The sequence below is a fragment of the Triticum urartu genome, chromosome 3A (genome assembly GCF_056163025.1).
Source record: "Triticum urartu cultivar PI428250 chromosome 3A, HENAU_Tu73, whole genome shotgun sequence".
Taxonomy (NCBI): Eukaryota; Viridiplantae; Streptophyta; class Magnoliopsida; order Poales; family Poaceae; genus Triticum; species Triticum urartu.
The window spans coordinates 542,628,716-542,700,804 of record NC_141875.1 but is presented as its reverse complement, the minus strand read 5'-3'; the positions used below and the strand labels follow the sequence as shown (position 1 = coordinate 542,700,804).

Sequence of the window (72,089 nt, the reverse complement as noted above, 5' to 3'; positions counted from 1 at the left end):
GTCTTATCAAGTTCTTATTTAATTCCTTCACTTTTCAATCCGAGTGTTGCTTGAAGTTGTTCTCCCTTCTTCCTCTTTTCTAACGGAGTGTTTTCAACTTTGTTCACCTTCGTTGTATTCTTTTCTTGAAATTGTTTAACCTCTCAAGGTTCGTGGTTTCACACGTTTTGTCAATGAAGCAACTTAGTTTTACCTCTTCTCTTTCTCTTCTGTTTTCCCTTCGGTGCCATTCTAGATCTCGGGACGAGATCCTCTCGTAGTGGTGGAGTGTTGTAACGCCCCGAGACCGATGTGCTAGGTGTCGTCCAATTAGTCGTTGTTGTTGCCTTGTCATTGCTTGCGTGTCATGCATTGCATATAATGTCATCATGTGCATTTCATTTGCATACATGTTCGTCTCATGCATCCGAGCATTTTTCCCGTTGTCCGTTTTGCAATCCGGCGCTCCTATGTCACCCGTTGTCCCTTTCTACCTTGTTTTCATGTGTGGGGGTTAAACATTTCCGGATTGGACCGAGACTTGCCAAGCGGCCTTGGTTTACTACCGGTAGACCGCCTGTCAAGTTTCGTATCATTTGGACTTCGTTTGACGCTCCAACGGTTAACCGAGGGACCGAAAGGGCCTCGTGTGTGTTGCAGCCCAACACCCCTCCATTTTGGCCCAAAACCCACCTAAACCTTCTCCATCATCTAGATCGTTCGATCACGATCACGTGGCCGAAAACCGCACCTCATTTGGACTCTCCTAGCTCCCTCTATGCCTATATATAGATCCCCTTCCAAAAATCTCGGACAAACCCTAACCTCTCCCTCTCCTCGCGCCGCCGGACGAAAACCCGCCATCCGGACGTGTCCGCCCAGCCCCGTCGCCGCCACGTGTCGCCTCGCTACTCGTCACCGCCCGGTCCCCAGATCCCCGCGCCGCCCAGGCCCGGAAGCCCATCGCCGGCCCCCGCGGCCCAGTCCCGCGCCCCGCCGTCGGACCATCCTGCGCCGCGCCCGCCTTTGCCGCCTGCTCCGGCCGCCCCGCGCGCCCTTGCCGCCGGCCACCGCGCCCGGCGTCGCCGCCCTCCTCTCCCGCGCCGCCTCGGCGAGCTCCGCCACGAGCTTCTCCGGCGAGCGCATGATACAGTAACTCCGGCGACCTCGTAATCCGCACAGATCTCAGATCTGAAAATATCTCGGTTGACTTTTTGCCTGAAACCCTAGTTCATGTGCCCATGTTCACCGCATCGTAACTTTGCATCAGTAGCTCCGTTTTTGGCATATAGCATATCAAAATGTTCGCCTCAGAGAGCACATCATTTCATTCCATTGCATCATTTTCATTTGAGTTCATCTTGATGCCCGAAATGCTGTTAGAAGAGGGCTACTTGAGATAATTGTCAGATCTGCTACTCCATTTAGATATTTGTCATTTTTTGCCATGATTGTTGTGTGCATGATTTGCCCATGAGCTCTACATATGTTTTGTTAAGGGTTTTGAAATCTTTCCAGAGGTGCAACCCATGTATTTTTGTGATGTGTGTGGTGACTAGCACAAGCTTGCAAAGTGAGGCACTTGGTAATTCTGATTTCAGGGACTTAGCATTTCCACCAAGTCCTTGAGCTTTTTATTTCATATGGCCACATGTTCATGTTGTTTCCTAGTGATCCGTGCCTCTGTTGAGGATGATCAGTAAGGATGTTTTGTTAATCTTGTAGTGCTCTATCCATCCATGTCTTTGTTTGCAATTATGGAGCACCCTAGCTTGAGTCAATTGAGCTCTACTTTTGCTACTTCGTGAATCTGGGCAGATTGTCTACTTGCTAGCGATTTTGCCGATGATGTTGTAGTTGATCCGTGCATGCTATGCTATTGTTCTTGCCATGTCTAGCTTGCATTTTGTGTATTCTTGATGGGTGTATGCTTAGCTTGTCATGACTTGCTCCGTTGTGAGTGCATCGAGCTCGTAAACATGCCTACTTGATATCTGTTTTCAGCATGCTCTAGTTTTCACTAAGTCTGAGAACTGATTATGTTTTTGCCATGTTCACATGCTTGCAATCGTATTTTCTGATCCCTTTTGGCTCAAGGTCACTAAGGGACTTTTGTTAAGCTCTTTGAGTAGCTCCATGCCATGCTTTAATTTGCCATGTTCAGGTCCTGTAGCATGTAGTTTTGTTGCTCCGAAGAGTGCTATCTGATCTGAAATTACAGACAAGTGTTAATTTCACTGTCTGAAATCTGTTTACCATATTCATTTTTGCCATGCTTGTTTGAACCTGTTAATGGATGAATTGGCCGTAGCTCAGTGCTAGAATTTTGTTAAGCATAATGAATGCATCCCTGCCATGTATTTTGTTGTCATGTTTGGGTGCTGTAGCATGTTCATCTCATTGCATTTAGATGGCTACTTGCTGTAAAACGCAGACCGGTGTCATATTTGATTTGCTTGCCATTTCCAAACCGTAACTCCGATTACGGCGTTCTTTATATCGTTTTCAAGAGATTTCATCTCATCTTTCCAGTGGAGCACTTGGTTTTCCAAGTTGAGGCCAGGTTCATGCATCCCTTGTCAAATCTTGCATATGCATCCGCATCGCATCCCGCATAGCATATCATCTTTGCATCATATTGTTTGAGCTTTGCACGTGGTTGATTGTGTCCTTGTTGCTTGTTTGTCTTGTTTGGGTAGAGCCGGGATACGAGTTCGCTAACGAGAAGCCCGTTGAGTTTGCTTTCGAGGATCCAGTCAACTCTGACAACTTTGCAGGCAAGATGATCATACCCTCGAAATCACTACTATCTTTGCTTTGCTAGATTGCTCGCTCTTTTGCTATGCCAATGCTACGATGCCTACCACTTGCTTTAAAGACTCCCAAATTGCCATGTCAAACCTCTAACCCACCTTGTCCTAGCAAACCGTTGATTGGCTATGTTACCGCTTTGCTCAGCCCCTCTTATAGCGTTGCTAGTTGCAGGTGAAGATTGGAGGTCGTTCCTTGTTGGAACATTTATTTACTTGTTGGGAATCATTATATTGCTATGTTATCTTAACGCATCTATATACTTGGTAAAGGGTGGAAGGCTCGGCCTTATGCCTGGTGTTTTGTTCCACTCTTGCCGCCCTAGTTTCAGTCATATCGGTGTTATGTTCCCGGATTTTGCGTTCCTTACGCGGTTGGGTAATAATGGGAACCCCTTGAAAGTTCGCCTTAAGTAAAGCTCCTCCAGCAATGCCCAACATTGGTTTTACCATTTTCCACCTAGCCTTTTCCTTTCTCTTGGGAGTCGTGCTCCTGAGGGTCATCATTATTTTACCCCCCCCCCCCCCGGGCCAGTGCTCCTCTGAGTGTTGGTCCAACTTGTCAGCTGCCGGTGGCCACCAGGGGCAACTCTGGGCTGGCCTACCGGAAGTTTGGACGATCCGGTGTGCCCTGAGAAAAAGATATGTGCAGCTCCTATCGGGATTTGTCGGCACATTCGGGCGGTGTTGCTAGTTTAGTTTTACCCTGTCGAAATGTCTTGTAGAACCGGGATACCGAGTCTGATCGGAATGTCTCGGGAGGAGGTCTATTCCTTCGTTGACCGTGAGAGCTTGTCATGGGCTAAGTTGGGACTCCCCTGCAGGGATTTGAACTTTCGAAAGCCTTGCCCGTGGTTATGGGCAGATGGGAATTTGTTAATGTCCGGTTGTAGATAACTTGAACCTTAACTTAATTAAAAATGAATCAACTGAGTGTGTTACCGTGATGGCCTCTTCTCGGCGGAGTCCGGGAAGTGGACACGGTGTTGGAGTAATGCTTGCGCAGGTTGCTCTCTAGTTTCTCGCTCGCGCTTTGCCTCCTCTTCTCGCTCTCTTTTGCGAATAGGTTAGCCACCATATTTGCTAGTCGCTTGCTGAAGCTCCACATATTTACCTTGCCTTACCTATAAGCTTAAATAGTCTTGATCGCGAGGGTGCGAGATTGCTGAGTCCCTGTGGCTCACAGATTACTATTACACCAGATGCAGGGCCTGATGATTCCGCTCCAGGTGACGCGCTTGAGCTCAAGTGGGAGTTCGAGGAGGACTCTCGGCGATACTATGTTTCTTTTCCTGATGATCAGTAGTGGTGCCCTGTTGGGGGTGATCGGGACCGTGTCGCATGTTGGGTTATCTTTTATTGTGGCGCTGTAGTTGGGCCATGAGTGTTTGGATGATGTAATGTTATTTATGTACTTGATTGACGTGGTGAGTGTAAGCCAACTATGTTATCTCCCCTTTTATTAATTATATTACTTGGGATGTTTGTGATGGTTGCCTAAGTTGCGACATAAGCCTTCAATGCGATTATGCCTCTAAGTCGTGCCTTGACACGTGGGAGATATAGTCGCATCGAGGGTGTTACAAAGTATAGACATTGTATGATAGACAGGTGCAATGGATAGTGGGGAATAAAAGAGGGCATGAAATAATTCATATTTATGTTGTCTAACCAAACAGGATAGCATGACACAATTTCACGTATATGATGGCTAACTAAACAGGATAGCATGACACAATTTCACATTATGATGGCTAACTAAAAAGATGGAAAGACATAGTTCAAAATATGAGACTATGTAAACAGGATGACATGACATAACTATATAATGTGTTTATTAAATAGGTTGGCATGCCATAATTCACATACATTCACGGATAGAATGCCATAATTCAAAATATGATGACTGTAAGCACTAAACAGGATGAGATGATATAACTATATGATGTCTTTATTAAATGGGTTGCCATGCCATAATTCAGATAGATGATGTGTATGTACTATGTAAACATGATGGCATGATATAATTCAAATATATGATTTATATAGTAAGCAAGTAAGCAGATGGCAATCCATATATGATGTAAAAACTAAGCAATGCAAGACAACATGCATGACATGGGTAATATAACCCTGCCAAGTTTGAGCATAGACCTCAGGGGGGAAATAGGACTGGTCATCAGTCTCTGAATCCTCCTCTGAGGAGCTCTCTATAACCAGCAAGATGTCTGCTTCAGCAAGTAGCATTGTCTGCTCTGAATACCTTGTTTTCACTCTAGATACTTCCATCACCGCTTCAAATGGCTGATGCACAGGAAGAGTAGTTGAATATACAAACGTTGTCGCCAAATGGAACACGTAATACAAAAAATGATAGCATGATATAATTCACATACATGATGATTGGCTAAACAGCATGGCATTGCATAATTCACATATATAATGCCTTTGCAACAAGATAGCATTGTATAATTCACATATATAATGTCTTGCAACAAGATGGCAATGCATAATTCACATATATGGTAATTAGACACTGAACAGGTGGCATTCACACAAATCATGTCTAAACTAATCAAATGACATAGCAATGCGAGACACCATACGCATGATATGAGCAACATAACCCTGCCAAGTTAGAGCATACACCTCGGGGGGGAATAGGACTGGTCATCTGTCTCTGAATCCTCCTCTGCGGAGCTATCCGTAACCAGCGAGATATGCGCTTTGTCAGATAGCATAGTCTGCTCTGAAGACCTTGTTTTCACTCCAGAATTTGCCATCATCGTGTCAAATAGCTGATGCACACGAAGAGCAGTTGAATGTAATAACATTGTTGACAAATGTAATATGTAACAGGAAAAAGAGGATGGCCTGATATAATTTACATATAAGATGACTGGCTAAGCAGGATGGCATTGCAAAATTCACATATATGATGCCTGGCTAAACAAGATGGCGTTGTATAATTCACATAAACGATGAATAAACTAAACAGATGGCATTCGCACAAAGGATGTCTAAATTAAGCAGATGACATATTTGATGTATAAAGTAAGCAATGCAAGACACCATATGCATGATATAACCAACATCAGCATGCCAAGTTAGAGTGAAGACCTCAGGGAGTAAATAGGAGTTGTCTTCTCCTTCTGAATCCCCCTCAGAACAGATATCGTCCTCTCGATTACAATCCGGAATGCATGAAGGGGGGCTGCCTTTGCGCCTACCATGGAGCGACGTCTGCATGAAATTTTATTGCCACACAAGGCTCGTCTCTTTTGCTCTACATGTTCAGTTCCATTGTTTACAATAACTGTCATGCATAGGAATAAAACATAGTGAGATTGTGTAAGGAGTGCATGCAGAAATCCAGAGTGATGGTAGAAACCTATGGATAGACCCAAAACCAATAATAGAAGGCAGATAATGGCTTCAGTTAAAAAATAAAGATAATGGCTTCTTTACTGTTTGTTTCCCGCCCAACATGAAACTCATAGTAGACACCGGAGATTAACCAGATAGTAGATAGATACTATTGATAGCGGCCCCGATATGTACCCCACAACCATTTAAAAACTCAAGTTTGACCATTAGTTTGGAGCTCACTCAGAGTCTAATCGGTGAACAGGACGATAAAGTAGCATGTAATATTAAGCGATGCATAACGTAAGCAGACACGAAAGAGTGCGACCTCTCTTGCGGACCTGTGTAGTCCTCGAGGTCATCTGCTCAGTTGATGATGGTAGTGTAGTGTTCATGGCTGCCTGCGGTGGGGAAGAAGATCTGAGGCGGCGAAAGACAGTCTGGAGGCCAGATCCCTGCTGTGTTGGACCCTTCTGTCATTGGAGCAGCTGACTTGGGGTGGACGACGGCGCAGCAGGAGCGGGACAAACCATGCAAGGTTTTCTTTGACAACTATCTGTAAGAGAAGTAATTCTGTAAGGGCTCGTTTGAATTGGAGGATTCCAACAATGCAGGGATAGGAAATAGACAGGAATAGGATAGGAATGCATGTGCAAATCAGAGAATTTAAAAACACAGGATTTCTGCCAATCTGGATGTTTGATTCACAACAATTGGAAGATCACATGATGCAAAGAAGCATGGTGAGATTAAGTCAAACCACAAGAAAATGTACGGTTATAATGCTATTATGCTACTATCTCTTAGTCTTGTGCTTCATGAATAGGAATTTGAAAAGGAGCACAAATGAAAATTAAAATTCCTACGTTTTTTCTTTCAAGAAGACACTAAAGGAACAAATTCGTGTGCTCAGTGGACAATATATATAACAGGTAGAGTAAAAAAGAGATGCAACAAGTGTACAACCTCTTTGGCGAAGCCATGTCGATCTCAGTGTGATTGGGTTGGCCGGTGAGGATGCTCCGGCTGACTTGGCTGTCGGAGGAGGGGAAGAAGATCTTAGGCGTCTGGAGATGGAACCCGAGGTACTGCTCCGCTGTGATGGAGGGTTTCGTCGTTGGAGCAGCTCTGGTGAGTTGTACGACGCCGAGGCTGAAGCAGGACAAGAGAGACAACGAACAATGTTAACCTGAGTGGAATTCTAATAGCATCTCCAATACATGACGTAAAATACATAACCACAAAGTGCTAGATGTAAAATACATCAGCCGCTCATCTCTGAACTTAACTGTCGAAACTGAATTTAACTGTTGAAACTGAACTTAACTGTCGAAACTGAACTTAACTGTCAAAACTAAATTTTGCTGTCGAAACTGAATTTTGCCGTCGACACTGAACGCACTAGCAAGGTGAGGCTACATGTCGGTCGACTGACTTTTTCATCTCTGGTCAGTCGATTTTGCAGCTGTTAGATACGAAATCAAGGGCCTGAGGTTCATCTTCAACCTCCACCCCCTGAGCCGGCCAAACAGCAGCCCCCCCACCGCCCGCGGCCGGCGGTGCGCCGCCCCGCCCGCCCCGAAAACACTCCCCACCGCCGGTCCGCCGCTGCCCCGACCATCCCTCTAGGCCCCCCGTGCCGAGCTTTTTCTCCGGAGATCCCCACGACACCGCCCCGCCACCGCCGGCGACCACCGCCCCCATCCTAAACCCTAAGATAGATAGTGGGGTACCTCGCCGGCGAGCCCCCCTCCCCGCTGCGGCTGGTTCTTCCTTCACCCCGGCGGCATCGGAGTGAAGTGTAGCTAAATCGGAGCGGCATCGCAAGCAAGAGCAAGAGCGAGAGTAGCAGCGTGAGCAAGAGCAATAGCAAGAGCAGACCAGGCAGGGGACCGAGAGCAAGAGCAGAGCAGCAGCGCAAGCGAGAGCTAAAGCAGCAGCAGGTCCTACTGATGTGGACGTCACCGCCGAGGGAGCGACATCGTGGAGGAAGTGGCCGACGACGCCGCCGTGGATGGAGTCGCGCCGTGTCGGCTCGGGACTGAGCGCCGGCAGCACAGTGAGATTGAATCAAGAAGAAAATGCAGCGATTAGTGTACAACATCTTTGGTGGCGCCGATTAGGCCGCACCTTCATCCGAGGAAACGGTGATGATGATGCTCTTCCGGTGGTGCAGGTGAAGACGGCGGTGTGGGAATGGAGGTGGCGTGAAAGATGAGGGGAACATCGGGGCAGCTCCTTGGAGGTGGAGGACGGGGTGGCTGAACCGGCGGGGCGATGAGATCGACGACGGATCCTCATCCGGTACGGTGGATGAGGGACGTCGAGGTGTTGCTGTGGACGACGTCGTCGGGGAAGAGGCTCCGGCTGGGTGGCAGACGGAGCAGGGTGTGGGGTTTCGTCGCGGGTTTTCGCGGCCTCGGTGTACGAATGGGTGGGCGGATGGGATGGCAGTGGGGAACCATGGCTTAGAGACGCGCTTGTCCGAAATGTGGGGTATATTACGAAAGTACCCCCGCCAATTTGAGGCGGTTCTTTCGGTTCAGGGGTACCACGGGCATTTCACGTGTCAGGATTTCACAGGAGGTGGGAGTTTTCGCGCGCGTTGTAATTTCGGAATAGCAAGGCGCGGGTTGAGATGGAGGGAGTTGTCGGAGCACAACGAGACAAAGATATATCTTAAATATTTTGGGCTAACAAGGCGCGGGTTGAAATTTCCGGACAAGCCTAACGTGTACTGTACCAAATCAATGTGCCCTACAAATGTCATTCCAAACTTTGAATTCATGTTATGTTCAATTAAAATATTTCTCTACGTGTATAATGCATGCAACCTACTACTCAAATGAACGTTTTAGTGCATTCCAAACGTATATACTACCGCTTCAATATGAACTAAATTTGAATTCGTTTCTCTATTTGAATAAGATCTATAGTAATGATTGTTGTGAAGTCAAAGCATTTGAATTCGTTTCTCTGTTTTAATAAGATCTACAATCATCATTATTGTCAAGTTAAACCATCGTTTGTGTATTATCTTCACATCACACCACATGATTAGTCTCGAGTTACATATGAACTATGTGTACTATATGAACTCGAACTAGATTTTTTGAATCCACTTTATTTTGATTTCAAATCACATTACATTTCTAGCTCTAGCTAGATCTTCATAATCTAAACCATGTCTCATATGTATAATGTGTTTATCACATTATGTATGGTGCCCCGCCCCCTACGCCTACAAGTATTTAGATGTGAGTTGCAAACACCACACATTACCACAAATTCAAATAAAATGTGAGAATGTTCGATATATATAGTATTGTTTAGATTGTTCGATATTTAGTTGTAAGATGCAAACGCCACACATTATCACAAATTCAAATAAAATGTGAGATTGTTTGATGTATAGTATGGTTTAGATTGTTCGGCATTTAGCTGTGAGTTGCAAACGCCATGCATTATCACATTATGGTATAACATGTGCACAGCATGTGTATCATCGCTATATTCATGCATGCAATGTTTAAAACACTATGATCTCCTATTCAAATATATGAATCCGCTTTCATATCAAATTATGATCTTTGTTAGTCTCTTACACCCACACAATCCTCTAACCATTGTAGCTACCACTAACTTTCTCTTATGCATGCACACGCCCTCCTCGCCCTCCCCCTCCCTCGGCATTCTATCCACCGGGCACATTCATTTTTTTCTTTAGGTCGTTCTCCCAGAGTCTCCACAACTCTTTCCGACACACACCGATCGATAAACCTCTCTAGCGATGCCTGCCTACAACATACAAACACACCTTCAATCTCCTCCTTTATGTGTCCTTGCCTCGTGTCTCTCATATGGTCAGACACGCATGTAAATTCTCGCCCCTCTTTTCATCGCTCTCACAACCGCACACTCCTCCCCCTATCTAGCTAGTAGTTGGGCCTCTCGCACCACCTCCTAGATCCATTCTCTCTGTCTATCCGTCTCGCTGGGCCTTATTTGCCTCTAACAAATGGACGTACACCGACCGATCTCTCGCTATACATATAGCTAGCTAGGTCCTTATAACTCGTTTTTACCCACACGTCAATCGATCTACCTCATTAGTTGTGTCTCTCCCTTCCTCCGACAAACAACAATTGATCTACCGATCTAGTTAGGTTTGCTTACCAAACACATGGTTTCCCTTCATCATCCATGGATGCGTCCCGACAGATCTATCACGCACAGGCACACACAGAAACACATCCCCACTCTTATTGATAACATTGCAGTTCCACCCTCAGTTTGTCTAGTAGGCCTCCCCCACCATCTTCGAGAAGCAACTCCATCACCCATCCAGCACTCTACCCCTCTCCCTCCCTCTCCCTCCCTCTCTCTCTCTCCTCTCTCTCTCTCCCATCATATTTCCCGTCCTTCAGTTATGTATGGATGTCGACCGATCTCCCTCAAGACATAGCTAGGTCTCTCCTTCTCAACACACATACGAGTCGTTCTACCTCTATAGTTAGGCCTCTGCCTACCCCTCCCACCACCCCCCTACCCCCCCACACACACACTCACTGATACATCGAGTGCTCTAGTCATGTCTCCCTACCACACACAAACTTGATGTGTGCCCTCTAACGTTCCAGTAGGCCAGTCGCCCTATATCTTTGACTTGTACACACACACAATTTCTATGGCTCTCTTCATTGATCTCGCACCCACCCACTTGATCCTCTCTTCGACTCTATCGATAGCTATGACCCTCCCTCTCTTCTCGTGGATTGCCTGACCCTCTATGTATGATATGGATAGGCCTCCATTTCACACACATTGCATGCAAAATTTTGTTTGAGATGTCATCGACACATATTCCCACAAATAATTCACGACATCAACCCCCCACCCCACCCCCACCCCAAAACAAAAAACACTCACGAACGCGGTTTGTATCTCTCACACACACCCACGTAGGTGGGGGACGTGCACGGAGAGAAGAGGTGCATGCACGGCGCACGTATTCCCGTCTCTTTCCCAACCACACCCGCACGGGTACATGGTGGAGCTCATTTCTGTATGAAAAAGGCAGCCCACGTGGTAATTTGGCACGTGTACTGGTTGTCCACTTGGTGGAGGGAGGATCGTCTACCATGGGTGAACAAACAAATTGCGACTTGGCGTGTTATGTTAAAAAAAGAGGCAAACCATGTGGGGCCTACCTTAGAGGCAAGGCTCTATACACTGGAGTACTTTTGATGTGTCCCGTCAACTCGCAGAACGAGGAGAAGCTTGCTTAGTACACCGTCTCCCCCGCCCATGGGCGTGGTGGCTCGCAGGATGAGGTGAAGCTTGCTTACTACGCCTTACGCCCGCTCCCTCGCCCATGCGCGCGGTGGCTCGCAGGACGAGGAGAAAAATTTACTACTCCCTCCGTTTACTTTTTTTGACTATACACAGTAGGGCAAAACCCCACTGCAATTTTTATATTATTAAATAAAAGCAAGGGTCCAACAGTACAAAGGCTTGAGGTAAGCCAGAAGAAAGAAAAAAACTATCTACAGAAAAGAAACAAAATTACAGAACAAGGCTGTCAAGCCAAGTACAGAAAGCCCTAGCATAGCTCTTTTTAATTCTGAATCTTAGCAAGTTAAGCTCTTCAAGGAAAATGACTTTCCACCTCTGAATTGTAGGTTGAATTGCTTGAAAGATCAGATTGTTCCTTGAGATCTAGATAGCCCAGGAGGCTAGAATGATGATTTCCATGAAGAATGGTACATGTAGTTTCTGCCTGAGATCAGCAAAAGCTTCAAGCACAGAAGCATTAGCTTGTCTTGAAGGGCATAATAGATCCCAACACTGGGTTGCAAAAGGGCAGGTCCAAAACAGATGCTGCAAGGTTTCCTCCTGAGGACAGTTATTGACAGCACAGTTGTAGCTTTCCAGATGGAAGGTTTTCCTGCGTAGAAGGTTCCTAGTATTGAGCCTGTCATGAAGTAATCTCCAAAAAAACACCTTGTGTTTGGGCTGGCAGGAGCTATTCCAAATCCAGTTAAACTGCTGGGGCACTATTCTAACTCCCATCATGACTTTATAAGCCTTAGCAACTAAAAATTGACCATTACCCCAAATGTAACTCCAGGTGTCAGTGCAATCTAGGGAGGCAGAGGACCTTAAGGCAATACAAATGTCTTCCATACTTTCAAATTCCTGGAAGGCTTGCACAGTGAGGGGAAGGTGGAACAGATCCTCCAGAAATTCAGTATGAATAATGGTGTGCACAGTAGTGTTCTTGTTCTTCACAAAGGAGAAAAGGTGTGGGAACAAGTCCTGTAAACAAGCTGAATGCCACAAATCAGACCAGAATAAAGCACTTTTACCATCCCCAATGTGACATCTGGCCAAAGATTTGAAGTTGTCAATGAGCTTGAGATTTGCCTTCCACCAAAAGGATCCAACCCAATTACTGCAAGGCAACAAATCATTGCTATAGTAATTTTCCCAAATCAGGTTGACCCATGGAATGTTATGCCTATTATAAAACTTGTGTAGGTTCTTGAGAAGCAGAGCTTTGTTCTGAACAAATATATCCTTCACCCCCAGACCTCCTTGATCCTTAGGTCTACAAACAGTGCTCCAAGCAACCATAGCAGGCCTGTGGTCCTCTAGGTCAGGGCCTCTCCAGAGACAATGCCTCAAAAACTTGATAGCTTGAGTTTTAATGGTTACAGGGACATCGAGGCATCCCATGAGGTAGATCAACAGAGAGTTTAAGACAGATTTTACTAGTAACAATCTGCCAGCCAGTGTCATGAAAGAAGATAACCCCACAAGCTTCTTCTGTAGTCTTGTGACAAGAGGAAAGCATTGCTCCACAGTTGGTTTATGAAGACCCAAGGGTGCTCCCAAATACTGAATGGGGAAAGATTCTCTTTTGCAATGGAAAGTATTTGTCAAAATTTCCACCTTGTCTTCTGGCACATTGATTGGGATGAGGCTTGATTTATTATAGTTCACTTTAAGGCCAGTAGCATCTGCAAAAGTGTTGATGAGTGCTTTGAGGCAATGAAGTTGCTTTGCATCAGCTTGGAGGAGAACCAGAGTGTCATCAGCATACTGGACAATGGGAAAGTCAGGGCATGACTCCACTTGCAGAGGTGAGGTAAGCAAACTCAGGTGCATGGCCTTATTAAGAATTGACTAGAGCAAGTCAGCAGAAAGCACAAATAAGAGTGGGGACAGAGGGTCTCCTTGCCTGACCCCTCTAAGACAGTAAAACTTCTTGCCAGGCACACCATTAAGCAAGATAGCTGATGATGCAGAAGTAAACAACATTTTAATCCAGTTGGTCCATCTGTCTCCAAAACCTTTGGCCTTTAAGATATCCAAAATTGCCTGGTGCTCAATGGTGTCAAAAGCCTTTTCAAAATCTAGTTTAAGCACAATAATTTCTTCTCTGGACTTATGGCATTGATGCAGATACTCATATGCCCATCCCAAGCAGTCATGGATGGATCTTTCCTTTAGGAATCCATATTGGTTGATGTGCACCAATTTGAGAATCACTTTCTGCAACCTGTTAGCCAACAACTTAGTGACAAGTTTAAGACAGCAATTAAGGAGTGAGATTGGCCTGAAGTCATTTGCTGTCATAGGAGTGTTTCCTTTAGGAATTAGGGTGATGTAAGAGGTGTTTAAGCTCTCAATTGAGATTTGCCCAGCATGGAAGTCCTGAATAAATCTAAGCACATCCACTTTAATAATATCCCAACAAGATTTAAAAAATTCATTGTTGAAACCATCTGGACTTGGTGATTTGTCAAGTGGAAGGTCCTTGACAACTGCATTGATTTCTTCCTCAGTGAAAGGTAGCTCCAGGTTATCAAAAAGTGTTTGATCCTGCCTGGGACCAAATAAGGAGTCCAAATTAAAGTGCATAGATGTTTTGTGAGATGTTCCCATTCTTTTCTTATAAGATTCCCAGAGAATTGCAGCTTTCCCAGCATGATCAGAAATTTCCACTTGGTCATCATTTTGAAGAACAGCAATATGATTGTGCCTGAATTGATAGAGGCTTTGGTATGGAAGAATTTAGTGTTTTCATCCCCAAATTTTACCCCCTTAATTTTACCCCTCTGCTTCCAGTAAATCTTTTGGTTTCTCAGAAGAATGAGTAGCTGATCTTTGAGAATAGCCCTGCAGTTCCATTCATGAATGTCCAATTCTCTAAATTCCTCAAAGAAATCCCAAAGAAAGATGAGCTCATTAAGTTTAGCAATTTGAGCTTTCAAACAAGATAAAGACCTGGCCCACAACTTCAAAGCTCTCCTCAAGTTCTTAAATTTTGCATTCAAACTTTTAACAGCATCAAGATTTCCCACTGGGATGCTCCAAGCAGCAGCAACCACCTGTTTAAAGTCTGAGTGTTGCAGCCAATAGTTTTTAAATCTAAACACTCTTGCTTTTGGAATAGAAGTGCCAATTTTAATAACACAAGGCAAGTGATCAGAAATAGGTTTTGCAAGAGGGAGCACAATAGTGTTAGGGAAAGTGGTCATCCAAGAGGCAGAAGTGAAAAACTAATCCAGTTTGACCAATAGAGGATCTTGCTGCATGTTACTCCAACTGAATTTTCTTCCCTACAAAGGTAACTCAATTAAGACTTGGTTGCTGATTGCCTCATTAAACAAAAGCATGTCATTAACATCTCCACCAGGTCTGTTTCTGTCTGAAGGAGCCCTCATAAGATTAAAGTCACCCAAAAGAATCCAGTCTACATCTGCAGGCATGTGAATGTTCAAAAACCAATTGATGAAATCAACCTTGTCCTGTGGGTCACAGGGACCATAAATGTTAGTTAGGATCCAAGACTGATTGGATAACAAACTGGTAAATTGGACTGAGAGAGAGAATCTGTCTTGTGCAATAACTTCTCCAGTAAACTGTGCACCATTCCAAGCAACTAACAACCCCGCCAGAGGCTCCAACAGATGGGAGGAAAGCAAATTTATTAATTCTGTTAGGACAGAATTTTTTAATGTAAGCTGTGTCAAAAGTCTCTCTTTTAGTTTCTTGAAGGCACAAGATGTTGCAATCACTCTCATCATTTTCTGCCTTAGAGCCAACCATTTATCTTCAGAATTCATCCCTCTAATATTCCAGTTAAGGATATTCCAGTTTCTGTTTGTGTTATTCATGAAAACAATAGCAATTTCTGCACCAGTAATCAAGTACCAACACTTGATCAGCCAAGAGGAAGAACATAAGGCACAGTGCCAGGAAGCAGAGCACATCACAAGAGCAACACAACATCCACAAACCACACATCTCATAGGTCTTGATAATAGAGTACACCAGCAGATCAACAAGTTCCATAAAGTACCATACTTCCAGCATTACATCATTCATTAAGAAGGCCCAGTAAGAGCAGCAGGGTCCAAACACACTACTTCTTAAAACCCTAAACCAGCAGATGACAACTAACATCAAGAGGAGTTGGATGGATTGTCCCCTCCCTTGGCCAAGGGCACCTTGACCAAGTCCTCATCTTGCCTTCTCCTGGGCTTCTTAGCCAGCTTGTCCTCCAGTTCCCTCTCAGCAACCTTACAGAAAGAAGCAGTGAGGTTTTTAACAACTGACTTTTGAATGATGGGAGGAGCAGCATTGCAAGGCAAACAGTTACTATTTGAGCAAGAATTCCTTTTGTAACCAGCATTATCCTTTTTGATTCTATCACTTCTCCTTACCTCAGTTTCAACCAGGGGAGTCTTTCCACTCCTTCTCTTCCTCAAATTGTCAGAGCCAAAAGGTTGCGGTAGGTCCTGGGATTCCACATCCTGCATATTGGAAGCCCGTCCAATATTTTCCTTGCCCTTATCATTGTTAGCTTGCTCATTAATGTCAATGGCCTGACAAATAGGTGCATGAGAAGCAGGACACTTATGAGGAATGTAAAATACAAAAGCATGTTCCATGTTTTCCACAACAGAGACAAGTTCCCACATTCCAGACTTTAGCATATTAACAGTCCATTCAAACTTTTCAGGAGACAGAAGAAGGTGGACAATAAAGTTAAACCAACTTACAGGAATGTTGGCAGTGAAAGAGCTCTTATTATCCACATGTTGCTTCTGGAAGTGCTTTTTCCACAACAAAAGTCCTTCTTCAGAGACAACAAGAGCATTATTAGCAGATGCAGCAAGTTGAATATATTTCAGACCAAGAAGAGAAGGTGTCATGCTGAAGTGCTCATCAATTTGGTTGACCCAGTTACCTTGGAGCCCAGGTTGAAGATCTTCCAGGTTTGCAACTGGCTCAAGGCTTCCTCTTGTAGTAATAATGTGTCCAGGGCTGCAAAGTATGGCTTCATCTGAAGAGCCAGCAGCCATAGAGGGCATAGTAATTCCAGAGGTCCCTGAATCTCCCAGGGGCAAGGCAGCAACCAGGCCAGGTTTCACAACATCTCCAACTTGCTGAACATTGGCTTGTGACTCCAAAGCTCGAGCAATAGGAGTATCAGCAGGGACAACTGCCTCCTCAACTCTAGGTGGAGGACTGACTGCAACAATCTGCAAAAGGTTTGCAGCAACTGGAGCATGAGGAAGTTCAGCAGGCAGTGCAACATGCAGATTCTGTTCTGGCAGCAAATCAGGCTCTTCATCATCAGATTGGTAAGCCTGAATAATGTTCTGCAGGCCATTTGCAACCACAATGGCAGGAGGTACAACAGCATGTGCAACATAAATAGGTTGAGGATTCTCAGCAACTACAGGTGGCAAAAGTAAGTTGGAGTTGTCTCCTTCAGAAAAGGATATGTCTGAGGATAAGCTACTGTTACTGACTGCTGGAAGCAGATCTTCTCCATCATCCCATGCCATCTCTTCCTGCTCCACAGCATCTAAGAGATCCTCCAGGACTGCATTCTGGTTATCCTGCTGTGGTAAGTTCCATTGCTCCCAGTTATCCTCATTCTGAACATCCATAGGCACATTGTTAACAGCAGCATTATGAAAACCATTTCCATGCTCAACATCTTCAGGAAGTGGGTGGGGATCCACATTGTCAGGAGGAATTGGATCCTCATCTGCTGGCCCCCCACCAAGCAACTCACTAGCCAGAACTTCAATGGAAGAAGACCATCCATCTCCCTCAAACTCATCCCCTTCAGACCACCTCATACTTTTAGGAATAATGTCCAAATTCATAACTCTAGCTTTGACCACAATGCGGCCCATGTGATCGTCCTCCTTGTCCCAAGAGATCATACGGCCAAACTTACTGACAGCGCAAGCAAGATCTTCAGTGTTTCGAAATCAAAAGGTACTCCTGTGAGTAATAACCAAACAGTCCTATTGAAATGAACCCTTCTATGATTTCTGCCCTCATCATGCTTCACAAAGGAGATGAACACATCACCAAATTCATGTGGACTATCTAGCACCAACTTATCTCTGTCTCTAACCCTCGTCAGACGCACATAAGCCTCACCAAACGGACAACGTTGAATATCTCTCAACCCCAACTGCCTATGCTCAACAATGAACTCTTCAAGAACATCTCTTACATTGGGGAAAGGAGCATCGGCGGGGAGAGGATGGATTGTTGCAATCGCCCAATCTTCGTGACGACAAGGCCTCTGCAGAAGCACCACCCGTGCCACCCCATTGCGACCATGGACTTGCTGAATGTCAAAGCCATGGGGCACAAAAGGCCGTGGGTCAATCGGGATGTTGGCCATCGATGCCGCCGCACTAACACTCACTGTCGACGGTGAGCTAGAGGTGACCGGAGCAGGGTTTGAGAGGTGAGGCAAAACAGAGGAGCAGAGCGCAGAAGTTGAGGAGGCAAGGGCAATTCGGGGCTGAAAATTAGGAAAAGATCCCTTACAGAGCTCACTAAAAGAGGAAACCATCGAGGGGTCACGGGCCGGGCCTGTAGACTTAAACCAATCCTGGACCGCATCCATGCCCCAAGCCTCAGTAGGTGGGCTGGGGAAAGTTGCGAATCGAAGGAAAGGAAAAAGCCCAGGTAGATTTTTCTCTGCACACTCTCTGGCAAAGTGGCAACTTGCCACAAGCATAGCACTAAAGCCTATCATTTGAATAACCCTGATTCTCGCTCTGTGAAACCGGCGTGTTAACCTCTCCAGAGGTATTAAGATCGTGCATTAAGGGTTCATTATTGTCGGAGACCTCATTATTGCTAGAGCTCGGAATACCCGCGAGACGAGAAAAAACCGACGACCGGAGTTGATCGCCGGAAACATTGCCGGCGGCAGCTCACGGACGAGAACCACTAGTTACCAAAGTCCAAGAAGCTTCCTCTTCACGATAGAAAAGCTACTCTTCACGTAACCAGTTGGGGCCACCAAAACCCCAAAGATTGAACACTATCTCAAAATCCCTTTCGATCACTCGACCATGATTATAGATTTCAAAACCCACAGCTTTGGAAGCAACAGAGAACTTGAAAGATCTGTCCTTAAGATGATGCACACGGAAACCTTGGGGATACCCCCCAAAACAAGATTGGAGAGTGATACTAACCGTGTGACAATCCAAACGAAACCAAGCCCGACAAAAAGACACCACCAAAGAGAACTCTCGTGACGAAAACCAGGGGAAAACACCACTGGATGACCAAACTTTTGCCTCATCGAATGTTGAAACTCTTTACCTCGAACAAAGTTGAGCGTAGGAGGCTCCATAGGCAACTCCCGTGGCCCTCCTCCTCCAGAGAAGGGACGAAAAATTTGGTGAGAACCACCCACAAGGGGACAAGATCAGAGAAGTTGTGGTCGCCGGCGCCGGAGTGGCAACCGGCGGGAGGGGAGGTGGCCGCCCGGGCCGGAGTGGCCACCGGCGGAAGTCGCCTAGGAGGAGCCTAGCCCGGAAGGTGTTTCGTGTCTTTTTCACCATCTTGATCTGCCTGATCCCAAGAGACCACCCTTCCCCCCTCCGTTTACTCCTCGTCCCTACTACCTTGGTTATAGAGATTATATCATATTATTTGGAATATATATGTCCTTTAGTAGATTTCAATATAAACTACTAGTACATACTCCAAACACTGATGTATATAGACGTATTTTAGAGTATAGATTCACTCATTTTGCTCCGTATGTAGCACTCTCCCTCGCCCCTTGACCCTCGCCCACGTGGTGGACGTGCAGCAATTCATTCGGTCTCATATAGCCAGAACGATATATACTGCACTACCATTATTGCTCGACTTCCCGAAGAGGCGAAGAGCCAATCGCAAGGTCAATATTTTGGAGATGCCAAGCGCAAGGTTATAGGAGAACGAGTAGTAGGTGTCGCGTTATTTATAAATAAAGTTTTTTTTCTTCAGTGGCACGTACGCAATATGATAGGTTCATATGGAAAGAAAAGGAAACCGCTCCACTATATACATAGTCAGGACGGGCCAGCCTACACGGTTGCTTGCTGGGGTTGCTCTCTTCACACTCTCTTGCACAAAACGACTGTGGCCACATCTCTAACATCCCGGCGGATGACGTCCACTTGGGGAAGGGGTGGATGCTTAGTGTAGATGCGGTGGCCGTCGCCGACGGCGAAAACCCACTGTCGGCACATCCCGATCAGGGGTCCCCGCCGTTCTCTCTCACAAAGCCGGTGAGGTTGCCTTCGTCCCTTGCTCACTGCCGTGACATGGGTAGTTGCCGCCTCCCGCCGCCCTCCTCAAGGTTTAGCTACGTCCCTCAGGTACAACTCCCTTTACAGCCGGCTTGCACCACTGCTCCAGCTGCCCACATCACTCCCTGTGGATATTTATCTACTTATTTGCCCCGCACATACCTCTACTGGCTTCTACGTACTGTATTTGTGATGAGTTTATGTCTCATCAACTAGTCCCAGTAATCTTATTCTAATCACGCTTGTTCAATTTCTTTGCCACGGGGATGCTCATCTCGATTTTGGTGAAACTGCACAAAATGATCCGATGGTCAAAAGGTTGCAAACTTCATTTATTAGGAAGCTCGAATGTTGCCAGCAAATTGAAGCCTGGTCAGGTTTCACGGTTCAAGGGCTAGGGACTGCATGGATCGTTTTTTTTTATTTAGCTACCTCTGTTCCAAAATAAGTGTCAACTTTAGCAGTAGTACAACTTTGTACTAAAGTTTGCACAAAGTTGAGAAACTTATTTTGGAACGGAGGGAGTACATATTTGCTATGATCTGTCAATCATTGAGATGCAATAGCATGCATGTTAGTCTCCTTTGTATTTGATGAAATGTTGCAACGGGCAACCTTGGTCGCAAGATACATGTAACAGAAGCTGGAAGCTTCATAGCATTGTACAAATTTATCTCGCTGATAAATTACAGTACGTACTATACTAGTACCTCCTCCGTTCCTAAATATAAGTCTTTGTAGATATTTCACCATGAACCACATGCGGATGTATATAGATGCATTTTAAGTGTAGATTCATTCATTTTGTTCCGTATGTAGTGGAATCTCTACAAAGACTTATATCTACTAGTAATAGCTAGTCCCCACTACTAGGAATTCTCTATCCTCTCCTTGAGCCACGTCATCAAAATTGATGTAGCCGTTAGATGAAGTAAATCAGTCCATAATAGCCGTCTGATCTTGAGGTTGAGAGGCTCCGCACTAAGCCACATGCAAGCATGCAGAAATACCGTGCCACATGCATGTGAGTGGGTTTTAAATCACATCAACATGTCTGCATGCAAGCATGCACCGGTAGCATGCATGTAAGTGAGCTTTTAAGTCCCATTAACATGTCAAAAAGAAAAATATAATCCCATTATGCAGTAGGAGTTGGCTGATCTTTTTTCCTTACGTGGGATGATTTAAATGACGATGGGAGTTTATTTAGTTTGGCTACCACATTTTGTCATGCGGTTATAGAGTTTTTTTTGTTCTATGAAATCGATAATTTTGCGCAGAGAGATATACCGCTGTTCCGCGCCAACGCGCGGGGACTCATCTAGTAATATTTAGGAACAGAGGGAGTACTATGTAAAGAGTTAGGTGTCGCACGATGATAGTGTGAGGTGGGCCATGTAATCACTGAGCCTGCGTGTTTTCACTGCTCTTGCATGCCTCCGCTGTAAGAATGGAGAAAATTGTAATCTAGTAGTAGTAGTATACCTCCTTTCGCCGAAAGCGTGGGACATCCAGCAGTCCTACCACCTCAGTAATAAAGACCAGTGAGCCGTCAAATCACATAGACCCAGCAGTAAGTTGGATGGACGAAGCAACCATCACTCTTGCGCCAGTGAGAGGTCGCGTCCGCTCTGCCCGGGCATGAATGCGGCACCGATTCTTTGGAGCGGCACTGACCGTTTCAGGCGGGAAGCGTGCGCGGGCGATGGAGGGGCTTTGGGTGGGCCAGGCTGGTCAGGAGCGGGCGTGGCAGCTGTCCGCATGTCCCTAGCGGACACGCCCGGAAACGAGAAGATGCACCGACTCTCGCGGCTAAAATCGTACACTACACAACATCTCTCTGTAGGAGTAGGTCGATCTGTCGCTCTCTCTAACACACACACACACACATGGTGTTAAACACACACACACACACACACACACGCACGCACGCACGCACCTTGGTCCCGTTGCACCTTCTAACGTGACTTATTACACCTAGACGGAGGGAGTAGTAAGTATACGAGATACGGTGGCACACTGACTTAAGTCAAATACAAGTGCCCAAAATCTATGTGCATGTTATAATAAGGATTCACTTAAAATAGTACGTGAGCGAACAGAGGGATCAATTGGACAGTGTTCCCGAGCAGTAGCGAGATGTGTGAGGTAGGATACACCACTGGCGCTTTTAATTTTTCTTACTAATTTGTTTGTTTCACCCTCTGACTGGTGGGACCCAACGTACTATGTGGAGAGAGGTAAGGTGACCAAGGCTGCATTATTTCTGCACCACTGTGGATAGTCTTACCACCAAAGCCACATGACACGATTATGATTGAAATCACAATGACTCCCACACACAAAAAAAACACGACATGCTTGTCACACGAATGCGGGAATGTATAAAAGGTTATTTCCCTCTCGTTGAACATAACGGGAGGGTTGTGTAGCTGGTTAGCCTGTTCGCTCACTCTCTCGCCCTCTCCCGCTGGAGCCTCAGCGCTTGTAGTTGCTCTCTTCACACTCTCTCGCCCTCTCCAGATCTAAACAAGACTTCGTTGGCCTCTCTCTCCCCTCACTGCTGCTCAAAGAGCCGACAAGATCCGTCCGCCGAGAAGGGAAGGAGGCTTAACGATGTCGCCATCGGCGAGGGACTACCGGCGCAGCTGTTCACTTTCCACCCAGCGGCGGCGCAGGAGGGCCTCCGACCCCTTCTTCTTCGCCGCCGTCCTGTCGCCCACCGAACCATGCCCCAAGAACCTTAAGGTATAATTTACTTACTCCACATGCATTGCTCTAGCTGCATGTATACCATGAATCTAGGACGTGGTTCAAAGAGGAAATGAAGGGGGAAAGTTGTATAGCATTAATCTAGGACATGGTTCAAAGAGGAAAGGAATGGGGGAAAGTAGTGGGGAAAGTTGTATCGCATAAATCTAGGACGTGGTTCAAAGAGAGGAAAGGAAGGGGCAAAAGTACTAGTTCAAAAAGGAAAGGAAGGGACAAGGCTGTAGAGTTTGAGCAAGACTAGATTTGCTGCGCTCACATAGGGAAAGGCGTCTAAAGATAACAAAACTGGGACCAACACAAATATGCTCCTTGGTTGCTTGTTCTTTGTTGCAACAGACTGTGCATGACCACAGTACATCGGTAGATGCACATGGTGTCAGTGCATCCATTGTCCCGTGCAACTCATTAGCTGTTGTTAATCTAAGGCCCTGTTTGGTTAAAAACTCCCTAGTCCCTACCTGCTGGGTTCCAGGGACTAAACATGGACTAGATGTTATTAAATGACATGCTAAAAGACCATGTTACCCCTAGTAATGAACTAATAGAGACAAGGTGCGATGCGTGGCAGGGGCAACTGTTGGAAAAAGTCCCAAAAAGACTCCCTCGGGGTCTTCTTTCTTTAGTCCCAAATGCCCACTTTTAGTCCCTAAAAGTCCCTCCTCTTTGGTTTAGATGGGACTGACACGGAGTTTTTTTAGTCCCTACACCAAAATGTCCCTGTAAACAAAAACCCTCTAATAATGCCGCTGGAAAATTGATGCAATGCCACAGTTAAAAGCAAATTACATGTTTAACGAATTTTATTGTTAATATAATCTCTATGTTAATATTAATCAATGCCACCATTTGAGAAATGCTACTGTCTTGCTTTCTTTCCCACTTAGATAAGGTAGATGCTTTTTTTGTTGGCTTCTGTGTCATCCACCGTTATTGACCACTAATTATTTCCTTTGCACCTCTCTGTAAACAGGGTTATCTGCTTCACCTCATTGCCATTGTAACCTTTTGTTGCACTGCACAAAACACTTTTGTTTTAAGAGTGTTTTGTGCAGTTCAACCAAAATGTCACACCGACAACGTTGCTTGATTGCTTGATCTTAGTGGAACTGCACAAGAGGAGATCTTACTTCCTATCCGTTAAGGCGAATTTGGTTCAGATCTTCTTCTTGTGAGTTGTTTGAATTCCGCATCATGAGAGGTCAGTACTAGCCTTCTTTCACATGATTCTGCAGTGTGCATTCATATGTTGTGCTACTTGTACGATAATGTTGCTTGATTTTAGTGAACTGCACAAATGGAGACAAGACTTCCAATCTGTATGTGCACCGTAATATCCCATTGAGGTAAGATAAGGATATTTCACAACTGCTGGCCTATATTTTGCCACTTTCATCAGAAAATTAAGTTTAGTACTATACTTGTGCTCCCTAATTGACATGCCAAATCTTACATTGAAGGCGAAGCTTGTTTGTTATTGAACCAAGTGATGAAGGGGAAGAACAAGGGGAAGAAAAACAAAAATCAACTTCCGGTGCTGTAATGAAGCACTGGAACTGTGATGACACAAGTAATGATATAGTTTTGCATCTTAATTTATTGATATGGCTGGAACGAGCAATTGTTTTGCCACTGATTTGATGCCACTCTTAATGTAATATGAAATTATCTCTACTTGTGCAAACAGGGATCTTCTTTGAAGATACCATATATTTTAGTGGAACTGCACAAGAAGATGTTGGAAACATTAAACTAATCGAGGAGTATATAGTAAGCATGGCCACCACCGTAGATTGCAACAGATGGTTCCGGAGAATTGCTTCATCTGTATGCTCTACACAATAAGCATCTTGACAAAGGTTGGTACTCGCCCACTGATTTCATCCATATGATTGAGCTTTTTCATCTCTATTGGTGTTGTGCTACTGTTTAGATACTGTCATGAAAAAGTGGTATTGTCCTTGAGAAGTGCTTCATCTGTGTTGTTTTAAATATTTCCATTCCTTTTTTTCGAGCAAACAGTGATGCTAGCATTTAGTAGTCCTCTTGTCTTTGCACAACAGGATCATCTTCCTCTGAAGAAGAATATGGAGTACGTGAAGTGACTAGTTCCGATTATGCCAGGATGAAGACGCCCTGTCTATCTTATCATCAGAAGGAGCAGTTGAAGGATGGTTACAGTACTCCCCACAAGACCAAACTAACTTCAGCTCAGAAGGACTGACAAAATCTCCATTTTTTTGTTGTGATGCACGAGTACAATGTTGTTCTAGGATTCTTTCTGGTGAGTTCCATTTTTCTAAAAGTGTGCTCTACATGGACCATGTATGTGCCTGTTGAAACTGTGAATTCATAGTACAGTTTGCTCTATACTAATCACTTTTTTGTATTTGTGCAAACAGGGGTGCTCAGCTTGATTTCAATGGGAACTGCACAAAATGTTCATGAATACATCGAATCATTCATTTCCACCACAAGAAAGGAGGTGCCGATAAGTTCAAGGCGTTGCAACATATAAGGGCGAAATCATACAAGCTACGCGCGAATTTGGTTGATTTGGTGGAACTGCACAAAAAGAAAAGCTGGTTTATTTAGCACGAGGTGCCATGTCAATGTCCGAACTGATGGCAAACCCTGCCCATTCCACAATCATAGGCATTTGATATTTTGGAATGGGACAACCTTGTCAAATTTTACTCATTGATTTTAGCAAGATATGCGTTTGATATTTTCGAATGGGACGCCCTTGCTGTCAGCAGTGTCGATCAATTTTTTCTTTATTCTTTAGTTGTGAAGTAAATATTGCCTTTGACATGTGAGTCGCTGAGATGCATAATCATCGATTGTTTTGAATGTTCTCTATGAATTGCCAGGCCTGTGTGTTTGATTGCAATATACAGAAACACTAAAAAGCTGCTCAAACTCTTTGTACTCCTGTTCCTTTTTACTTCGCACATTGTGAAAGTGCATACTTTTTTGTATAAGATTGGTCAAAGTAGAGATACTTTGACTGAAGACAAAACTTGTATGCAGACTAGAAAGGACCGGAGGGAGTACATGTGAAACTGCTGCAAACGAGGTGATCACCCTGGGAATAATGCTAGTACGTATTGTTTTGCATGTTCATCCAATGCCAGTGATACAGGAATTCGAAATAATCGAAATAAATTCATTCATACACGGTCGGATTTCATATAAACATGCCAGATTTCATTACATTTCATACATTCTTCAACTAAAAAGGGGTGCGCTGGAGGTATAATTAATTAACCGAAGCTACCCACCTGTGTCCCGCTGAGCCGAACAGAAACTTCAGTGACTTAACTGCAGGTGCAGTTGCGTAACTGACATGTGGCCTATTGGGCCCACGTGTCAGTCAGCCAACTGCACCAGCAATTAAGTAGAAGCAGCGTTATTCTCCAGCAGAACTCCCCGACTCCACGTCGCCGCCAAGAAGCTAACCGGTCGTCAATGGTCAACCCGCCTAGCATGGCTTCAACAGGAGGGTAGCAGCGGTGGCCTTACTTGGACCCGAGCGGCGGCGACCTACCGTGTTCTACTCTTCCTCGTTTTCTGTGTGGCGCGGCCTCATTGGCAGAGGGGCGGGGCCTCGGCGGAGCCGGCGATGTCCTCTGTCTCATTGCCGGTGAGCGGCGCCTCAGCGGACCGGTGGAAATCCTCCCCCGTGTTGCCGGCAGGGTGGGGTCTTGGCTGAGCCGGCGATGTCCTCTGCCTCGTTGTTGGCGGGGCGGGGCCTCGGCGGAGCCGGCTGTGTCCTCTGCCTCGTTGTTGGCGTTGCGGGGCCTCGGCGGAGCAGGGCCTCGTCAACGCCAGCGGAGCTGGGACTCGTCGGAGCCGGCATTGTCCTCTGCCTCGTCCTCAGTCTCGCCAAATAGCGCCTCGCCCGCTTCATCGCCCTCTTTGCTAGCCTCTTTGTAGGCGGCCGCAGCCTCCGCCACCCGCATGCGGTCCCGCCAGCGCTCGAGGCGGCCCTAGCAGGCGGAGCGGTACGAGTCGAGCGGCGCCTCCTGCTCCGCCCGCTCCACGGCGATCTGCTCCTCCGCCTGCAGGTGCTCCTGGAGGAGATGGTGGTTGTAGGCGGCGTCGGCCTGCGCCTCTCGGAACTGCTCCTGACGCATCTGCCTCACACTGTCCATATATTGGGCACAGGCCTCGCCGATGGTCATGGTGCAATGCACCGGCGAGGATGGCGCAGAGGAGGGGGTTGGCGCCAGATCGTCGACTACCATGTTCTCCATTGGGACGTCGTCGTCCTCCGGCTGCCTGCCGACCAGCCGGTCGGCAGCAATGGCTGCCATCTCCTTGTGGTCCATCGTCCGCTCGTCCCGAAGAGCGCTGGAGCGCGAGGAAGCCATGGTGGGCAGTAGTGGTGTGGACAGGAGAAAGGGAACGGATGCGGATGACTGCGGCTACGGCCGGTGCAGCAGTTTATATAGCAATGGTGGGCGGGCGAAGGGACGGACGTGTGGCGCCGGAGTAGCCGCCTCGGCAACCGCGTATCATTAATGTGGGCGGCAGATGGACGGACAGACGGCACTTGTGTCGTTTGAAGGCGGAGCAATCGCCTGCACCGGGAAGCGGGGCGGGCGGCACTGACTATTTCGGGCGGAAAGCGCGCGCGGGCGAGATGACTTTACTTGGAGAGGATGACAATGGGGACCCACCAGGTCCATAGCCTCACGTACGCAAGTGTCTCCTTATTATATATATATATATGTATAAAACTATACTCCCTCCGTCTAGGTGAATAAGTCGTATTAGAAGGTGCATCACGACCTAGGTGCAAGCAGATTGGTGGAAAAGAAGAATATTTCTCTCTTCTAAACACAACATTTAATCACAGCAGTTAAGAGGATGCCTTATTAGCTACCCATGCAGGCCATCGTAATTCATAGCATGCAAAGCACTTTTATTTCTTGCCTAATAACCACATGGATGTGCTGCATGCATTGGTCCTTGTCCGAGCAAAAAAAAGGGAGGAAAGGGGTTTCCACGGGAGACAACGAGGCAGAGGTGGAAGCGCTCGCTGGAGTTATTTATTTTGCTTCCCCATGGTTTCCTGACATCACGGTCCCACACCATTGTCAACCTATGTAGTACTAGTCAATAAATGAGAGAATTGCACAAGAAGCGGCCGACAGCTGGGACCAAGCAGCTCGAGCAGTATTTGTGTTTTTGAGGTGTGAGCACTGCAGAGTTTTTCGATGTTTAGCCCAGATATTAATTTTTCTCCTCTGAACAACAACGAAAACATCGTTGCAGGTATTAACAGGGCGGGCTGTGGCCCGTCTAGCCCAGGCTAGATATCCAGCCCAGATATTAAATTTTTTTCAAGCTGAAAATGGCTAGCCCAGCTATACTTTTTTTAGGAATACCCAGGCAAGGTCAAGTTGTTATTCTCCGTCCCGCTGGGCTGCAAATCTTTCCTAGGAGGGATGCATTAGGCTTAACAAGAAAATAGGCTTTAAGAAATAATAAATGGGATGTAATTATAAAAACTGGGCAGTAACTATAAAAAATGCACCAAACACGTGATTACTTTATAAAATATTATTTTTGGATATTGAAAATTTTAATTTCATTAATTGTTGCGAGCACAATGTTTCGTTGGGTTTTTACGTAATATAAATTTATATTGAAATTGTATTTAATCTGACTAGAAATTTTGGGATAAAAATATTTCGGATCCCATCAAAATGTGGGAAATTTTATTGAATTCTATTTAAACGGTTGGTTGAAATGGGCTGTACTTTTAACAAACTATAAATGGGCTATAATAAATTCCATTAGAATTCAAAAATGGGCTACACATTCTTACAAATCTCAAATGGGCTATAAGTTCTCTGCCACACACTTCTGGCCTTACTAAGTTGACGCGTCCCCTAAAAAAACAGAGTTGACGCGTATGCAAGGCTTTGTCAACTTATAGTCAACACATGGTTCTAGCAGCAGTGGCTGTTGGATGTCCATCCAACGGATGCCGTGCTTCTTCTTCAATCTCGGATATTCTAGCTTCACCCACCCAAAAAATGATTCCTCCCCCCTAACATCTGGGCGCACCATTTTGGAAGCTGACCTGTGGGCCTACTAAGTTGACGTACCAAGGGCTTTGACAACTTAGTCAATATAAACGATTCTAGCTGCAGTGACCGTACAATGTCCATCCAATGGCCGTAGTGCTTCTTCAACCTCTGGTCTTCTTGCTCCAGCCGCCCAAAGCAGCGCTGGTCGTGCCGCCCGCTCCTGCCTCCCGTGGCCGACTGTGCTGCCGTGGAGGCCTCACCGTCCCCTACTATTCCCACCGCTGGCCAGGCCCTGCGGCGGCGGCAGCCTCACACCGCTGCCAAACGAGTGAACCCTCATACTCCTCTCCGCGTGGGCATCCATTGTCGCGTCTTCACTGGCTCCGCGTCGTCCCCTTCCTAGGCCTCGCCGTCGTCCACCGCCCTGGTGCTCTCGGCGCGGCATGGTCAACGTGGTCAAGGAACGACTTCCATCGGACGTGGACTGTACGTGGAGAGGCTGACAGTTGTGTCCACGGCGGCAACAAGGAAGTGCCTCCTTATTACGCGGAAAATAATGATTCCTCCACCTGACAGCATGGACCCACTGGACGGGCCACCTGTATTTTGTGAAAAAAAATCGTTTCCCCTTGACTGCTGGGACCCACCGGACGGGCCACCGTATTTCACGAAAAAAAAGTTCCCCCCGCTGTCAGCTCAGACCCACCGGAAGTGCCTCCTTATTACGCACAAAAAAATGAATACTCCCCCGGCTAGCTGGGACCCACCTTGCTGGAAGGCTGACTTGTGGGCCTACTAAGTTGACGGGGACGAAGGGCTTTGTCAACTTAGTCAATATGAACGATTCTAGCTCCAGTGACCGTACGATGTCCATCCAACGGTCGTAGCGCTTCTTCAACCTCTGGTCTTCTTGCTCCAGCCGCCCAAAGCAGCGCCGGTCGTGCCGCATGCTCCTGCCTCCCATGGCCGGCTGTGCTGCCGCAGAGGCCTCACCACCCCCTACTATTCCCACCGCTAGCCAGGCCCTGCGGCGACGGCAGCCTCACACCATAGCCGAACCAGTGAACCCTCGTAGTGCTCTCCATGCGGGCTTCCATTGCCGCGTTGTCCCCTTCCTAGGCCTTGCCGTCGTCCACCGCCGTGCTACTCTCCACGCGGCGTGGTCAACGTGGTCAAGGAACGACTTCCATCGAAAGAGTACTGTACGTGGAGAGGCTAACAGCTGGGTCCACGGCCACAGCCCAGTTTTTTTGTGATTTCCCAAGTAAGTCGCTTTGTCAGGCCTATTGGGCTGCAAATCTTTCAAGACGAGGAGAGCTTTCATTCGGCTGGCCGAGAAAATGGCCCATCAGTAATGAGAAATGGGTTGTACATTTTTAAAACACATCAAACCGGCAATTAGTTTCAAATATATTTTTATTTCATTTCAAGATTTTAAATTACATTAAATTTTTATGCATGGAGAATTGTTGGATTTTATATTGATATACATTTATTTTTAAAATCAGTTTGAATGTGAGTCGAAATTTCGGGATTAAAAATAGTTCGGACCGCACCGAAATATGCAAAATTTCGTATAATTTTTTAACCGTTGCCACAATATGGGTTGTAATGCTAACAAAAAGAATATGGGCTCCAAAAAACATTAAGAATTAGCAAATGGGCTGTAAATTATTAGAAATAATGGCAGATGGGTTGTATGATGTTTTCCACAGATTTGAGGCTTTCCTAAAAAAAGGTTGACGCACAAGCACTGACTGTTGGATGTCCATCCAACGGCCGTCGTGCTTCTTCAATATCTGCTCTTCCTGCTCCAGCCGCTCAAACAAGCACCGGTAGGACTGCCTGCTCCCTCCTCCTCGCGGCCGGCTGTGCTGCCGCGCAGGCCTCACCGCCCGACCGTACTCCCATCGCTGGCCTAGCCATCTCTCTACTCACCCACACCTGCTGTTATTCTCTGGCGACGGCAGACGAACCAGTAAACCCTCGTACAGTCGTACTCCCCTCCGTGTGGGAAACAACTGTCGAGTCTTCCCTGCCTCCGTGTCGTCCCCTTCCTAGGCCTCGCCGTCGTCCACCGCCCTGGTGCTCTCGGCGCGGCGTGGTCAACGTGGTCAAGGAACGACTTCCATCGGACGTGGACTGTACGTGGAGAGGCTGACAGCTGGGTCCACGGCCGCAGCAAGGAAGTACCTCCTTATTACGCAGAAAAGAATGATTCCTCCACATGACAGCTGGGACCCACCGGACGGGCCACTGTATTTCGCGAAAAAAACGTTTCCCCCTGACTGTTGGGACCCACCAGCTACATCTTCGCACGCAAGGAAGTGCGTCCGGGCAAAAAAAATGATTCGCCCCCTGACTGCTAGGACCCACCAGCTACATCTTCGCAGGCAAGGAAGTGACTGACAGTCGGGACCCACCTGGTCGAAGCGTACGTAGCGTTGTCATTCTGATCGTGAACGTGTACGTACATACTGGTCAATGTAGAGGCGCGCACGTGTCGTAGTAGAGGCGTGCACGTGTCGTAGTAGAGGCGCGCACGTAGCATGTACACGTACGTACAGCGGCCAGGGTGCAAAAAAGAAAATACGGCCACGTATGTGTACATACGGACGGGGTCTCGAATGCCTACTCGCGCATACATACGACCAGGGCTCGTGTACATGGCTGGGTCGGAACGGAGAAACAACGTCGTTGTCGTGTTCATGGGGAGGCAACGGAATGCGTCGTGTTCATGGGGAGGCAACGGAATGGGTCGTGTTCATGGGGAGGCAACGGAATGCGTCGTGTTCATGGGGAGGCAACGGAATGCGTGGGAGCCAACCGGCTGGGTCGGAACGGAATGCGTGGTCGTGTTAATCGGGAGGGCTTGGACGGAACAGACGATGGAAACGAGGCCTGGTGTACCGCACAACGGAGGAAACGGACCTCCTACGTTCGGAACGGGGTCCTGTTGATCGGGAGGGGTCTGGCGTACCGCAAAACGGAGGAAACGGACCTCCTATGGTCGAAACGGGGGTCCTGTTCATCAGGAGGGGTGTGGCGTACCGCAAAACGGACGAAACGGACTTGTGTTGGAGCGCTACGGTCGAAACGGGGGTCCTGTTCATCGGGAGGGGTGTGGCGTACCGCAAACGGGACTCCACGGGATATTGTTCATCTCTACCGTCGACCCCCTCCAGCCTCCACGAGCTACTGTTCATCCACCGTCGACCTCCTCCAGCCTCCACCTGCGACTGTTCATCCACGGGCTCCTGTTCATCCAGCCTCCACCGCGCGCTACTCCACTGGCTACTGTTCAACCAGCCCTCTCCACGGGCTCCTGTTCAACCACCCCTCCACGGGCTATTGTTCATCCTACCCTCCATCGTCTACTGTTCATCGAGCCCTCCACGGGGTGGTCCTGTTCATCCAGCCCTCCACGGGGTCCTGTTCATCCAGCCCCAACCGGCTCGATCGATCGGGATCCTGTTCATCCAGAGGCAACACCACGGGGTCCTGTTCATCCACCCCCACCGAGAACTGTTCATCCAACCCTCCCCCCCCCCCCCCCCCGCAACGCTCACTGTTCATCCAGAGGCAGCATTGATCGGCTTCAGTTAGCAGCAGTAGCGAAGGAATCGCTCGATCGGGTTCAGTTAACAGCCATCGATTGATCGCTCGGGTTCAGTAACGCGTAGCCTGCAGTGCAATCGCTCGGGTTCAGTTAGAGCCCAACGCCTTGCTCGGGTTCAGTTAGAGCCAACGCCTCGCACACACGCGCATACATGTACGAGAGAAACGCGCATCGCTCGGCCCCCGACCTCCCACCGTAACCGGGAACTCCTCGAAATTTTCCTTGCCCTCGCTTCTACCACGGTTTTTTCCGTTATGGATGGCCCAAAGAATGTCATGCAGCTGCGTCTCCGGCCCGCCTAGGACGAAAAGCCCATTTTCTGTCATGATTTTTTGTCATAGAAGTAGGAGCCCACCACATCTATGATGATACCGGGTTTTGTCACAATTATCATCATAGAAGTGTCATATGTATGACAGAATTTTTTTTCGTTCGGCCCAAAATGTCACGGATGTGTCTTTTTTTTGTAGTGTAAGATTGCTCACAATCTCGTGCAACATTCCCGAACTAAGCATATTGAAGTTCGTCATCATTTCATTCGAGATCATGTTGCCAAAGGGAACATTAATCTTAAGCATGTTCGCACCGATAAGCAATTGGCGGATATATTTACCAAACCACTTGATGAGAAAGTGTTTTTCAGGTTAAGAGGTGAATTGAACAACATTGATGCTTCAAACTTGGAGTAGGAACTCCATTTAATACATGCAAGGCATGAGCCTATGACTAATCCTTGATATTTCTCTTATGTTGACTATCTTATGTCTTGGATATATTTGCACCTTGCATGCTATCTAACCCGTGTAGGTACTTGGATGAATCGAAATCTATGAGATTGCAACTCACTCACATCTTGAGCAATTTCTATATCACCAAGTCGCTACACAATGGTGGATGAAGACAAGGAAGCATGCAACCATTCAAACATATCCTTTGACAAATTCTATCATGATTGTCATTTTGGATACACAAGTGCTCTTCCTTGCAAAAACTAACCCATGTAGGTAGATGAACTCAAACTTCAAGTGATGCTCCCAACTCTTGATGAGCTACATCAACCTTGAGCAACCCACACAAGTTCAACTACATGATCATGATCAACACCACCACCCAAGGTATGTTATTCCATCTTAGAGAAGCTTTACTCCAAGTCATGGGATAAAGCAACTCAACAAGATGTGAATACATCAAGATGCTTTAACGAAAAATGGTAACCCCATTTTGAGCTTAAACGATGAGTATGACCAAAGATCAAGTGATCTCACTTGACTCCTAAGTCAATATACTCTAACATAGGTGACTTTGTCACCGCCCAATTCTAGATGAAGTTCTCTTGTGTTCTTTTCTGTGCTCTTGCATTTGTCTCATGCATATTTGTTTCCCTCTTCAAAAAAAACTTCATCTAGATTCTTTTTAGTTTCTTCTCTTTTATTTTCTGTTCTGCATTCGCATCCAATTCATTGCAAATCTTTCAGTTAAATTCCTTGCAAATCCTTGCGAGATCTTACTTGTCTAGTGAGCTGAGGTGACAAGTGTTTTCTCTGTGATGAACTCGGTCACACCGGGATGTTTACTTCGGTCCAACCGAACCCTTTCAGTGCCACCGAAGCACCAAACTCGGTGCTACCAATTTCACTGCAGGAAAAACATCTTGCCACTTGTTTCTGAATTCTTTTTGATCCAGCTTCACTCAATGAATCTTGTCCTCGACCAGCATCCTACTCAAATTGCTGCTTTGTTCTGTGACTCAAGGACCAAACCTATCATGACAAAAAATCTAGAATAACCCTTCTTGGAAATTGATGTCAAAGGGGGGAGAGAGATCATCACATCAAAGCTTAATCATATCTATAGGGGGAGAATACTCTAGGGAAGAAAGAGACCCCAGATGCTTGGTGTTCAAGAGGAGAGAAGTCACATGTCTTCAAGAGGGGAAACACATGTTCATATTTGCTCGATTGCATTAGCTCTGTTTATTTCCTTTGAGCTTTGTTTTTGCTCTGATTTTCTATTCCCTATCTTCTCCAAATATCCCATGTTAGATTCAGGGGGAGCAAGACATCTAAGAGAAGGAAATCCTTGAATTTATTGTATATCTTTACCTTTGGGGACATGTCTTTATCCAATGTGGTACTTAGTACTCACTCTACATGTCATCCCAGTCTTGGTACTCTTGTGGTCTCTCTTGTTTGCTCTGGCCAGTAGGTGTATCTGTGTTATCTAACCTTGTTTACGTAGGTTCATCTCATCCTAAGCCAACTCAAGACCACAAGGTAAGTATATGCATCACAGTCATGTGAATGAGAATTTCTTGCTGATGTACATACTGTTTGCAAGAAGGACTCATGAGCATGAAGGTACATTTATCATATTTTCATCATTTGCTCTGATGCATATAGCCAAGATACATGTAACATATTGCTTACTCTGTCATGTTTATGCATTCACATGCTCCTATATTCCATATTCACATGATTGCATACATGTAGGAGAGCCTATGCAAGTTTCATGTCTTTCCAAAGCTTTACTTACTACTCTTAATATCTTGTTCTAAAGCTTTGATGTATGTTGTCATCAATTACCAAAAAGGGGGAGATTGAAAGCACAAGTGCTCCCTAGGTGGTTTTGGTAATTAATGTCAACATATCTCTTGTTGGACTAACATTTTTATCTAGTATGTTTCAGATAAGTTCAACAGTGAAGTGGCATGGACTAGAGGATGTGAAACCCCCTCAAGATGCTAAGGACAAAGGATTGGCTCAAGCTCAAAGTTCAAGACTCTACATTTTCTATTTTAGTGATCCAAGATCACATTGAGTCTATAGGAAAAGCCAATACTATCAAGGAGGGATGAGGTGTTGCTTAATGAGGCTCTTGCTCAAATGCTTAGTGATATGCTCCAAAGCCCTCAACTACTTTCTCACATCCACATATGACCTAAACCAAAAGTCAAACTCGGCCCCACCTATTCTTCCTATCCGGCGCCACCGAGTTTCAAATGTCATAGCCACTGCCACAAACCCTAGGCAAATCGGTCTCACCGCTAGGAATCTCGGTCTCACCGAGATGAGATTGCAAACTCTCTGTTGCCTATTGCAATACTTTCGGTCTCACCAAAACTTGCGATCGGTCCCACCGAGATTGAAATGTAAACTCTCTGTTTTCCCTTCGTAACGTTTCGGTCTCACCGAAATGAGCGATCGGTCCTATCGAGTTTACCTGACCAACTCTCTGGTTAGCTTATTACCAAAATCGGTCTCACCGAGTTTGTGTAATCGGTCTCACCCAGATTACGTTATGCCCTAACCCTAATCATATCGGTCCTACCGAGTTGCATGTCGGTCCCACCGAGAAACCTAACGGTCACTAGCTTTGCTGAAACGGTCCGACCAAGTTTAACCATTCGGTCCCACCGAGTTTGGGAAGTTATGTGTAACGGTTAGATTTTGTGTGGAGGCTATAAATACCCCTCCACCTCCTCTTCATTCATGGAGAGAGCCATCAGAACGAACCTACACTTCCAACTTACTTTTTCTGAGAGAGAACCACCTACACTTGTGTTGAGACCAAGATATTCCATTCCTACCATATGAATCTTGATCTCTAGCTCCCCAAGTTGCTTTCCACTCAAATCTTCTTTCCACCAAATCCAAATCCTGTGAGAGAGAGTTGAGTGTTGGGGAGACTATCATTTGAAGCACAAGAGCAAGGAGTTCATCATCAACACACCATTTGTTACTTCTTGGAGAGTGGTGTCTCCTAGATTGGCTAGGTGTCACTTGGGAGCCTCCGACAAGATTGTGGAGTTGAACCAAGGAGTTTGTAAGGGCAAGGAGATCGCCTACTTCGTGAAGATCTACCGCTAGTGAGGCAAGTCCTTCGTGGGCGATGGCCATGGTGGGATAGACAAGGTTGCTTCTTCGTTAACCTTTCGTGGGTGGAGCCCTCCGTGGACCGCGCAACCGTTACCCTTCGTGGGTTGAAGTCTCCATCAACGTGGATGTACGATAGCACTACCTATCGGAACCACGACAAAACCATCCGTGTCTCCAATTGCGTTTGAATCTTCCAAACCCTTCCCTCATTCTTGCAAGTTGCATGCTTTACTTTCCGCTGCTCATATACTCTTTGCATGCTTGCTTGATATGTATTGTGTTTGTTAAACTTGTGCCTAAACTCCACTTCAACAAAAGAATTTAAAAACTGCAACTTTTAGCACTTAGTGTCTAATCACCCCCCTCTAGACACCTCTTCTCGATCCTTTCAGGTTTTCGCTTTTTTACCCATTTAGCATTTTTTTGGGTAAAAAGTTATGCCACATCAGCAAAAAGTATGACCCATCTGTCATAAACGCACTTAAACGAGCCAGATCCGCCGATCAGTGGTTTTTGCAAGACCGTTACGCGAGATGTGGTGTTTTATGTAGCGAAAATGTATCCTAGTGTTTTTTGCAAACCTAGCCCTCAAAGTGGTGGTTTTATGCAATTTACTCCAGACACCCATAAACCTTTGTAATCGCCTACTTAACACATGGTGTTTTGATGTGATAAATTATTTAATGATGATTTGTTGCACTTCTATTATGTTTGAGTAGATATTTTTTGTCCTATGGTGATGGATGATTTGTTATGATTGACATGATTGTATGTTATGATATGTTACTGTCCTCCGGTGCCCATTATACGAGCGTGCACATATGTGGATCACACTTTAGGGTTTAGTAGTATGTTGATATAACTATGCACAAGGCAGTCAGAGTGACAGATATTACCTAATCTGGGTATAGGAGTTCATGCATATGGGGTAAAGATGACCCATGAATCTTAATGTTATGGATGGGTTTTAGCTTAACAAATTCTTAGAAGTTGGGGGGCGTGCTAAGGGTTCCAATCATAAAAACATGTTTGTCAATAGATTTTGAGTGCATGTTATCTTAGGCATCTCTCACATATAAAACCATAAAACAAGATTATCGATTTATTATCTTAGCTACCGTCATGTCGTCCGTGCACCGTTAGCTCATCTGTGCCAGGAAACACCCAGACGCGCTCATGATGGTTGGATATGTCGCCATTGCGCTCAGGGGTGGGAAGACCAATTGTCCCAACCGTCGATGCGTAGCGAGCACGCGATGGCCAGTGGACATGAGCAACTATATGTGCCCATCTGTCCTGTTTCGCCTTTTCTCCCTTTTCTTCACTTCCATAGTTGAGGAATGTGCATCCTCTGCATGTTTTATCTGTCATCTGCAAGTCGTATATGTGCGCCAATGTGGCATCCGAATCTAACTTGCTATACATAGTTCTAGGCTGAGGCATACCATTAGTCAAACCCTGAAGACCTTGGTATGGTTCTTTGTGCATAGGAGTTCAAAAAAAAGGTCAAAGTGGGCCGTAAAGTCATTTTTTCATTTGAACTTGGGATCAAAGATAAAATTTTCTTCCTTGCTCCATTCCTTTTAAGGGATGGATGAATTGTGGAATGTGCGGCTCAAGTAGCCATCGAGAGGGACATTCAGAAGTTGCTTATTGAGATAGATTGCAAGGAATAATGGGTATGCTCGATGACTCGAGGAGGAATCTGTCGGCCACTGGACCTGTGGTAGAAGATGTGAAGACCTTACTTTGGTAAGGCAAGAATTTTAGATTAGATGGGTATGGTGTTTTGGAAATGAAGCGTCACATCGGTTAGCCTAATATGGATGTTAGTGAAGAGTTATTATTTAAAGTCTGATTTCGAGTCCCCCGATTCTATTTTAAGCATTGTATCATCGGAAAAATCATTTTTTATTATGAATAAATGAATGAACGGTCTTTTGAATCTAGAATTATGGTATAGTAGAAAATTCTCGTAATAATTCTGTAACCTCTCTTCACTTCTCCTTTGAGAAAAACTTTATAAAACTGACGAACTCTCAACACTCCTCTAGTCCTACTAGGGCAAGAACAGAAGTTCTCTCATGCACACTCACCACGGGCCCTAAAAACTTCCCCTTTAGGAAAAACCTTATAAAACCAACGAAGTCTCAACATTTCTCTAGTCCTATTAGGACAAGAACAGAAATCCTTTCATGCGCCGTCACCACGGGCCCTAGAAAGCAGCCAGGCAAAGAAAAGGAGGAAACAAAGAAAAATTAGAATAGAAAAAAAGGGTTTTCGGGGAATCTCGGCTCCCCCAGCGGCAGGCAGCGCCCGCCTCCCCTCCTAGCGTCCGGCGCCGACCTCCTGGACCTCTCCTCCGCCATGATGGACCTGGATCCCCGCCTCTACGAGGACGCCGTACGCCCACTCTCCACGCTCCTCATTCTTTCCCCCTCCCCCCACCACTCGTATAACTTCCTTGGTTCTAGTGTTGGCTATTGTTCGTTCGCGAATCCGTTTGGTATCGGAGATAGGGCGGCGAGGTAGGTGGGGGGCTCTTGTGATTTCCCCCCGTCCGCGCGGAATTCCTTCCGAGTACTCATTGCTCCGTGTTCGGCTAATGGATTCGTTTGCGTAGATTTCCGTGTACTGGACTGCCTGGACTGGATGATCTGCTCGTGCTAGGGTTTTTTTAGTGAGAGAAGGTCCAAACTTTGGGGATGGGGTTGTTGTGGTAGGAAAGAAGAGGGATCGATTCTTTGTCGATAATAAGGTGGCTTGTAGTGCAGAAGATTGGGACTAAGTCAATTGCGTGGGTTTCTAGTGAAGAAGAGATTGGAACTTTGTCGATAAGGCACCCTGCGGTCCAGTGGAATCAAAGAGACGCTCTTCTTGGCGGTAAGCGGCATAGGGAGCTTTCTGAGTGTTTGGCGGGTCGCTCTATCGGGGTGATTCCGCAGCGAGCCAGTTTAGCGTTCAACAACACGAGTACAGGTTGCAGAGTATTGAACCACTTGTACTTGCTTCTTAATCTGGTATTCTGTCAATGGAGACTTTAGAGTGCTCTACTAAGTAGTATTGCCCTTATGGTAAACACGGAAGTAGTAGTAGTGACTTTAAAACTATACACGGAAGTAGTAGTATACCTGATGTTTTACTAGAATCCATGAATTTACGTGCCATTAATTCTGTCGAAACCCCAATGCTATATTTATTACCTGAATCTTATCAGTGGCCTGAAATTAAACATCTATACGTGCAAGTGCAACCCAACCATTGCTGTCCTGTGCTTGCTATTGGTTGCCGGCCACCAGTCTACCGCAATGTAGCATTTGCTGGCGGATCACATCACCTCATTACCACTTCCCTTCTTTTTGCCACTAGATGCCCGATCCATATAGATGCGTTTGCTGCTTAGATACCCATGCATATTCATTTTGTATTCATGCATTTTCGAACTCTGACAATGCTTTAATTTCCAAGCGGGCACCCTCCCTGAAACTACAACTCAACTAGATGCCTGCATCTCAATAGGGAATCGTTCTGTGAAAGAATCTCCCCTGAGTCCTTACCCTTTGTTGAACATATTCAGTTTTCATTTGTAATTTCAAACTATTAAAGCACGTCAGCGATAAAAATATTTGTTTTCAATCAGAACATATTCAGTTGTCAGTTGTAATTTCACAAATGCTTTTATGCTATTAATATACAAAAAAAAGGAATTTGGACACTACTAGGTAAGAGAGCACTGTTATCTCACTGTGCCCATGGATAATAAATGCAGCTATGCTTGCTGAAATGAGTATAAAGTTGTCTTGACGTTGCCAAATTCACTTAAGGAAATAACCTATTACCGTTGTTGAGGCAGATGACTAGAGTTATTCTCCCTAAATTTTGATATTATTATACTTTCATCTTACTTTTGGTAATAGCCTGCTATTGACATTGAAATTTGTTTTAACCGCAGTCTGTCAGCGATAACGATGTTCGCAACATAGTGCTATCTTATCTTATGCACAATTGTTTTAAGGAGACCGCAGAGACCTTCCTATCCAGCACTGGGCTAAAGTTACCTGTTGATTATACTGTAGATGTGGATAAACGTAAAGGTATATATCTGCAGGTCAATACTTAATCTTTTATTGGTATTGTTTAGGGATGTGTAATTGTGTATTACTCCCTCCGTAAAGAAATATAAGAGCGTCTAGATCACTACTATCACTAAAGTAGTGATCTAAATGCTCTTATATTTCTTTACGGAGGGAGTACTTGTTAAATTGCATACAAGGAACCTATCTATATTTCTGCAAATTTCTTGCAGTTCTGGTGTACATTAACTTTTCCATTTTTGTATTCTTATATTCGTTCAAACCTGTCCATTACAATGTCAATGTTAATTAAAGATGATGAAGGAAGTCCATTTTCCTCTTATAAGAAAACGATGTGTATCAGTAGTACTAATTACTAATTCTGTTAACTGAAATACTCCTACTGAATCAACTGGTCAATTCAAGCATGGAACTGCACTTCATTTGGCGGATGGGATATCAACATGTAGCCAATTCAGACATGATTGTTGTTCACTGTCATTTGTACTTTGTTACTAGTGGCTGGATGTGATTCCTGTTGACACTTGACACCATTAGAAATACAAGTTCTATCATGCACTTTAACCTATTGATTTGATTTACCATGTCACATTAGGCTGCTTAGTCATACCTAAGTAAACCTGAGGCCTGAGGGTAATTCCTTTATGTTTTACATTTTTTTTTCAGGATACTTTCATTATAGTTTCTTTTTAATGCTAGCTTTCGTTTGCTCCCTTTGTTCTTCTGTAGTGCCTTTGAAATAATCGTGGTTGAACTAGATCTTAAATGTATCTGAGCTTACATATCATGAATTCCTGACAATATGGAGTATGTTAGTTTTACAAAATGACCATTTCCATCCCCATTTGTCTACATGCATGGGCTATTTGCATCTCATATTCTAATGCTGTGTTGGGATTTTGTTTCAGCGATCTTAAATTTTGTGGTGGAAGGGGATGCCGTGAAGGCCATAGAACTGACAGAAGAGTTGGCGCCCAACTTGCTAGAGAATGACATGGATTTACATTTTGATCTTATAAGTCTTCACTTCATTGAGCTAATTCGTTCCAGAAAATGGTAACTGGCCAAATTTATTTTGGAGGTTGGAAATTGGGTTATATGGTTTTATTAATCTGGCTATTTTTGACTGGCAGCACAGAAGCACTTGAGTTTGGCCAGAAAAAGTTGACACCCTTTGGTAAAGTTTCCAAGTATGTTGAGAAATTAGAGGTATAACTTTTTATAACCCTAGACATATTAGACAACTTCAAATCTCGTTTTCATATACTAGTAGGAATTTGGTTGTCTGTGATACATGAGATATTATGCATTCGTATGGAAGGATATATCAAAACAGTACAGATGCCAGACCACCTGAAATTTCTCCTGTGTTTTAGTCATCTGGATTCTGATTGATATCACCATCTTTGTTGAATTTGCCAGACTACGATGTGGTTTCATTATGTTTAATGATTACAACAGATCCAATTTCAGCATGATATTTGCATTGAATTAGTTTTAGCTTGTCACATACTATCAGTACAACATGATCTTTTGTGTTGCCCAAGTTCGGAGAAGTAGCCCATTATCATCACCGATACCGGGTGCTGCTAGATTTACTGAATGCAACATGAGTTGCATATGGTTGAAGTACAGAAGCGCCATTCAACCAGTTATATGTAACTTCTTTAGCATGTCACATATGGGGATGCTGTGATTTTGTTGTGCGTGAGTAACTGTGGGGATCCTTATGTTGTTGTTGCAGGACTTTATGGCCCTCCTAGCTTATGAAGAGCCTGAGAAGTCACCTATGTTTCATCTACTAGCCCCAGAGTATAGGCAGAATGTTGCAGATAGCTTGAATCGGGCTATTCTCGGTACGCTCTAAGATACTCTCTTTAGCTTCTGGTACTGTAACCTCCATATACGATCGTATTTTGATGTTTGTCTGGCGATCAATGGCAGCACATGCTAATCTACCTGCATATTCATCATTGGAGAGAGTTATACAGCAGTCGACCGTGGTTAGACAATATCTACAGCAGGAAGTTGACAAGGTATTATATATAGCAGCACTAATCCTGTCTTTATTTTTCTCATTATCAGTCATGATTCTGTATGGGTTTACTACAGCCTGTTCTCTTTTTCTATCCCATACGTAGTTTTCACAAATATTACCTTTTTATACTTACAAAAGGAAACACTTCTTTCTGGAAGTTGCTAATCGATTTCAATTGAGATTTCACTATTGGTGTTGTCAGCATCATGATGCATACATGACATTTGAACTCTTGGAGCAGGATTCTTACCCACCGTTTTGTTTGAAGGCCTTTCTGGACAAGTAAGGCGCAACCATGGTCAGAAAGGAAAGGGCTATTATCATCCCTAGACTCATGTGCCCTTCTCAGAGTGCGGAAACAACACCGAGAGTTTTTCACATTTTCCGTTAAAAGAACAGCGAGATGCACATATCTGCAGCGACCTGACATTGTTGGCAGTGTTGTACTTTGATAGAGTGGTGTTGTATGTGTTTTTTTTTTCTGTCGGGTCGTCGGTATTCTGCTTCCCCTTAGTCGTCGTTAAACATGTACATATGGAAGCGCCGAGTCATTCTGTATTATTCGTTCAGATTGCTTTAGTGTGAGCCAGTTTGCTGCCCACTGGATGTCTCTACTGTCCATTCCTTCAGCATTCTTCTAGCGCGCCGAGAAAAAGAAAGGCGGTAGTACCCCAAAACAAAAGAGACGGAATTTCAATTTGAGAATCCAAAATTTATGCGAAGGCCAGATCACGTTAGCGGTTAGTAAAAGCGCTTCCAAGGGATGCTAGGAAATACTTTCTTTAAAAAACTTTGCATGGATTGTTTCAACTCAACTTCCTGAAGTTTAACAAAGTTTATCCAAAAAATGTAAACATTCACAATAACAAATCTGTACCGTTAGATACATAATGGAATATATTTTCATATTATATTTAATAATAAATTTGATCAAACCCTATAAATTCGACTTGGGGCAAACGGAGGGAGTAAAACCCCAGCCATTTTTATAGCTACAAGCTGCATCAGCAACTACACCATATTCAAAGTAGTATTAACACTTTCCACTGGACGTCTTTATTCTCTCCGTTCAGCACGCGGCCCCGGCGGAGCACCTCAGAGCACCGGCGTCCTTGGTCAGCGATCTCACCTCGTCGGCGCTCGCCGCCGGGAACGTCTGATGCCTGTTGTAATTCGGGCGCACCCTGCTGCCGGTCTGCTTGAAGACGGCGCCGTTCTCAAACGAGTCCCCACTGGAGTGCCAATGCCAGTCCTTCCCAGCGGCATGTCCGACCGGCATCCTTCTCGTCACCTGCAGAAAATATACCAAGATCACATGGCGAGCTCTGGCAATTCAAACGCCACAGTTCTCAAAATCGTCGTTAAAAAAATCAGGTACCAACATTGGCACTGTTCGCCGTGGAGGCGATGAACAGATTGCCCTGGCTCTTGACAGTGGGCCCCATGCTCCCTCCAATGGCGTACTCCCTCCACCCGTCGTAGAAGTTGTTGACGACGTGGGCGTAGCCGTGCCTGATCCTCGGCATGCGCTGGTTCACGTTGGGGCCGAAGCGGTTGAACGCCACGGTGACCCGCATCCGGCGGTCGGCGACGTGCTGGTCGTCGTGGCCCAGCAGCATCACCTTGTCGTGGTCGTGGAACCAGTTGTTGGAGACGGTCACGTCCGTGGACCCGAGCGTCACGTCCAGGAGGCCGTCCTCGCAGCGCGCCAGCGTGTTGTGGTCGATCCACACCTTGGAGCTGGACAGCAGCCGGATGGCGTCGCCGTCGCCGGCGTCCATGGTCTGCACGGCGCCGCCGGGCCGGACGACACGCCCGGGGGCCTGCGCGCGGACGCCGTGCACGTGGAGCCCGTGGATGACCACGTTGCTCACCTCGTAGAGCACGATGCCGGCGCCCCCCGCGACGTGCACATCGGCGCCCCGCCCGTCGATCGCCGTGAAGCTCTTGACGAAGAGCGGCTGCGCCAGCCTGATGTGCATGGTGCCCGGCCGGAAGGTGATCCAGACCTTCCCCGGCAGCACCGTCGCGCCGTACCGCAGCGTGCCGGGCTTGGGCTGCACGGGGTCGTCGCCCGGGTCGGTGACTGTGTACACGGTCACTCCGTGGCCGCGGTTCTGCCGCATCTTCCCGGCGAAGCCGACGGAGCACATGGCGAGCCGCTGCCGGTCAGTGGCCCAGTTAGGCTGGCCGCGCCAGCACCGGTCGATGACGTTCTCGTGCCGGTGGTTCGCGGTGGCGGCTCGGAGGAGAAGGAAGAGGAGGGTGACGGACATGAGTAATTCTTTGAGTGCCATGCTTAGACGTGTTTGTCTATTGACACTAATGAGCTTCTTTCAAACCATTTTAAAGGAAGGTGGCGGTTTTTGGGAGCAACAAACGAACGTTTTGTTGAGTCTTGTTAATGTGGTCAATTAATAGATTGCAAATGTTTCATTTGTTTGCTTTTAAGCCAAAAGGAACTGCTATTGTTTAATGGAACCGATATCCAGTGCTTCAACGGATGGAAGCCGTTGATAAATCCATGAATCTCGGTGAGATCATAGTGAAGTGCGCCCGCATGTGTGGAATATGAGTTCTGAGAACAAAACACCATCGATACTCCATATCGATATGGCCACCAAGTTGTCCGAGCCAGTAGCGTTGTCGGACGGCCGACACGTAGCGACGAGGTTTTTCTTCTCTGGAAAAGGGGAAGGCCTCCGCCTCTGCGTCATTCTGATGCACACAACAGGTGAAAGAAAGCGGCGCAACAAAAGCGAAACATTCTCTGAAGAATCGAAATAAAGAGGGGGCAGCAGGAGTGGCGGCCACTTTAGTTTCCCACCGTGAATTCGAGGAATCACAGCTGGTGTCAATCGAAGAGATCGTTCCCCTTTCGTCTCCTCGTGATCAGAATAATATTGGTAACCGGCGATCGCAATGGTCAGCGAATCCAGTTCTGCCCGCCCTCTTCTAGCTCGATCCCGGGCCGGGCGTCTTGAGCCGTTAGCAGCGCCGTGTCTGGGTGTCCTCTCCTCACTCGTGAACGGCGCTGTCTCTGAGCATCGTGGTGTACTCCATTTGACATCCTCTGCATCAGTCTTCTGTATTATAAATAGGTAGATACGCCTCTGCTTCCTGTCAGACTACCAAGCTGATCGCCAGCAGCACTGCAGCAGGCGCTCCCCTGTTCCGGCGTCGCCGTCTAAAGCTCTCTATCTTCAAGGCGCTTCTGGGCTTTCTTTGGACAGCGGAACATGGTAAGCTTGTATGTTTCTGCATGTTTGCCTCCCTATTTTGTCTGCCAAGAGGAGTTGCACTTGTGTTTGGTTGGAAAGACAAAACTGCCAAGTAGTAGTCAGTAGCATGCTTGTGTTCTTCAGGGATGTCGATTCAGAATACCGCGCGTAGCATTAATCTTGCACTTGTTCATGACCGAAATTGGCATGTTAACTAGGTAGCATTCCATCGCGTCATCAAGATTTGAACAGTTTCCTTGGTTCTAGTTCATGACATCAAATTCACTTCATGAGTAGGAGTATGAACTAGTATCTGCAAGATTTTTTTTTCTGAACATCATAAATTTCTAGGTAGAATAGAACTGTTTGAGAATTATTTTGTGTGTTTTGGACAATAGAACTCTTTCAGAATTGTTTTGTGTGTTTTGGACAAGCTCGTTCTTACTTTTGGTGTTCCACAGAGCCTTGCAAGCTTAAGCGGGAATGACCCAAATCCTTCCAGCGCTCCGTCGGCGCTCCGAAGCATAACGAGGTCCGTCGACAGAAACGGCCATAGGTACGCGGATGGCAATGCTGGATATGAAATGGTTCTTGCAAAGGATCAGAATCCTAATCCATCACGCATTGCAACCCTCTCAAACAAGGTAATCCATCCAGGCAAACGGCCATTGCGATCTCCAGTACTGTATAAGTGATATCTGCAGTCAAGTTACTTAACATCCATTTCTTGAATATCTTTGCTCCACAGATGGTGTCATTTCCTAGCTTCATCTCGGACAACGGGACCATGACCATAAGCACTCCGGTGAGGTTCGGCCCGTGGGGCGGCACCGGCGGCACCATATTCGACGACGGCATATTCACCGGCGTCCGGCAGATCAACATAACGAGGGGGCTGGGGATATCCTCCATGAAGGTCCTCTACGACCGCAACGGGCAGGCCATCTGGGGCGACAAGCGCGGCTCCAGCGGGGCCGCGAGGCCGGAGAAGGTAACACCATTTCAGATTTCAGAGCTTCAGTTTCAGAGCATGGATGAGTTTCAGACTTTTGTGAAACGGGAATTTCGTTTGGGCAGATCATATTCGACTTCCCGACGGAGATCCTGACGCACGTCACCGGGTACTTCGGGCCGACGATGATCATGGGCCCGACGGCGATCAAGTCCATCACCTTCCACACGACCAAGAAGAGCCACGGGCCGTTCGGGGACGAGACCGGCACCTTCTTCTCCAGCTGCCTGACGGAAGGGAGGATCGTGGGGTTCCACGGCAGGGGCGCGTGGTACGTGGACAGCATCGGGGTTCACGTCCTGGAAGGCAAGGTGCTGTCGGAGAAATCCGCCGGCACGACCCCGTTGGGCGACATGCTTGCACTGCCGATGAGGGAGATCGGGGACGAGGTAAAGTCACATCAATTTCTCGACTGAACAATAATGGTACCGAGGCAAGAATGTGTCTGAGATTGTGGAGGGTTCATGTTGCAGGTTACGTACGGCGTGGTGAAAGAACCGATACCGATAGGGCCCGGGCCGTGGGGAGGGGAGGGGGGCAAGCCGTGGGACGACGGCGTCTACACGGGCATCAAGCAGATCTACGTAACCAGAGACGACTTCATCGGGTCCATACAGATCGAGTATGACCGGAGCGGGCAGTCCGTCTGGTCTACCAGGCACGGCAACGGCGGCCAGATCACACACAGGGTGAGCAGAGCACAGCAGACCGGAGCCATCTCTTTTGCAGATTACGCTTTGCTAATCATCATTCATTTGACCGAATGCATGTGCAGATCAAGCTGGACTATCCACACGAGGTGCTGAACTGCATATACGGCTACTACAACACCTGCGTGGGGGAAGGGCCCAGGGTGCTGAGGTCCATCACCGTCGTGAGCAGCCGGGGCAAGTACGGGCCGTTCGGCGACGAGGTCGGGACCTACTTCACCTCCGCCACGACGACGGGGAAGGTGGTCGGCTTCCACGGCCGGAGCGCCATGTACCTGGACGCCATCGGGGTGCACATGCAGCACTGGCTGGGGGACAGGAACACCGCCACCGCCGCCAAACCTAAGGCCAGCTCCGTTCCCAAGATCGCCGGCCCCAACCCCAAGACCGGCTCGGATAACCCCAGGGCTGGCTCTACCACCAAGTACTACGTCTCCAAGTATCTCTTTTGATTTCGCTTCGCCTACCATTTCAGTTTGCAGGAGAGTGCTTTTGCGGGGTTTTTTCTACCGGGTAATCGTGGCGTGAATGTGTGGTCTTTGTTACTGTAGTATCTTGTATCGAAGGCAGAGCTATACATCCGGTTGGGGTGTGTTACGGCAACCGGGGATCAGAGTATCAGAATTCAGAGGACTAGTTAAAAGGAACATCTCATACTGTTTCAAACGAGCATCAAGATCAGATGACATGATCATGACATATGTAACCCGCAAACCTTCTCTTGCACTCCTGAGGGATAAGTAGTGCAGTGACATGATCTTCCATCCTTTGTCACATAGTACATTTCAAACAATTGCAAAGTACTCTCTTCGTAAAGAAATATAAGAGCGTTTATATCACTACTCTAGTGATCTGAACGCTTTTATATTTTTATAAAAGAATCATAAACTCCATGACACTAACATCCCAAGTTGGCATTTAAGAAGAAATGAGAGCCACGGCCCATCAAGCTTCGAACCCAGACGGGCGACGCGTGGACACACACTCTTAGCCACTCGAGCTTTGCTCTGTTCTCATGGCATTTCAACAATCATTTGAATGATTCAAATGCATCATATGCAACATTTCGATTACAAATACACATATAGTTCATTGAATCGAACAATTTAAATTAAAACATGCATATACTTCATCAAGCCACCAAATTGATCAAGTTTACACACACCATAACATGTCTTATTTTCTGACCTTCACAAATGATTTAAGCAGATATGGGTATATCTACTTAATGAAATATAAGTCTAAAACATTTAAAAAGTTCAAACAATTTCAGAGTGAAGTGGAGAATAATCGTAACAAGAAAATAAAGTTTCTACGATCCGACCGTGGAGGCGAATATTTGAGTTACGAGTTTGGCCTTCATTTAAAACAATGTGAAATCATTTCACAACTCACGTCACCTGGAACACCACAGCGTAATGGTGTGTCCAAACATCGTAATTGTACTTTATTAGATATGGTGTGATCTATGATGTCTCTTACCGATTTACCACTATCGTTTTGGGGCACCATCTAAGTCCGTTGAGACGACACTGTATGAACTATGGTTTGGCAAGGAACTTAAGCTGTCGTTTCTTAAAGTTTGGGGTTGCGACACTTATGTCAAAAGGCTTCAGCCTGATAAGTTCGAACCCAAATCGGAGAAGTGCGTCTTCATAGGATACCCTAAGGAAACAATTGGATACACCTTCTACCACAGATCCGAAGGCAAGATCTTTGTTGCCAAGAATGGAACATTTCTAGAGAAGGAGTTTCTCTCAAAAGAAGTGAGTGGGAGGAAAATAGAAGTCGATGAGGTAATTGTACCTTCTCTCAATTTGGAAAGTAGAGAAATCCGCTCCCGTGATGTCTACACCAACTAGAGAGGAAGCTAATGATGATGATCATGAAACTTTTGATCAAGTTACTACTGGACCTCGTAGGTTAAACAGAGCACGTTCCGCACCAGAGTGGTACGGTAATCCTGTCCTAAAAGTCATGTTACTAGACCATGACGAACCTACAAACTATGAAGAAGCTATGATGAGCCCAGATTCCGATAAATGGCTTGAGGCCATGAAATCGGAGATAGGATCCATGTATGAGAACAAAGTGTGGACTTTGGTGGACTTGCCCGATGCTCGGCAGGATCTTCAAGAAGAAGACAAATGCTGATGGTAATGTCACTATCTACAAAGCTCGACTTGTCGCGAAAAGTTTTCGACAAGTTCAAGGGGTTGACTACGATGAGACCTTCTCATCCATAGCGATGCTTAAGTCAGTCTGAATCATGTTAGCAATTGCCGCATTTTATAATTATGAAATTTGGCAAATGGATGTCAAAAACTTCATTCCTTAAGGGATATTAAAGAAGAGTTGTATATGATGCAACTAGAAGTTTTTGTCGATCCTAAAGGTACTAACAAAGTGTGCAAGCTCCAGTGATCCATCTGTGGACTGGTGCAAGCATCTCGAAGTTGGAATATACGCTTTGATGAGGTGATGAAAGCATATGATTTTATACAGACTTATGGTGAAGCCTGTTTTTATAAGAAAGTGAGTGAGAGCTCTGTAGCATTTCTGATATTACATGTGGATGACATATTGCTGATTGGAAATGATATAGAATTTCTGGATAGCATAAATGGATACTTGAATAAGAATTTTTCAATGAAAGACCTCGGTGAAGCTGCTTACATATTAGGCATCAAGATATATAGAGATAGATCAAGACGCTTGATAAGATTTTTCAATGAGTACATACCTTGACAAGATTTTGAAGGAGTTCAAAATGGATCAGTCAAAGAAGGAGTTCTTGCCTGTATTGTAAGGTGTGAAGTTGAGTAAGACTCAAAACCTGACCACAACAGAAGATAGAGAGAGAATGAAAGTCATCTCCTATGCCTCAGCCATAGGTTCTATAAAGTATGCTATACTGTGTACCAAACCTGTTATGTACATTGGCATGAGTTTGGCAAGGGGGTACAATAGTGATCCAAGAGTAGATCAGTGGACAACGGTCAAAATTATCCTTAGGTACCTTAAAGAGGACTAAGGAAATGTTTCTCGGTTATGGAGGTAATAAAGAGTTCGTCGTAAAGGGTTACGTCGATGCAAGCTTTGAAACCAATGCAGATGACTCTGAATCTCAATCTGGATACATATTGAAAGTGGGAGCAATTAGCTAGAGTAGCTTCACGCAGAGCATTGTAGACATAGAGATTTACAAAATACATACGGATTTGAATGTGATAAACCCGCTGACTAAACCTCTCTCACAAGCAAAAACATGATAACACCTTAATACTCTTTGGGTGTTAACCACATAGCGATGTGAACTAGATTATTGACTCTAGTAAACTCTTTGGGTGTTGGTCACATGGAGATGTGAACTATGGGTGTTAATCACATGGCAATGTAAACTAGATTATTGACTTTAGTGCAAGTGGGAGACTGAAGGAAATATGCCCTAGAGGCAATAGTAAAGTTGTTATTTTATATTTCCATATTCATGATAAAGGTTTATTATTCATGCTAGAATTGTATTGATCGGAAACCTAAATACATGTGTGAATACATAAATTAATACCATGTCCCTAGTAAGCCTCTACTAGACTAGCTCGTTGATCAAAGATGGTTAAGGTTTTCTAACCATGGACATGAGTTGTCATTTGATAACGGGATCACATCATTGGGAGAATGATGTGATGGAAAACACCCATCCGTTAGCTTAGCATAATGATCGTTTAGTTTTATTGCTATTGCTTTCTTCATGTCAAATACATATTCCTTCGACTATGAGATTATACAACTCCCGGATACTGGAGGAATGCCTTGTGTGCTATCAACGTCACAACGTAACTGAGTGATTATAAAGATTCTCTACAGGTATCTCCGAAGGTGTTTGTTGAGTTGGCATAGCTCGAGATTAGGATTTGTCACTCCAAGTATCGGAGAGGTATCTCTGGGTCCTCTCGGTAATACACATCATAACCTTGCAAGCAAACGACTAAGGAGTTAGTCACGAGGTGATGCATTACGGAACGAGTGAAGAGACTTGCCGGTAACAAGATTGAACTAGGTGTGAAGATACCGACGATCGAATCTCGGGCAAGTAACATATCGATGGACAAAGGGAATTACATATGTTGTCATAACGGTTCGACCGATAAAGATCTTCCTAGAATATGTAGGAGCCAATATGAGCATCCAGGTTCCGCTATTGGTTATTGACCGGAGAGGTGTCCCGGTCATGTCTACATAGTTCTCGAACCTGTAGGGTCTGCACGCTTAACGTTCGATGACGATATAGTATTATATGAGTTACGTAATTTGGTGACCGAATGTTGTTTGGAGTCCCGGATGAGATCATGAAAATGGCGAGGAGTATCGAAATGGTCGAGAGGTAAAGATTGATATGTAGGACGATGCTATTCCGACATCGGAAGTGTTTCGAGGGGTACCGGATACTTATCGGGTCACCGGAAGGAGTTCCGGGCACCCCCGACAAAAGATATCGGCCTTAGGGCCAGGAGGAGAAACGCACCAGCCACAAGGGGCTGGTGCACCCCCATATGGGCCGGCCTGAGGAGGAGAAGGAAAGGGGAGAAGGGAAAGGTAAGTGTGGATTGGGATTCCCACTTCCTTCCCTCTGCCCCATCTTTCCTTCCCCCTCCGACAAACATGGCAGGGGGGCGCGGCCAAGGGCAGGAGCCCAAGTAGGATTCAGACCTACTTGGGGCGTCCCTTGGCCTCTCCCCTCTCCCTCCCACCTATATATATATATAGAGTATGTTTATATAGGATCCTAGGATCAGAATAGTTATTCTGGTAACTTCTCGTCTATATAGGATCGATCGCATGTTTCCGAACTCTAGAGCCCGTGAAAAAAAGACACATCCCCACGAACAATTCCAGCCACCACCCACGATTCCCCACCACCCCGATCTGGCGCGCCTCCACCCACCTCCGTCGGCCACCAGCGTGTCGCCCACCCCAAGCCACCGGCGCCACGCCTCCACCCACCGCTGCTAGCCGCAGTGCCCCGCAGCCCCCACTGCCGCCTGCCGTCGGCGGGGCCTCCTCCAATCCCCACGGGGCGCGTCCTCCCGAGCTACTCGATGCGTCGTCGTGGTCCGCCTCAACCTCCCACCGGCCTCCTCCCGCGAAGCTGCCGCCGGCCTCTCAATCGCGCGTGCCCGCCGCATCCACCGAATCAAGCGCCGTCGCCCGCCCCGACCATGCATGCCGCCCCCTCAAGGACCGGGTTACAGGCCCATGTCTCCGGCGAAGCCGTCGTTCAGGGGTCCGACGCCGACGGCAGGGGTCAGATGCCTTGGTCTCGTGACCTCCGGTTGCCGTATCCCTCCTGCATGCGTCCCTCACCTACGCATCTCCATCTCACCATGGACAGCTTCCTCGTCAGGCTTGAACTTCTTCTCCAGCCTCCGCCCTGCTACTCTAGCTGTCCTTGTTGAAGTCCGCCGACTGCCGTGTGCTTCTCCCCTGCCTCTTGTCACCTCCGGCTCCCCAACCTCCTGCCTCAGGTACCACACAATATGCTAGATGATGTTGGTCAGAAATACTTTTGTAATGGCTGCTGCTAGCTACTGCTACAGTCGCCGCTTGCTAGCTGCTACTGGTGCGTGCGCACTGCACTGAATTCTTACGATCTACAAAAACTTGCTGCTGTTATTTGTGCTAAAAAGACAGGAAGTTCAATATGCAAACCTTACAAAGTTCTGGTTAAAATACAAAAGAGAAAGTTCACTATGCTAAACATAAAAAAGGGCATGAATTCCACTTTTAGAAACCAGGGATTGTTCTCTGTTGTAACCTCCGTGAGTTCAAGATTAAAAATGTATTGTATTGGGAATTTGATTTTGTATCGCTCCAATTTATTGATAACTAGCAGTAGCATATGGAATCTCTTGAAAAACATTTTCTAATGCAGGCAAAAAAATGGGCACATTATTTTACTCGGCACTGATGTGCATGTTGCCTCCGTCATTGCATCCTCCAGCTCAATCCCATCGTTGCAGTCCAACGACTCTAGTTGCAACCGTTCGCCACTATTGTGCGAGGTAAGATGGATCTCAACATCTGGCTCCCGGTAGGCCACTTCCTTGTGACAAGGCCGCCGGCCTTGCATCCTCCCGCACGATGTGCGCCACCACCGGGACCCGGCCTGCAAAGCACGATGCTGGCTGTTCACAGCCGTCGGCCACCACTCCCTGGATCAGGGCTGCTGTGCTCGCAAAATGTGTGCGTGCTAATTGACGCTGATTGAAGCTCATCTCCTCCCTCGTGTATGCATCAACAAAAACTGTGTGGGTTCGCTGTAGTCCAAGTTGTGCCACAGCAGTAAGGCAACTCTTCCAGGACGCATCTCAACTAGCTCCAATTTTGCGCGCATGGGGTGATGCTGCTCCAGCAAGCTCCTTCGTCCCTGGCCCGTCCCTGAATGCGGATGTAGCACCGCAAGTTCCCTACCCATCATGCCTCATCTCTGCTTCTTTACTCTCCACTTCTCTAGTTTTTGGTGTGTGCACGCAAAATGTTGGCTTAAATGTCCCAGTGCACCAGTACTAGTTTTGTGTGTTCGTTTTCCCTTCTAGCTTAGTCCTTGCCTACTAACTGATATGGCTTGGATTACTTAAGAGTGTTTTTCATGTGTGTTCTGCACTTCAGGTTCAAGTTCACCATGCATCCCTGACGTAGCACTGCTCCGGCTCCTCCCCCGCTTGCTGCCAAGTCTGTCTCTCCTTCCTCCCCTACTCGCTGTCTTTTGAGGAGGTGGACGCGGCTACCTGATGGAGTGAAGTCGGCCTCCCAGCATCGGCAGTTGTAAAAAATAAATAACAACAACAAGTTCAGAATCAGAAAAATGAGAAGTTCAAGAAGAACAAAGGTGCTGCCTTCACTCAAGTTCTTGCAAATTGCTAGGCTGTAGCTCGTATATTGTTTGCAACTATCTTCAGTTTCTTTAGTAGCTCGTACACATTTTGCCGAAAGCTAGTACTTTCATAATCGTAAAGTTGATAGTTGGCCTGTAGGGATAACCATGTTGATCGTGATTGAAAAAGGATTATGAAATAATATTATTGAGACTGAAGGCCAAGTTTGATGCACGATGTCAGAGGATTCAAAGTCTTTTTATGAGGCGGTCGATGTCTTTCAAGAGATGCGTTCATATCTCACAAGTTTCCAAAGGTTCAAGTTCATCTATATAAGAAGGAATGCCAATTTTGTTGCACATGTGTGTGAAAAGAGGCACTAAAACTTAATGTACTTTCTATTTCTTTTCTTGTAATGACTACCTACCTGATGGAGACTATTCAATCATAGTTATTTTTGCCTGCCATGCCCTGATACCTCCTCCATATAGGTGCCACCATCACAACCCAACCTCCATTTGCTGGTCGCTGCTAGCTGTTGTTGCTGTGGCCTGCCTTGCCCTCTAGCTAATATTGGTGCGCTACTGTTGAAGTTCAACTAGAATGCTAGAGGGATTTCTGCGAGAGTTTAGCTAATATAGTCCCTGGTTTTGTGTTTGAACTTGCTATTGTCCATGGTTAAAGATTATGATGTTGCTTTTCTACGGATGGTCTTCCTGTAGATATATCATTTTCCATCCTCTTGGAAGGTACAACATTCTGAATGATCAGAACAAAAACAATATAATGTTAGTGTGCTGCTACTTATGTATGTTTGTACTAAGTTTGCTAATGTGTTGGTCGTGCATGTAGCACACGAAGTGTATGTATATAGTTGTGTGTAATTTTCTTGAATTTCAATAGTATGCGAAGTTCATGTTTAAGAAATTTCTAAGTTCATGTGTACCACATACTAAAGAAAATCATCAATAAAAAAAGGACCGCCTAGGCCATTTCACCGACAGCAAAAAATGCCTAAAACTTTTAATAATAGAGTGCTTCAAAATTTCATAAAAAGATTAAGAAATAAAACTAGGAAGTCCATATTAAAAAGATGGAGAAGTTCGATGATTATACAAAACTTAGATTTTTCTCGTTATTAAAGAATAGAAACAAGAAGTTAAAAAATTAAACAACAAGAAGTTCAACTTTTAAAAATAGAGTGCTTCAAAATTTCATAAAAAAGTTTAATAAAAAACCAGGAAGTCCATATTAAAAAGATGGAGAAGTTCGATGATTATAGAAAACTCAGATTTCCCTAGTTATTAAATAATGGAAACAAGAAGTTCAAAAATAAAATAACAAGAAGTTCAACTTTTCAAAATAGATCGCTTCAGAACTCATAAAAAAGGATTAAGAAATTTAGATTAATATTCATAAAAACTCAGATATTTTCACGTAACTGATAGAAATTCAGGTTGATAACTGCCAGAAATTCACGTACTACACGATGTGCATTTTGTATGAATTTTTTAATGAAAAAGCAAAGGCTAAAGGTTTTGTTGTTAGAAGTTCAAGTGCTCTGGCCGATAAAGTTCAAAAATTCTTGTGAGAGAGGTTGAACAAAAATACGTGACAGAAGTTTAAGGTGAAAACAATGGGAAGTTCAACTACTACACCGAATATGTTTTAGATAAGAATAGAAAACTAAAAGCTTAAAAGGTTTGTTTCAAAAAATTCACGTGGTCTGTCCGGGGAAGTTCAAAAATTCTTGCGAGATATGTTCACCTTGTATTTCCATGTTCGAAAACAAAAAAAAATGTTTTTTGCATTTTAAAATAATTCTCTCAATTCACAAAGAACTTCAGTTATTATTTGGGAGCAATTTGATTTCAAAAAGAAAAAAAATGAAAAATTCAAATTATAAAGATTAAGAAAATAAAACCAGGAAGTCCATATTAAAAAGATGGAGAAGTTCGATGATTATAGAAACTCAGATTTTCCTCGTTATTAAAGAGTGAAAACAAGAAGTTCAAAAAAATAACAAGAATGTCAATTTTTAAAAATAGAGCGCTTCAAAATTCATAAAAAGATTAATAAATAAAACCAGGAAGTCCATATTAAAAAGATAGAGAAGTTTGATGATTATAGAAAACTCAGATTTTCCTCGTTATTAAAGAATGGAAATAAGAAGTTCAAAAATAAAAAACAAGAAGTTCAACTTTTTAAAAAATATAACGCTTCAAAATTTCATAAAAAAAGATTAAGCAATAAAACCATGAAGGCCATATTAAAAAGATGGAGAAGTTCGATTATTATGAAAACTCATATTTTCCTCGTTATTAAAGAATGGGAACAAGAAGTTCAAAAATAAAATAACAAGAAGTTCAAATATTAAAAATAGAGCGCTTCAAAATTCATAAAAAAGATTAAGAAAAATCAGATGAAAAATTCATTAAAAAACTCAAATATTTTCACGTAACCGAGAGAGGTTCAAGTTGATAACTGCCAGCAGTTCATGTACTACACGGTGTGCATTTTGTATTAAAAAAAGAATAAAAAAGCAAACACTAAAAGTTTTGTTGTTACAAGTTCAAGTACTTCGTCGGAGAAAGTTAAAAAAAATTATTGTAAGAGAAATTTGTACAAAAGAAATATCATTTGTGTAACACTGACGATGGATGAGAAAATGACAAACGAAAGTACGTCACAGAAGTTCAACTGAAAACAGCAGGAAGTTCAACTACTATAGTGGATGAATTTTAGATGAAAAACTTTTAAAATCGTCGCGAGTATGAAAAAACGATCAACACGGGAAAGTTGCATGTTTATAGCAGCTTTCGAACGGTATGTCATTTGCTCAATTCCGGTGAGTGGATGGAGAACTACGAGTAGTGGATGGAGATCTGCGAGCAAAAAAAAGCACGTCAAAAACAGAGTGAAGTTTAGGTAGACATGCTGAGAAGTTCATGTTGGGGAACGTAGTAATTTTAAAAAAATTCCTACGCACACGCAAGATCATGGTGATGCATAGCAACGAGAGGGGAGAGTGTGATCTACGTACCCTTGTAGACCGACAGCGGAAGCGTTATGACAACGCGGTTGATGTAGTCGTACGTCTTCACGGCCCGACCGATCAAGCACCGAAACTACGGCACCTCCGAGTTTTAGCACACGTTCAGCTCGATGACGATCCCCGGACTCCGATCCAGCAAAGTGTCGGGGAAGAGTTCCGTCAGCACGACGGTGTGGTGACGATCTTGATGTTCTACCGTTGCAAGGCTTCGCCTAAGCACCGCTACAATATTATCGAGGATTATGGTGGAAGGGGGCACTGCACACGGCTAAGAAAACGATCACGTGGATCAACTTGTGTGTCTAGGGGTGCCCCCTGCCCCCGTATATAAAGGAGCAAGGGGAGGAGGCCGGCCAGCCCTATGGCGCGCCAAGGAGGAGGAGTCCTCCTCCTAGTAGGAGTAGAACTCCCCTCTTTCCTACTCCTACTAGGAGGGGGAAAGGAAGGGGGAGGGAGAAGGAAAGGGGGGCGCCGCCCCCCCTCTCCTAGACCAATTCGGACCAGGGGGACGAGGCGCGCGGCCCACCCTAGCTCCTCCTCTCTCTCCACTAAGTCCCATAAGGCCCATTACTTCTCCCGGGGGGTTCCGGTAACCCTCCGGCACTATGGTTTTCTCCGAAATCACGCGGAACACTTCCGGTGTCCGAATATAGCCGTCCAATATATCAATCTTTATGTCTCGACCATTTCGAGACTCCTCGTCATGTCCGTGATCACATCCAGGACTCCGAACTAACTTCGGTACATCAAAACTCATAAACTCATAATATAACTGTCATTGAAACCTTAAGCGTGCGGACCCTACGGGTTCGAGAACAATGTAGACATGACCGAGACATGTCTCCGGTCAATAACCAATAGCGGAACCTGGATGCTCATATTGGCTCCCACATATTCTACGAAGATCATTATCGGTCAGACCGCATAACAACATACGTTGTTCCCTTTGTCATCGGTATGTTACTTGCCCGAGATTCGATCGTCGGTATCTCAATACCTAGTTCAATCTCGTTATCGGCAAGTCTCTTTACTCGTTCCGTAATACATCATCTCGCAACTAACTCATTAGTTGCAATGCTTGCAAGGCTTATGTGATGTGCATTACCGAGAGGGCCCAGAGATACCTCTCCGACAATCGGAGTGACAAATCCTAATCTTGAAATACGCCAACCCAACATTTACCTTTGGAGACACCTGTAGAGCTCCTTTATAATCACCCAGTTACGTTGTGACGTTTGGTAGCACACAAAGTGTTCCTCCGGCAAACGGGAGTTGCATAATCTCATAGTCATAGGAACATGTATAAGTCATGAAGAAAGCAATAGCAACATACTAAACGATCGGGTGCTAAGCTAATGGAATGGGTCATGTCAATCACATCATTCTCCTAATAATGTGATCCCGTTAATCAAATGACAACACATGTCTATGGTTAGGAAACATAACCATCTTTGATTAACAAGCTAGTCAAGTAGAGGCATACTAGTGACATTTAGTTTGTCTATGTATTCACACAAGTATTATGTTTTCAGATAATACAATTCTAGCAGGAATAATAAACATTTATCATGATATAAGGAAATAAAATAATAACATTATTATTGCCTCTAGGGCATATTTCCTTCAGTCTCCCACTTGTACTAGAGTCAATAATCTAGATTACACAGTAATGATTCTAACACCCATGGAGCTTTGGTGCTGATCATGTTTTGCTCGTGGAAGAGGCTTAGTCAACGGGTCTGCAACATTCAGATCTGTATGTATCTTGAAAATCTCTATGTCTCCCACCTGGACTAGATCCCGGATGGAATTGAAGCGTATCTTGATGTGCTTGGTTCTCTTGTGAAATCCGGATTCCTTTGCCAAGGCAATTGCACCAGTATTGTCACAAAAGATTTTCATTGGACCCGATGCACTAGGTATGACACCTAGATCGGATATGAACTCCTTCATCCAGACTCCTTCATTTGCTGCTTCTGAAGCAGCTATGTACTCCGCTTCACATGTAGATCCCGCCACAATGCTTTGTTTAGAACTGCACCAACTGACAGCTCCACCGTTTAATGTAAACACGTATCCGGTTTGCGATTTAGAATCGTCCGGATCAGTGTAAAAGCTTGCATCAACGTAACCATTTACGATCAGCTCTTTGTCACCTCCATATATGAGAAACATATCCTTAGTCCTTTTCAGGTATTTCAGGATGTTCTTGACCGCTGTCCAGTGATCCACTCCTGGATTACTTTGGTACCTCCCTGCTAGACTTATAGCAAGACACACATCAGGTCTGGTACACAGCATTGCATACATGATAGAGCCTATGGCTGAAGCATAGGGAACATCTTTCATTTTCTCTCTATCTTCTGCATTGGTCGGGCATTGAGTCTTACTCAATTTCACACCTTGTAACATAGGCAAGAATCCTTTCTTTGCTTGATCCATTTTGAACTTCTTCAAAATTTTGTCAAGGTATGTGCTTTGTGAAAGTCCAATTAAGCGTCTTGATCTATCTCTATAGATCTTAATGCCCAATATGTAAGCAGCTTCACCGAGGTCTTTCATTGAAAAACTCTTATACAAGTATCCCTTTATGCTATCCAAAAATTCTATATCATTTCCGATTAGTAATATGTCATCTACATATAATATCAGAAATGCTACAGAGCTCCCACTCACTTTCTTGTAAATACAGGCTTCTCCAAAAGTCTGTACAAAACCAAATGCTTTGATCACACTATCAAAGCATTTATTCCAACTCCGAGAAGCTTGCACCAGTCCATAAATGGATCGCTGGAGCTTGCACACTTTGTTAGCTCCCTTTGGATCGACAAAACCTTCCGGTTGCATCATATACAACTCTTCTTCCAGAAATCCATTCAGGAATGCAGTTTTGACATCCATCTGCCAAATTTCATAATTATAAAATGCGGCAATTGCTAACATGATTCCGATAGACTTAAGCATCGCTACGGGTGAGAAGGTCTCATCGTAGTCAATCCCTTGAACTTGTCGAAAACCTTTTGCGACAAGTCGAGCTTTGTAGACAGTAACATTACCGGCAGCGTCAGTCTTCTTCTTGAAGATCCATTTATTCTCGATTGCTTGCCGATCTTTGGGCAAGTCAACCAAAGTCCATACTTTGTTCTCATACATGGATCCCATCTCAGATTTCATGGCTTCAAGCCATTTTGCGGAATCTGGGCTCACCATCGCTTCTCCATAGTTCGTAGGTTCATCATGATCTAGTAGCATGACTTCTAGAACAGGATTACCGTACCACTCTGGTGCGGATCTTACTCTGGTTGATCTACGAGGTTCAGTAGTATCTTGTTCTGAAGTTTCATGATCATCATCATTAGCTTCCTCATTAATTGGTGTAGGTGTCACAGAAACTGGTTTCTGTGATGTGCTACTTTCCAATAAGGGAGCAGGTACAGTTACCTCATCAAGTTCTACTTTCCTCCCACTCACTTCTTTCGAGAGAAACTCCTTCTCTAGAAAATTTCCGAATTTAGCAACAAAAGTCTTGCCTTCGGATCTGTGATATAAGGTGTATGCAATAGTTTCCTTTGGATATCCTATGAAGACACGTTTCTCCGATTTGGGTTCGAGCTTATCAGGTTGAAGCTTTTTCACATAAGCATCGCAGCCCCAAACTTTCAGAAACGACAACTTTGGTTTCTTGCCAAACCATAGTTCATAAGGCGTTGTCTCAACGGATTTTGATGGTGCCCTATTTAACGTGAATGCGGCCGTCTCTAGAGCATAACCCCAAAACGATAGCGGTAAATCAGTAAGAGACATCATAGATCGCACCATATCAAGTGAAGTATGATTACGACGTTCGAACACACCATTACGCTATGGTGTTCCGGGTGGCGTGAGTTGCGAAACTATTCCGCATTGTTTCAAATGTACACCAAACTCGTAACTCAAATATTCTCCTCCACGATCAGATCATAGGAATTTTATTTTCTTGTTACGATGATTTTAAACTTCACTCTGAAATTCTTTGAACTTTTCAAATGTTTCAGACTTATGTTTCATTAAGTAGATATACCCATATCTGCTTAAGTCATCTGTGAAGGTGAGAAAATAACGATATCCGCCACGAGCCTCAACATTCATCGGACCACATACATCTGTATGTATGATTTCCAAGAAATCTGTTGCTCTCTCCATAGTACCGGAGAACGGTGTTTTTGTCATCTTACCCATAAGGCACGGTTCGCAAGTACCAAGTGATTCATAATCAAGTGGTTCCAAAAGCCCATCAGTATGGAGTTTCTTCATGTGCTTTATACCGATATGACCTAAACGGTAGTGCCACAAATAAGTTGCACTATCATTATCAACTCTGCATCTTTTGGTTTCAACATTATGAATATGTGTGTCACTACTATCAAGATTTAATAAGAATAGACCATTCTTCATGGGTGCATGACCATAAAAGATTTTATTCATAAAAATAGAACAACCATTATTCTCTGATTTAAATGAATAACCGTCTCGCATCAAACAAGATCCAGATATAATGTTCATTCTTAACGCTGGCACCAAATAACAATTATTTAGGTCTAATATTAATCCCGAAGGTAGATGTAGAGGTAGCGTGCCGACCGCGATCACATCGACTTTGGAACCATTTCCCACGCGCATCGTCACCTCGTCCTTAGCCAATCTTCGCTTAATCCGTAGTCCCTGTTTCGAGTTGCAAATGTTAGCAACAGAACCAGTATCAAATACCCAGGTGCTACTGCGAGCATTAGTAAGGTACACATCAATAACATGTATATCACATATACCTTTGTTCACCTTGCCATCCTTCTTATCCGCCAAATACTTGGGGCAGTTCCGCTTCCAGTGACCAGTCTGCTTGCAGTAGAAGCACTCAGTTTCAGGCTTAGGTCCAGGTTTGGGTTTCTTCTCTTGAGCAGCAACTTGCTTGCTGTTCTTTTTGAAGTTCCCCTTCTTCTTCCCTTTGCCCTTTTTCTTGAAACTAGTGGTCTTGTTGACCATCAACACTTGATGCTCCTTCTTAATTTCTACCTCCACAGCTTTCAGCATTGCGAAGAGCTCGGGAATAGTCTTATTCATCCCTTGCATATTATAGTTCATCACGAAGCTCTTGTAGCTAGGTGGCAGTGATTGGAGAATTCTGTCAATGACGCAATCATCTGGAAGATTAACTCCCAATTGAATCAAGTGATTATTATACCCAGACATTTTGAATATATGCTCACTGACAGAACTGTTCTCCTCCATCTTGCAGCTATAGAACTTATTGGAGACTTCATATCTCTCAATCTGGGCATTTGCTTGAAATATTAACTTCAACTCCTGGAACATCTCATATGCTCCATGACGTTCAAAACGTCGTTGAAGTCCCGATTCTAAGCCGTAAAGCATGGCACACTGAACTATCGAGTAGTCATCAGCTTTGCTCTGCCAGACATTCATAACATCTGGTGTTGCTCCAGCACCAGGCCTGGCACCCAGCGGTGCTTCCAGGACGTAATTCTTCTGTGTAGCAATGAGGATAATCCTCAAGTTACGGACCCAGTCCGTGTAATTGCTACCATCATCTTTCAACTTTGCTTTCTCAAGGAACGCATTAAAATTCAACGGAACAACAGCACGGGCCATCTATCTACAACCAAACATAAACAAGCAAGATACTATCAGGTACTAAGTTCATGATAAATTTAGGTTCAATTAATCATATTACTAAAGAACTCCCACTTAGATAGACATCCCTCTAATCCTCTAAGTGATTACGTGATCCAAATCAACTAAACCATGTTCGATTATCACGTGAGATGGAGTAGTTTCATTGGTGAACATCACTATGTTGATCATATCTACTATATGATTCACGCTTGACCTTTCAGTCTCCGTGTTCCGAGGCCATATCTGTATATGCTTGGCTCGTCAAGTATAACCTGAGTATTCCGCGTGTGCAACTGTTTTGCACCCGTTGTATTTGAACGTAGAGCCTATCACACCCGATCATCACGTGGTGTCTCAGCACGAAGAACTTTCGCAACGGTGCATACCCAGGGAGAACACTTTTTGATAATTAGTGAGAGATCATCTTAAAATGCTACCGTCGATCAAAGCAAGATAAGATGCATAAAAGATAAACATCACATGCAATCAATATAAGTGATATGATATGGCCATCATCATCTTGTGCTTGTGATCTCCATGTTCGAAGCACCGTCATGATCACCATCGTCACCGGTGCGACACCTTGATCACCATCGTAGCATCGTTGTTGTCTCGCCAATCTTATGCTTCCACGACTATCGCTACCGCTTAGTGATAAAGTAAAGCATTACAGTGCAGTTGCATTGCATACAATAAAGCGACAACCATATGGCTCCTGCTAGTTGCCGATAACTCGGTTACAAAACGTGATCATCTCATACAATAAAATTTAGCATCATGTCTTGACCATATCACATCACAACATGCCCTGCAAAAACAAGTTAGACGTTCTCTACTTTGTTGTTGCAAGTTTTACGTGGCTGCTACGGGCTTTAAGTAAGAACCAATCTTACCTACGCATCAAAACCGCAACGATAGTTTGTCAAGTTGGTGCTGTTTTAACCTTCACAAGGACCGGGCGTAGCCACACTCGGTTCAACTAAAGTTGGAGAAACTGACACCCGCTAGCCACCTTTGTGCAAAGCACGTCGGGAGAACCGGTCTCGCGTAAGCGTACGCGTAATGTCGGTCCGGGCCGCTTCGTCCAACAATACCACCGAACCAAAGTATGACATGCTGGTAAGCAGTATGACTTATATCGCCCACAACTCACTTGTGTTCTACTCGTGCATATAACATCAACACAAAAAACCTAGGCTCGGATGCCACTGTTGGGGAACATAGTAATTTTAAAAAATTTCCTACGCACACGCAAGATCATGGTGATGCATAGCAACGAGAGGGGAGAGTGTGATCTACGTACCCTTGTAGACCGACAGCGGAAGCGTTATGACAATGCGGTTGATGTAATCGTACGTCTTCACGGCCCGACCGATCAAGCACCGAAACTACGGCACCTCTGAGTTTTAGCACACGTTCAGCTCGATGACGATCCCCGGACTCCGATCCAGCAAAGTGTCGGGGAAGAGTTCCGTCAGCACGACGGCGTGGTGACGATCTTGATGTTCTACCGTCGCAGGGCTTCGCCTAAGCACCGCTACAATATTATCGAGGATTATGGTGGAAGGGGGCACCGCACACGGCTAAGAAAATGATCACGTGGATCAACTTGTGTGTCTAGGGGTGCCCCCTGCCCCCGTATATAAAGGAGCAAGGGGAGGAGGCCGGCCGGCCCTATGGCACGCCAAGGAGGAGGAGTCCTCCTCCTAGTAGGAGTAGGACTCCCCTCTTTCCTACTCCTACTAGGAGGGGGAAAGGAAGGGGGGAGGGAGAAGGAAAGGGGGCGCCGCCCCCCTCTCCTAGTCCAATTCGGACCAAGGGAGGAGGCGCGCGGCCCACCCTGGCTGCTCCTCTCTCTCTCCACTAAGGCCCATAAGGCCCATTACTTCTCCCTGGGGGGTTCCGGTAACCCTCCAGCACTCCGGTTTTCTCCGAAATCACCCGGAACACTTACGATGTCCGAATATAGCAGTCCAATATATCAACCTTTATGTCTCGACCATTTCGAGACTCCTCGTCATGTCCGTGATCACATCCAGGACTCCGAACTAACTTCGGTACATCAAAACTCATAAACTCATAATATAACTGTCATCAAAACCTTAAGCGTGCGGACCCTACGGGTTCGAGAACAATGTAGACATGACCGAGACATGTCTCCGGTCAATAACCAATAGCGGAACCTGGATGCTCATATCGACTCCCACATATTCTACGAAGATCTTTATCGGTCAGACCGCATAACAACATACGTTGTTCCCTTTGTCATCGGTATGTTACTTGCCCGAGATTCGATCGTCGGTATCTCAATACCTAGTTCAATCTCGTTACCGGCAAGTTTCTTTACTCGTTTCGTAATACATCATCTCGCAACTAACTCATTAGTTGCAATGCTTGCAAGGCTTATGTGATGTGCATTACCGAGAGGGCCCAGAGATACCTCTCCGACAATCAGAGTGACAAATCCTAATCTCGAAATACGCCAACCCAACATTTACCTTTGGAGACACCTGTAGAGCTCCTTTATAATCACCCAGTTATGTTGTGACGTTTGGTAGCACACAAAGTGTTCCTCTGGCAAACGGGAGTTGCATAATCTCATAGTTATAGGAACATGTATAAGTCATGAAGAAAGCAATAGCAACATACTAAACAATCGGGTGCTAAGCTAATGGAATGAGTCATGTCAATCACATCATTCTCCTAATAATGTGATCCCGTTAATCAAATGACAACACATGTCTATGGTTAGGAAACATAACCATCTTTGATTAACAAGCTAGTCAAGTAGAGGCATACTAGTGACGTTTAGTTTGTCTATGTATTCACACAAGTATTATGTTTCCGGATAATACAATTCTAGCATGAATAATAAACATTTATCATGATATAAGGAAATAAAATAATAACATTATTATTGCCTCTAGGGCATATTTCCTTCAGTTCAGGTTCTTCACGCGGTGCATTTTTGAAGAATCTGTTTCGCGATAGAGGCAGAATGAATGATGCCGCCGTTTTCGAAATTACTTGAAAACGGCTAAGAATCAGAGAAAACCATCAACATGAAAAAGTTTCGCATTTTCCGTAGCTTTTCAACGGTATATTATTTGCCCAATTTCGATAAAGTTTGTAGAAATTACGGCGAAAACACGTTTCTCGCCATTTTCGAAACTGACATAAAACCGTAAAGAATTGGGAGAAACAATACATACCACAAAGTTTCGCACTTGTTCAAGCTTTCCAACGCCATATCATTTGCTGCATTCGGACGCACGGTTAAAAAATTAGCTCAAAAATACGAACTTGGTAGGACTTGGACCATTTTCTAAATTAGTCTTAAAACATACAAAATTAGAAAAAAAAAACTTTCAAGATGAAAAAGTAGCGCATTTTCATAAGCTTTCCAACGCCATATCATATGCCTCCATTGGATTAGCCGTTTAGAAATGACGTCGAAAAAACGAACCCAACTATTTGGTTTATGAAAGTTTACATTTTTTCAAATTACACTTTAACCATAGGGAATTAGAGAAAACTTTCAACATGTGGAAGGAGCGGTTTTGCAGCAGCTTTGCAACGCCATATTATATGTCCCATTCTGAAAAATGGTTTAGAAATGCGATCGAAAATACGATTCACGTTTTTTGTGCGAAGAAAAAACGGTTTTCAAAACTGCTCTTAAACCGTTTATATTTTGCCAAAAATTTAAGTTGGGTCATGATATTGGGGTCCATAGCTTTCCAACGGTATATCGCAAGCCCCATTTGAGCAATGTTGGCAGAAGTTCAACCTTGTTCACAAGGAAGTTCAACGTACTACTAGCGAGGCAGGTCAGGTTGTGATCAGAATATTATTCTGATCCCGTGACGAGAATAGTGTTTATATATAGCACTATTCTGATCCTAGGATCAGAATAGTTATTTGGATCATGGTCGGCCCTATATAGGCCCCGGCACGATGCTCCCGAACTTCCCCGAGCCGGTAGGAAAGAAAAAAAATTAGGCAGCCCACTCACCCATGATCTCTCCCCAACCCCCAACTCCCTCCCTTCCAATCCGCCGCCGGCCCACTCCACCGTCCCGCCGGCGCCACGACCCCTGCAACCCTCCGCGTCGACGGGGTACACCGCGCCCCCACCATCTCTGGGATTTCGCCGCCACAACCACTGCAACCCTCATGCGCCACCAAGGAAACCCACACCTCTACCACCGCCCCGATCCCTGATACGTCTCCATCATATCTACTTTTCCAAACACTTTTGCCCTTGTTTTGGACTCTAACTTGTATGATTTGAATGGAACTAACCCGGACTGACGCTGTTTTCAGCAGAATTGCCATGGTGTTGTTTTATGTGCCGAAAACAAATATTCTCGGAATGACCAGAAACTCCACGGAACATCTTAGAAAAAACAATAAAAAATCATCGCCAAAGATGAAGACCAGGGGGCCCACACCCTTCTCACGAGGGTGGGGGGCGCCCCCCCTAGGGCGCGCCCCCTACCTCGTGGGCCCCCTGGAAACCCTCCGACGCCAACTCCAACTTTATATATTTGCTTTCGGAGAGAAAAAAATCAGAGAGAAGAAATCATCGCGTTTTACGATACGGAGCCGGCGCCAAGCCCTAAAACCTCTCGGGAGGGCTGATCTGGAGTCCGTTCAGGGCTCCGGAGAGGGGAATCCGTCGCCATCGTCATCATCAACCATTCCGGAAACTTGTCCCGATGCCCGGAATAGCACTTCCACTACTGGAATCAGCTAATTTGCCATCTGCCAACTCTTTGCCGTCTGCTAGCTGACGGCAAAGAAGCTCTTTGCCATCAGCTACCAAAAAGCAGACGGCAAAGATCTGGCGGACGGCAAACAAGCTCTTTGCCGTCCGCCAGATCTTTGCCGTCTGCCAGCTGACGGCAAAGAATCTTTGCCGTCAGCTGGCAGACGGCAAAGAGGGAGGTGGCCCCGACCCCCCGCCCGTTTGGGAAACACTTAATGGCCCACCTCTTTGCCGTCTGCCAGCAGACGGCAAAGAGGCAAAAGGCGGACGGCAAAGAGGGGCGGACGGCAAAGAGGCAGTACCTAACGGCCCGTATGCCCCCCGCCCCTCTCTGTTCTCTCCTCGCCCCACTTCCCACCCGGCCCACCGCCGCCGCCTCTCGCCCCCGCCGCCGCCGCCGCCCCGTCGCCCCCGCCTCCCCGGGCCCCCGCCGCCCCGTCGCCCCCCCGCCCCGGCCCCACGCCGCCCCGGCCCCCCGCCGCCCCGCGCCCCACCGCCCCGGGCCCGGCCCCCCGCCGCCCCAGGGCGCCCCGGCCAGCTCCTCCGCCACCCCGGGCCCGGCCCCCCGCCGCCCCAGGCCGCCCCGGCGCCCCGGCCAGCTCCTCCACCGCCCCGCCCCCCTCCTCCACCGGCCCTGCCCCAGGTGAGCCCCCTCTTTTTTCTGTTTTTTTCTGTTTTTTTCTTTTCTAGTTTTAGTTTAGATTTAGTTTTAGGTTTAGTTTTAGTTTAGTTTTAGGTTTAGATTTAGTTTTTTCCTTTTTTCTGTTTTATTAGTTTTAGGTTTATGTTTAATTTAGATTTAGTTTTAGTTTTAGTTTTAGGTTTAGTTTAGTTTGAGGAAAGAAGAAGAAGAAGAGAAAAAAAGGAGAGGAGGAGAAGAAGAAGAGGAAAAAGGAAAGGAAGAAGAAGAAGAGGAGGAGGAGAAGAAAAAAGAAGAAGAGGAAGAAGAAGAAGAAGAAAGAGGAGAGGAGGAGAAGAAGAAAAGGAAAAAGGAAAGAAGAAGAAGAAGAAGAAGAAGAAGAAGAAGAAGAAGAAGAAGAAGGAAGAAAAGGAAGAATAGGAAGAAGAAGAAAAGGAAAAAAGAGGAAAAAAACCCGACCCGACACGGCACCCCGACCCGACACGGCACCCCAACCCCGACCCGGCACCCCGACACGACACCCCGACCCCTAGACCCCGACCCCGACACCCCGACCCCGACCCCGACCCCGACACCCCGACCCCGAGCCTGACCCGACACCCCGACCCCGACACCGACACAGCACCCCGACCCCGACCCGGCACCCCGACCTGACACCCCGACCCCGAGACCCTGACCCCGACACCGACACGACACCTCGACACCGACACGACACCCCGACACCGACACCTTGACACCACACCCACCCTTACCCCGACACCGACACGGCACCCCGACCCCGACCCGGCACCCCGACACCGACAGGACACCCCGACCACCGACACCTCCCGAAAAGGTGTTCTTTGGCCTTCCAGAGGCCGACGGGGTCATATATTTGTGAATTATTAGTTAGGTCATATATTTTTTGATTTTGTTATGAAAAACATCATATATAATTGTGTTGATCGTGTAGTTTTAAGTGCAGTTGTTTCATCGCTGCGAGGTTTGGTGTTCGACGACCTCGCCGTGCGTTTGACGAGCTCTGCCCCTTCGTTCGTGGGTGAGCACAAATGACAAGTCCTCCTCCCCCATTAATTATTTGATCTATTCCGATGAAACTTGATAGCTAGCTATATATGTGTCTTGAATCATCAGTATGCGTAACCAATATGTGTCTCCCGTTCGAAAGCGTCATAGTTATAAATATGCATGCATTTGCATATTTATAACCTTGATTCTCTCGGATTGTCCAACGCTATCCATGGACAGCCCGAGTATGTGTAGATTAGGTTCGTTTTTCCATATGCTTTGCTCCGGATCCGACGCATATATTTCGTCAGTGCCTCCCCTGTTGTTCTCCGGGTACACATCCTCTCTGTTTATTGCAGAGACGTGTATCAGGAGAACAGCGGGGAGGTGCTGCCGAAATTTTGCGTCGGATCCGGAGCATAGCATGGGAAAATATACCCAATCTACACATACACGGGTGGGATTAGGACCTATCATTACCTATTAGAGTGTAGGTTGCATGGACGTAATAAAATTGACAAAGTAGATCAACTGATGAATACATACATGGTGAATTACATATATAATTGTTGTGTGTCCAGTAGCTCTGAAAGTCAAGATGAGTGACCGTGCTTGGATGTATACCGGTCACACTGGTCAGAACAAATGGAGCGCTGAATGGTTCACAAAAACTAAGGGGTTTGTGCAAGCCGCATTTGCAAATGGCCAAAAGAAAACCTGGTGCCCCTGTTTCCGGTGCGGCAATTGGGAAAAGAAGACAGAGGCTGAAATGGGCAAACACCTGCAGAAGAGTGGTTTTACGCCCGATTATAGGGTGTGGACATTTCATGGTGAGTCTGCCCAACGTGACCGAGCTGAGGTGGATCGTCGTCGCACCGACGAGCATGGTACCGGGATGGAAAACATGGTGCAAGGCTATGATGATGCTCGGGATTCGGACGAGGAGATGGAGGAATCTGCAAAGGCCTTCAATGAAATGTTGGAGTCTTCGAAACGTCCGCTCCACAAGCACACTGAGCTTTGTCAGTTGGATGCCATCTCACAAGTAATGGCTCTGAAGGCTCAGTTCAACTTGGGCAGAGAATGCTATGACGCAATTATGACAGTATTTGGACACTTTCTACCCAAAGGCCATGTAATGCCTGCAAACCTGTACCAGTCGGACAAAATCCTCCGTGCACTGAAGATGCCCTATGAGAAGATACATGCCTGTGAGAAAGGATGTGCCTTATTTAGGCTTGACTATGCGGACTTGAACTATTTTCCCATTTGCAAGTCTTCCAGGTATATTGTGGTAGACAACGGTATGGGTGAGAAGACACAGACCAAAATCCCCGTTAGTGTTCTTCGGTATATGCCAATCGTACCAAGACTTCAACGTCTTTTCATGGTCGAAGAGACGGCCAGACAGATGACATGGCACAAAACAGGCAAAAGAACCGAACTAGATGCAGATGGGAATCTGATGATGGTACACACATCGGATGGTGTTGCGTGGAAAAGGTTTGATGAATTACATGCTGACAAAGCGGCAGATCCGAGGCATCCTCGAGTCGGCATCAGCACGGGTGGGTTCGTGTGTTTGGTATGACGGCAGCCCAATACAGTTGTTGGCCCGTATTTGTCTTTCCACTCAATCTCCCCCCCGGACAGATTATGCAAAGAAAGAACATTTTCCTGACGTTGATAATTCCAGGACCCAACTATCCGGGCAAAAATATGAATGTGTACATGCAGCCGCTTAAGGACGAATTGCAAGAAGCCTGGGATAATGGGTTCAAGACATACGACGCCTTTAGCAAACGGAACTTCATAATGCATGTCTGGTACATGTACTCGACGCATGACTTGCCGGCGTATGCGCTATTCGTTGGCTGGTGTGTGCATGGAAGGTTCCCGTGCCCCACATGCAAGGGAGCTCTTGAGTTTTGTTGGCTTCAGGCCGGTCGCAAGTTTTCTTGCTTCGACATGCATAGACAGTTCCTGGATCCTCGCCATAAGTTCAGGAAAGACAAGAACTTCATCAGGGGTAGAGTTGTCAAAAACTCTGCACCACCTGCATTGACAGGCCAACAGACCCTGGATCAGTTAAACGTTCTCGAGCCAGATCCACAACGTCCAGGGTACTTCAAGGGGTATAATACTAAGCATGCGTGGACTCACAAAACATGCTTATGGGATCTGCCTTACTTCAAAGACCTCCTTTGCCCACACAACATCGACGTGATGCACACTGAGAAGAATATCGCCGAGGCACTTTTTGGTACATTGTTCGGCATAGATGGGAAGTCAAAGGATAATACTAAGGCTAGAGTCGATCTGGAGGCGCTATGTGATAGGCCGTTACAAAACATGAAAGAACCGAAAGGAAAGCAGAACTGGACGAAGCCAAAGGCATGGTTCAATCTTGGAAGGCCAGCTATGAGGGAAATTCTCTTGTGGGTGCAACAGCAGTTGATGTTCCCCGATGGGTATGCAGCGAATCTAAAGAGGGGAGCGAATCTTGATAAACTAAAGATATTTGGTCTCAAGAGTCATGATTGGCACATATGGATTGAGCGGGTAATGCCGGTGATGTTGTGTGGCTTCATCCTTGAGGATGAATGGCTAGTACTGGCAGAACTCAGCTATTTCTTCCGTGTTCTTTGTGCAAAAGAACTATCGCCTGGCATGCTAGAAGAAATGGAAGAGTTGGCGCCGGAGTTGATCTGCAAGTTAGAGAAGATCTTTCCACCGGGCTTCTTTAATCCAATGCAGCATTTGATTTTGCATCTCCCGACCGAGGCAAGATTGGGGGGGCCCGTGCAAAATCGTTGGTGCTACCCAACTGAGAGGATGCAGAAGACGCTTCGAGAAAAATGTAAAAATAAACGTAGAATTGAAGCATCGA

At 45.6% G+C, this 72,089-nt stretch overlaps 3 protein-coding genes across 4 annotated transcripts; 2 read left to right on the top strand and 1 right to left on the bottom strand.

Moving 5' to 3' along the window:
* Window positions 1-38,268: 38,268 nt before the first annotated feature.
* LOC125544956 (LisH and RanBPM domains containing protein) lies at window positions 38,269-42,838 on the top strand. Of its 2 annotated transcripts, none has more exons than XM_048708762.1 (7): window positions 38,269-38,508; window positions 40,058-40,199; window positions 41,108-41,255; window positions 41,333-41,408; window positions 41,944-42,055; window positions 42,144-42,235; window positions 42,506-42,838. In XM_048708762.1, the coding sequence occupies exons 1-7, from the start codon at window positions 38,473-38,475 to the stop codon at window positions 42,521-42,523; spliced, it is 624 nt and encodes a 207-aa protein (XP_048564719.1). In that variant the 5' UTR covers window positions 38,269-38,472; the 3' UTR covers window positions 42,524-42,838. The 2 variants fall into 2 exon arrangements, with proteins under 2 accessions (XP_048564719.1, XP_048564718.1); XM_048708761.1 differs by having other exon boundaries at window positions 42,479-42,838.
* On the bottom strand, window positions 42,696-44,690 carry LOC125544954 (pectate lyase 1-like). The gene is made up of 2 exons (XM_048708758.2): window positions 43,620-44,690; window positions 42,696-43,528 (listed from the first exon to the last, which is right to left on the bottom strand). Exons 1-2 carry the CDS (start codon window positions 44,532-44,534, stop codon window positions 43,307-43,309), a joined length of 1,137 nt encoding a protein of 378 aa, XP_048564715.1. The 5' UTR covers window positions 44,535-44,690; the 3' UTR covers window positions 42,696-43,306.
* A 516-nt stretch (window positions 44,691-45,206) lies between these two features.
* Window positions 45,207-47,942, top strand: LOC125544953 (jacalin-related lectin 3-like). The gene is made up of 6 exons (XM_048708756.2): window positions 45,207-45,479; window positions 45,920-46,102; window positions 46,207-46,449; window positions 46,536-46,859; window positions 46,944-47,159; window positions 47,246-47,942. The coding sequence occupies exons 1-6, from the start codon at window positions 45,477-45,479 to the stop codon at window positions 47,630-47,632; spliced, it is 1,356 nt and encodes a 451-aa protein (XP_048564713.1). The 5' UTR covers window positions 45,207-45,476; the 3' UTR covers window positions 47,633-47,942.
* Window positions 47,943-72,089: the final 24,147 nt, after the last annotated feature.

Coding starts and splice junctions, on each gene's coding strand:
- LOC125544956 (XM_048708761.1), top strand. CDS start 38,473: ATGATGGACCTGGATCCCCGCCTCTACGAGGACGCC. Junction 41,409..41,943: donor AGTATGTTGAGAAATTAGAG/GTATAACTTTTT, acceptor TTGTTGTTGCAG/GACTTTATGGCCCTCCTAGC. Junction 42,056..42,143: donor CTTGAATCGGGCTATTCTCG/GTACGCTCTAAG, acceptor GATCAATGGCAG/CACATGCTAATCTACCTGCA.
- LOC125544954 (XM_048708758.2), bottom strand. CDS start 44,534: ATGGCACTCAAAGAATTACTCATGTCCGTCACCCTCCTCTTCCTTCTC. Junction 43,529..43,619: donor CCACGGCGAACAGTGCCAAT/GTTGGTACCTGA, acceptor TATTTTCTGCAG/GTGACGAGAAGGATGCCGGT.
- LOC125544953 (XM_048708756.2), top strand. Junction 46,450..46,535: donor GGGCCGCGAGGCCGGAGAAG/GTAACACCATTT, acceptor TCGTTTGGGCAG/ATCATATTCGACTTCCCGAC. Junction 47,160..47,245: donor GCGGCCAGATCACACACAGG/GTGAGCAGAGCA, acceptor ATGCATGTGCAG/ATCAAGCTGGACTATCCACA.